At 37.2% G+C, this 72,089-nt stretch overlaps 1 protein-coding gene across 2 annotated transcripts; it reads left to right on the top strand.

Moving 5' to 3' along the window:
• The first annotated feature begins 24,017 nt into the window (after window positions 1-24,017).
• Window positions 24,018-28,975, top strand: LOC124837502 (putative serine/threonine-protein kinase At1g54610). 2 transcript variants are annotated; one of them, XM_047312875.2, is made up of 7 exons: window positions 24,018-24,616; window positions 24,852-25,136; window positions 25,388-25,699; window positions 27,469-27,690; window positions 28,024-28,118; window positions 28,251-28,362; window positions 28,441-28,975. In XM_047312875.2, exons 1-7 carry the CDS (start codon window positions 24,206-24,208, stop codon window positions 28,786-28,788), a joined length of 1,785 nt encoding a protein of 594 aa, XP_047168831.2. In that variant the 5' UTR covers window positions 24,018-24,205; the 3' UTR covers window positions 28,789-28,975. The 2 variants fall into 2 exon arrangements, with proteins under 2 accessions (XP_047168831.2, XP_087964019.1); XM_088107893.1 differs by having other exon boundaries at window positions 28,444-28,975.
• Window positions 28,976-72,089: the final 43,114 nt, after the last annotated feature.

The raw sequence follows: 72,089 nt of genomic DNA on the forward strand, positions 1-72,089 counted from the left end.
ATATGGCTAATTTCAAAGCTGCAAGGGTTATGCCAGAAGATTTAACTTGGCAACAAAGAAAGAAATTTTTGCATGATGCCAAGCAGTTTGTCTGGGATGATCCTTATTTGTTCAAGATTGGAGCAGATAATCTTCTGAGGAGATGTGTGACAAATGAAGAAGCAGAAGGAATTCTTTGGCATTGTCATGATTCACCTTATGGAGGACATTTTAATGGAGAAAGAACAGCAACAAAAGTTCTTCAATCAGGGTTTTATTGACCAACTTTATTTAAAGATGCTCATAATCATGCTAGAAATTGTGATAAGTGTCAAAGAGCAGGGACGATCACTAAACGTCATGAGATGCCATTACAAGGCATTTTAGAGGTTGAGGTTTTTGATTGTTGGGGTATTGACTTTGTGGGACCTTTTCCTCCATCTTTCAACAATGAATATATTTTGGTAGCAGTGGATTATGTGAGTAAATGGGTGGAAGCATTAGCTTGTCCTAAAAATGATGCTAGCACAGTAATTAAATTTTTGAAGAAGCAGATATTTTCACGTTTTGGCACTCCAAGAGTGTTGATTAGTGATGGAGGATCTCATTTTTGCAATTATCAGCTAGATAAAGTACTCAAACATTATGGAGTGAAACATAAGGTAGCTGCACCTTATCATCCACAAACCAATGGACAAGCTGAGGTATCTAACAGAGAAATAAAAAGGATCCTGGAAAAAACAGTGACTTCATCAAGAAATGATTGGTCACTAAAGCTGGATGATGCTCTTTGGGCTTATAGGACTGATGGACAAATTTGTAAGCACCAAAATATGATGTCACAAACTTGTTTCACAATCGGCAAGTATGACCGAATCGTTTCAAGTAATAAACTTGGTAAGACCAAGTATCGTTCTCCCAAAGGACTCACGGCCTAGTTTAGTTATGTGATTTGTTGATTAGCTAAAACTTAAGAACACAATAATTGAAGTTTAATATGCAAAGACGAAAATTAAATATGTATGCATGAATTGATCAATGACAAAGACAAAAGATAAACACTTTCAAGGAAATATATGAATGAATATGTTGTTGGGGGTCAATTTCATCTCATCCACTCTCATATATTTTAGGAATTCAACATTCAAATCATCATTGTTAATGCCACTCTCTAATGTACCATTCTAGATGGCTTCTCCCTAATCATATAGTTCATACAATTCCTAGCATTCCTAATGATTAGTTCATGAGTGCAGGAGCTTAAAGGCAACCAATATAATATTGTCAGTATAATATTGGGAGAAATTCCCCGGATCTAGATTTCCCCGTACGTGTCCGTATCAACAAAACCAATAATCATGCATTAGAATGAGTTAAACAATGCAAGCATTGAGCAAAGAGGAAAAACCCTAACTAATGATGAAAGAAAGCATATGTCTTAATTCAAAGATGTACTCAACAAATCCATATATGAGAGCTTCAAGAGATTACTTTGACTCCCCAACAAACATACAAGGTTTAGTTCACCATATTCATGGTGAACCTAGATGAATTACAATGAAAGTATGAAAGAATAAACCCAATAAAGGTGAAGAGGTAGCCTGAGCATCCAAGATCCTCCTTCAAAGGGGTGAAAGAGAGAGTGTTTGCCTCGTTTCTGCCAAAGATCCTAACTATAGGACGTGCAAGCCCTTATATACTAATCTAGAGTTACAAAAGATTACAAAAGTCCAAGCCCAAAAAGTGCCGCTCAGCGGTATTTACCGCTCAGCGGTGATTGCGCGTCTTCTTTCTTCCCCTCAGCGGCCATTTTGCCCCTCAGCGGTTCCAACGTCACCTCTTGAGTGCCGCTCAGCGGTAGTTTGCCGCTGAGCGGTGCCTTCGACTTCTCCTTTTTGCACTCTTTCTTGTCTTTTCGAATGTCCTCTCTCTTATTCTTCACTTCTTTCACCAAATTCACCTCAAAACCTGCACAAGAACACTTAAATCAAGCATAAACCTGTCCAGCTCTCTTATTTCTGAAAATATAAACAAAAGGCATGATTTCAAGCTAGTTTCTAAGTCTAAAGGTTGCTTTTAGTATCAACTTTAAGCATGAAAATAACAGTTTTTCAACTGTTATCACAACCCCAAACTTAGAACTTTGCTTGTCCTCAAGCAAATAAAATGTAACTCCATCTTCAACCAATTCATATGATGGTTCACTCATTCAAAATCCTCTTTTCAAGATAAGTAATAACTTCACTCAAACTTAAGACCAAGAGTTCAATCAAGATGTGCACATGCTTTAGTGTTCACAAAGTCATTTAAATTCCAACAAATGCTATTTTTCATGAATGATCAATCAATTAAGCATGAATGTTCATGTGCTTATGGAATATTTCCTCACTAGGTAAAGTGTTTCACTCAACACACAAGTGTATAAGAGGTAAAGTGTTTCACTCATTCACTCCACTATCACAATGTCACATGAATCAACTTTGCCTTTCATTTAACCACAATCAAATACATTCACAAGCATGCATCATCACAAGGACTTTTCAATGGCTTATAATGTGGCTGGGCTAACAAGAAAATTGGTTTTTCTGGATCACAAAATCCTTGAGTTAAGAGAATCATAACAACACAATCTTCTTATTCATTCCCAACTTTCTTTTGCCTTTGCTTTTGCATTTGCATTGAGCTTTGCTTCTTTTTCTTTTCTTTTCTTTGCATATTCTTACTTTTTAGCTGTTAGCTCAATGCTTTTTCCTTTTTTATGTTTCCCCAATAACCCCAAACTTGAACATTTAACAATACCACACAAGATCTTCTACTTAACTCAAGGTAAAGATTTTCAATCAAGGGTGTTCAGTGTATATTTAAGGCTAAGGGTTCAAAGGATAGAACACAACGTGTTCTCTTTTAGAAGGCTAACTTTATGAATTTGGGCAATAAAAAGGGTTTCAAAAACACGGCCTTTGATCATATGATGCAAAACAAGCAATTGATTCAATCATAGAAAACCTGGGCAAAGTCATTCATGCTTTCAAAGTAATAGCATTCAACAATAACAACTCTGGAGCTCAAAACCTCACATATAAGCTCATTCACATTTGACATGCACATCCTGCTTAATTTCACAATCACAATCATGATATTACACATTTGTTCACAAAGCTTGTGAATCACCTATATAAGCATTTTAATGTGCACATCATCTCAACATCAATTAATCATAAGCATCATTCAGCATTACTTATCACACAATCACAGTTAATAGCAAACCATCACAAGAAACCAGGTTTCAAATAGAGTACATCAAACCCTAATCTAAAAACAAAAACAAATAAGTTCAGAAAACTTAAACCACAAAAGCATAATCATATGATAGCATTCATCAGTAAATGCTATCTCAGCTCCTCATCAGTCTGAGCTGTCCTCTGTATCTTCCTCTTCTTCCTCATCATCATCATCATCAAACGCATCCTCCTCCTCAGCTTCATCTTCATCCATGTCTCGGGCTGAAGCTTCAGCTGCTTCAGCTCCTCCATGCCATGGTTCTTCTGGCCAAGCTACCACATTATGGAATTCATCCATAGTCCACCTGTGTGCTGGAGGGGTATCATACATCCCCACTATCATCTCAGTCGTGGCCACCTGCCCTCTGTGGATGGACTGCAACTGAGCACCTATAAGAGACATATACATGTCCCTCATCTGGAATGGTTCTGCCTCATGAGTATCAGCAGAAGTCCTGCTCTGTGCTGGCCTTCTCTCTCTACGAGCCTGGCGTGGTGGCACTGGCTGGGCTGCCTCCTCACCTCCACAGTACTGTCTGTAATAGGCCTCATCTATAGCTTTTCTTGGCCTCTCAAATGGTGGAACAGAAGTGTCCACCCCAGCTAGCTTGCAAAGGTGAGTGATCAAAGAAGGATGTCCCAGTGGTGCTTTGTTGTTTGAGGTGTTAGCACACACACTAATCTCATCAGCTATCACCTGCCCAATATTAACATTCAAGTTTCTGATAGCACAGTAGATGAAGAGTGCCCTGCTGAGAGTAATATCTGACACATGTGAACATGGCTGAATGTTGGCATGAGAAAATGCCATCCAATACTTTGCAAGAGGAGTCAAATCTGTCCTCCTAATATTAACCACTGAGCCAGATCTATTCCTTTGGAAGTGTCCTCCAGGTATGCACAATACTCTCTCAACATCCTCAAAGTCAGCACCTTCCTCCATGCTAAGAGCAAACTGGCATTGCTCACCAGCCCACACAGTATCCAGAAAGTTATTGATGGAGTCAGGATCATACCTGATAGCATGGCCTCTAACATAGCCCAAATAATTCTCAGCTGGATAATCACCAATCTTCTTTGCATTGGTGTAGAATTCTTTCACCACAGCTATGTTGGCAGGTGATGGATAAGTGGCTAGCTTCCCCCAATCATTCCCTAACACTTGCTCCCCAAATTGAGGAGCAAAGTTAGGTATCATTCTAACCTTTCTCTCCATTAAAAGTCTCCTGTCCTGAACCACCCTAAAGTGCTTCTCATGTTTCCTAGAGAGGAACCTGCCATTATGGGGCTGCTCTGGTTCCTTTTCCTTTCTCTTGGTTGCCATGGTTTTCAATCTCTTTCCTGAAGAGGATGCCATTCCTGCATTCAAACATAAATCCAAAACCACAGAACACGATGTTAATCATTAGTAAACACAAAACAAAACTCCTTTTGAAGCTAAACCACCGCTGAGGGCCTGAATTTCCCCTCAGCGCCACCAGTGCCACATTCAAACACGCAACAAACCAGAAAAAGCAAATCTGGCAGAGTGCCGCTCAGCGGTAAATGCCGCTCAGCGGTGATCTGCAGATTTTTGCAAATCTCGTTTTTAAACCGTCCTAACTCCACCCAAATGCAATTTTCAGTTTTCCAGTTCATAATCAAGCAGTTTAATCGGTTCAAACATCAAATATATCATCAAATCATGCATAGAAATCAAAACCCCTAAATATTCATACTTTGACAATCACAGTCAATTTCAAGAACCCTAGAATGAACAAAATGCATTTTACTTACTTGGGTGGAGATGCTAGATGATATGAGAATGCTTCCAAACTAGAATGCTCTCTTCCAACCCCAAACTTTGATGGCACACTAGTGAAAAAGTGAATAGAAGAGAGATTTTCTTAAGAGGGAAGAGTGAAAAGATGTGGAAAACCTAGGAGAAGGTGTGTGGAAGTGTTTGTGCAGAGAGAAGTCTGGAAATAAACCCTAAAACGCAGCTTGGGGTATAAAAATACCCTAATGGGCTCGGGTCCCGCTAAGGGGAACTAAAGCCCAGTCTGCGAGAGTACCGCTCAGCGGTAAAATACCGCTCAGCGGCACTTTCGTGATGTGCTCCTCTCCTTCTTTTCTTGACCTACGTGCCTTCCCTACATGTCCCTCATAGGTTCCCTGCAATTCAATGTTAAAAATGCTTATGCAAACCCTAACAAAAACAATCAATCAACTGGGTTGCCTCCCAGGTAGCGCTTGTTTAACGTCACGAGCCTGACCCAAATTCCACCAGCACCCATCAGTAGATGCAAAATTTTCTTACCAACACCCATCAGCAGGTGTTACAAACCTAGCATCCTTCAGTAGATGCTTAACCACCTAGCATCCTTCAGTAGATGCTGGATCCAACAAAAAAAAGAAAAAAAAAAAAAATAATTACAGAATAATATCCACAATTTAAAAGTTACAAAACCAAATCAAAAGTTTTTAAATCCACTGGGTTGCCTCCCAGCAAGCGCTCTTTTAACGTCATTAGCTTGACCCAGTAAAGTTCAAGTTCCATCTTCTGTATAGTTAATGATGTCTTTCCACCAACTTCTCAACTGCTTCCTTTGGACTGTTTTGGTTCTTCTAGAATAAGGAGACTCTATCTCTATCATCTCCTTCTCTTTAAAGCCCTTCACAACCCACAACTTGTTCTTTAGTCTCACATGTGTGCCAAGTTGGGGTCCTCTTTTCTTCCAGTCTCTAGGACTTGCTTCTCCTCTTCCAATATCTTCTTCCTTGGGTACCTGAAACAACAAACAATGGTTACCTGAAACCTCAAGATTTTCTTCTTTACGGCTAGTCATGGGTGCATCTCGAAATGCAGCTTTATAACTAGCTTCTTCCTCCTTTGCTTGCGTCTCCTCTTTGAAGACATCTACCACCACTCTCTCCTCTCTGTCCTGGAGCACCACTATACCTTCATTTACATCTATAATAGCCCTGGCCGTTTTCATAAACGGTCTTCCAAGTATGATAGGTATCTTCTCGGTCTCCATCTTCATCACCACAAAGTCTGCCAAGAACTGAAGTTTGCCAACACAAACTATAATGTCCTCTACAATTCCACTTGACTCCTTTGAAGATCCATCGGCCATTACTATTCTAACCTTTGCAGGTTTCATTTTAACCTTGCCAATTTGCTCCAGTAAAGAATAAGGCATCAAGTTAACACTTGAACCTAAATCAAGGAGAGCTTTCTTTACCTTTTTCTTCCCTATAGTACAAGGGATAGAAAAGCTGCCTGGATCAGATGCTTTAGGAGGGAATGGCTCTTTTTTAACAGCTATACACTTCTTTGCTTCCTCATCTCTACGTCTTTTCTTTGTAGAGATGTTCTCATCAGATTTTGTGTAAACTGTGAGTTTCTGTAGAATCTGCTCCCAAGGTGCTTCATTATCCAACATATTAAATAATTCTGTGAAATCCATTTGTTTCTCTTGATTTATTGGAAAAGGAAAATTATTTTCACTCTCTATTTCTCTTCTTTCTTCTGTTTCTTCTTCTTCCAACTCAATGATCTCTTCATTTACACTCTTGACCACTTTGCACTCTTCTCTGGGGTTAACCTCAGTATTAGCCCCAAAGTTTCTGTTGGGTCTTTCTTCCAATTGCTTGGTGATCTGACCCATCTGAATCTCCAAATTCTTTATAGCAGCTTCAGTGCTCTTTTGAGAAGATTCAGTTTTCTGGATGAATTGCTGAAGAGTTTCTTCCAACCTTGTTGATCTGTCATTAAGCATAGATAATTGTTGCCACAAGGTTGGTTGCTGCTGCTGCTTATTATACTGATTAGCCTGCCCAGTTTGTCCTTGGCCAATGCTTGGATGTGGTTTCCAACCCTGATTATAATTCCCTTGACGGTATGGAAACTGATTAGCCATGAAGTTAACATCCTCCACGGCCTCCACTGGAAAAGCACACTGGCCATTTATGTGATCACCTCCACATAGTTCGCACAACTGGGTTTGTATCTGGGCAGCAGACTTCAACTCTTTAGGTAATTGAGCCAAAGTTTTTGTCAGAGTCTCTAGCTGTTGAGTTAGAATTTTATTCTGTGCTAGCAGAGCATCATGCGTTTGTAATTGTAGAACCCCTTTCTGTGGCATAGGAGCTCCTCTTTCATTGTGCAGCTCATTATCACTTGTAGCCATATTTTCAATGATTTCAGTTGCTTCCTCTGGAGTCTTCCATTTGATATTGCCTCCAGCTGAGGCATCTAGCATCATCTTGGTTTGTGAACCAAGCCCTCCAAGGAAAGTTAGGACTACTTCTTGATCTTCAAAGCCATGCGTGGGAGTTTTACGTAACAAGCTTTTATACCTATCCCATGCATGTCCAAGTGATTCTTCCATGCCCTGCTTGAATGAAGATATCTCTTGCTTTCCCTTAGTCACTTTAGATTGTGGGAAGTATTTATTCAAAAACTTTGCAACCACTGCTTCCCACTCCGTGAAACTTTCTTCTGGAAAAGAGTTCAACCAAAGCTTAGCATTGCCTCCCAATGAGAAAGGAAACAAGCTAAGTTTGATAGCTTCGTCTGGCACCCCATTAATCTTGACCGTGTTACAAATCTCATTAAATGTTGTAAGGTGCTCATATGGGCTTTCATGTGATAACCCATTAAATTGATTACTCTTTACCAGTTGAATTAATGCTGGTTTGACCTCCATGTTGGCTGCATTGACTCTAGGTCGAGCTATGCTATTGAAGTGCTGAGGTCCAGCAAGATTAGTGTAATCTGCAAGAGTTCTTCTAGCATTATTATTGTTCTCCATACTCCCTGTGCTATGAACAGAACCTTGTGGTGATGATTGTAGGAGAGTTTCAGGAGAAGGGAAAAGTTCTCTGGACGTTCTGATTCTTCTCCTCCTTCTACTCTCGTCTAGCCCTTCAAGTAGTGGTTCTGTTGTTTTCTTACTTCTAGTTCGAATTGCCTCCTGCATGCACAAGAAAACAAAACCCTAGAAAAGATTTGTTAGCACAAAAAGATATCGAAGAAAATAAAGATTGAAAAGATATAAGAAGATAAGAGATTTAGAAGATAGAATCAAATAAAATAGAATAAAACCTAATCTAAAAAATAAAATCTAATCTAAAAGATAAAATAAAATAAAATCTAACCTAACCTAAAAGATAGAATAAGAATAAAATAAAATCTACCCTAAAAAGATAAAAAGATAAAATCTAATAAAATAAAATAAAATCTAATCTAAAAAGATAAAAAGATAAAATACAATTGTCAACACCCAATTTTGTCCGGGTTGAAAGAATGTGTTTTTATTGGCTTTTATTTTATTCTATTTTTTATATATTTAGATTTTTTTTGCTTTTAATTTTTTCTATTTTATTTCTTATTTTTATTTTGTTTTAATAATGTCAATTAATCAAAATAGTAAAAAAAAAATTAAAAATTAAAAAATAAAAATAATGAAAATAAATAAAGTAAAATTGAAACAAAAAAAATAAAAAAAATTAATTAAATTAAAAAAAATCAAAACGTGGGAAATGGGTATGTGGGACGTGTCTGAAGGAGGGAGACCAGGTGGTTAAGGGGATTTTTCGAAGATTTTTTGGAAGGAGAAAGGGGGAGACCAGGTGGTTAAGGGAGACGAGTTGGTTAGGGGGAATATTTCCAAGATTTTTGGGAAAGAAAGAAGAGGAAGAAACGGTTCCTCGGGGGTAGGGGAGCATCATCCTCCCTCACAGGGATACTGGCACATGCTCTATAGCTCTCCACTCCTCCGCTCCTCTAACCCGTAGCCACCCCGATAACATCACGGACACCACGCCTCAGTGCTAAGAAAAAGAACGACCATTCCCCCAACCTTCATCATCATTCCCTCATTTTCCTAGCCTTTGCCCACTCCAACCTTGGTCTCACCCACGGCCAGCACCTATCATCCTCATCCCTTTCTTCTTCCTTTTCATCTCCAACACCCGAGATCAATCATACCTCCCTGCCATCACTTCCCAGGCATCTTCGTTTATCCACTCAAACCTGCAAGAAGAAAATCACAAAACCAGAAGTGACTAAACCACTGTGAACCCTTCAATCCTTTTTCAATTTGGCCGGACCATCCTCATCCTCCTCTTCGAACCATCCTTGCCTCCATAGCAACCGTGAGTTTGAACAAACACCTTCCTCATCATCAACTCATCTTTCATTTGTTCAGCACCTGAAAAACAGAGAACAAGTAATTCACTTGGTTCCTAACCTCAGCCATGTTTCCCATCACATAAATTCATCCCAACAACCCAAACACTAAAACAGAAAATAGAGAAAGGAGAATAGGAGAGCCCATCGGTGGCGGCCTCCAAGGCCGATGACGCCGCGGTTGGAAACGGTTCCGGTGGCGCTTGGGGTTGCCGCCGACGCCAAGACTGGAAGAGGTGGTGGCGCGGTGGCTGGTTTCGGGGGCGCAGTGGCTGGTTTCGGAGGAAGCGGTGTTCGGCGATGAATGGGAGCGCTTTTCCCTCACGCGCGAAGAGAAGAAGAAGAAGGGGAACGTGGTGTTGTGGCCGGCGATGGCTCCGGTGGCGTCTGTCGTCGTTGACGACGCCGCGAACCGCGGTTAGCGGTGGCCGGTTTGTGGGGAGGCTGAGTCATGGCCGTGGGTGGCAGAGATGAGCGTCTCTGTTTTCTTTCCTTCAGAGGAGATGACCCTGGGTCTCAGGGCTGCCTACACAAATGAGATGAAGTTGGAGGAACCCCTAATGGGTTTCTGATTAGGGTTAAGAGGCCTTGGGCTGGTGCGGTTTGCTTCCCATCTCTTCCTGCCACACGTGCATCTCCATTCGCACCCCTTTTCATTTGGGTCGAAGCCCAGTTTGTTTCTGCAAACAAAAATAAAAAAACAGGAATTGGGCTTGAGCACATTATTTCAGGATGCACCTCCAACTTTACTGCTGCACCCCTATCTTGGGACCTGGATAAGAAATCTCGAGTTGCACTCCTGGTTTTTTATTTCTGCACCCCTATTCTTATTGGGTTGTTCTGTTGCTTTATTTTTATGCATTTGTTCTTTTATTTTTATTAGTATTTGTTTGGTTATTAGTTTTTACTGTATGTAACCCCTTTATGATAGTCCACACGCTTTTGTTTTATTTATATCGGTTAAACTTGTTTGTTTCATTCTCCATAAAAATTACAAAAAATATTTTGAAAAGGTTTAAGCACACGTGCGACCGCTCGCGTAGGCCTTGTGCTGAAAATCTTTTCCCTTTCTTTTTACAAAAGTTAAAAATCAAATAAAAATATTTTGAAAAGGTTTAAGCACACGTGTGACCGCTCGCGTCGTCCTTGTGCTAAAAACCTCTTCTTCTTCCTTAAATAAATTTACAAAAAGTATACGTTTTGAAGGTTAAGCACACGTGTGACCGCTCGCGTCGTCCTTGTGCTAAAAACCTTTTCTTCTTCTTAAATAAAATTTCAAAAATATGTTTTGAAGGTTGAACACTCGTGTGATCGCTCGCATCGTCCTAGTGTTCAATACCTTTCTCTCTTATTTATGTAATATTAAACGAGGGTAGGAGTGCTCGTGCGATCGTCCGGATCAGCCTAGCACTCAATACTCTCAAATCTTCCTAAATAAGTAAATAACGGTATGAGTGCTCGTGCGATCGTCCGCATCAGCCTAGCACTCAATACTCTCAAGTCTTCCTAAATAAGTAAATAACGGTATGAGTGCTCGTGTGATCGTTCGCATCGGCCTAGTGCTTAATATCGTTATCTCTCTTTTCAAAAATAATTAAAATTATTTAAATATCATTTTAAAGGAATGAGTACTCGTGCGACCGTTCGCGTCGGCCTAGTACTCATTACCTTCTTTTTCTCGAAAATATTAAAAACATAAAAATCTCCAAAAATTAAAAACATCTGCTTTTCAAACAAACAAACAGTATTTCAAGCTAGAACTACGTAACCCTGATTTCTCATTTTGAATGAGAATACGTAGGAGCAAGGTCAATCCTTGTCGGGCCCAAAAAACTAAAAAATATATTTTGTTTATTTTTATTTTATTTTAGGGGATAGTTAAACATTTTGAAAACCACATCATATTCGCGCATTTAGTTAAAGGTACTGCCTTAGGGCAGGCGTTGTAGGGTGCTAACACCTTCCCTACGCGTAACCGACTCCCGAACCCAGAATATGGTTTTCGTGGACCGTGCTTTATCGTTTTGAGGTTTTTCCATAGTTTTCCATAATAAACTATGGTGGCGACTCCAAATCTCTTTTTAAAACCCGTTTCTTTTTTGGATCGTCGTCCCGTCGCGATACCGGTTGCGACAGATGGCGACTCCGCTGGGGACTTTTAGAGAGTCGAGCCATTTAATTAGATGCGCGAATTCGATGTGGTTTTGCTTTGTGTTTTTCTTTCCCTTTTCTCTATCTATGCTTGATATTTAGAATAATTGCAATAATTGTTGAATATTGAACCCTAGGATAGACAATATGTTTATATCTGCCTGGGAATTTTTCTGGTTGTTTTGCAGGAGAGGGTTTGGGTGTGCATAATTTCCTCCCTTCACACACACACTTTCGGCATATCATGAGTGGGGCCCTATACCCGGGTCTGAGCGTAACTTAGAATTAGAGGAGTTGTGTAGCGGTGTCACTCTGGGATGTACTTCCTGTTTGGCTATCGTGAGAACTCCAGCTAGAGTCTGTTTTCTTCATATGTGTTTCCACACCTAGTTGATTACTCGACTGTTGTGGAGATGCTATGAAGGGGGCCATAGCTCTAGTGACCATTGACCTCTAGGTTCAGGGGACCATCCTTGTGAAATTGCATATACTTGACCTTGAATCTTTAGCGTTGAACCTTATCTAGGGCACAAAGGGAGATATGTGCAGCCTTATAACCCTAATTTTGCTTAATAAAATCCAATAACTTGTACATATCACTACATCTTTTGATACATTTTGTTTTCTTTCCTTTCTTTTTCTCATGTATTTTTATGGTCTTATCACTGGTTCTAGTCGTGAAATTATAAGTTTGTGACTAAGTCTTTGAGATAAAATGGAAATTAACATAAGATATGAAGTCAAGGGGGGTTCAAGTTCAGACATTTTAAAGGAAAGGATAGCCATTGAAGTAAGGGAGGCCTAAATGTCAAGAACCTCGTCGACTATGCCGCTATAAATGCATTCGTGGGATACGAAGAGCGCTGTGAGAATCCAGTCGCTACCATCCTGGCTGAAGTTCATGGGACCCTTAATCATTGTTATGAGTTGAAGGGAGGGAAAGTGTTATGTTGTGTTCATCTCCCGTGTGACTGAGGACGCCTTAAAGGCCACCTGTCCCATGTTTGAGCTATGGCAGTATAAACCAAATGTGAAAGGGGCAAATGAATGGACGCTCGTCATATAGCGAGCGCACACAAGTATCGCGGACGCTCGTTGATAGAGACGAACGGCAGAAGAAGCACAGGACGCTCGTCGCAAGAGTGGTCGCTCGACCAGAACGCTCGCACAAGTGGACGCTCGTCCTAGACGCTCGTCCAGACATGTTAACGCTCATTCAGAAAGGGAGCTCGTGCAGGACGCTCGTCACTTAGCGAGCGGACGCTCGTTTCATGGCGAGCGGACACCCGTTGACAATGAAAGTGGACGCTCGTGCAGCAGAAAACGTTCGATCAGATAGTGGACGCTCGTCCAGACATCCAACGCTCGCACATGGACGCTCGCCGAACACAGCGCTCGTCCAGAAGAGGACGTTCGTCCACATTCGTCTGCACGTTCGTCCAGAAATGGGACGCTCGTCCAGGAACGCTCGTCCAGTCGGTGAAGAGGACGCTCGTTGCAGGCCGCTCGTCCAGAACGCTCGTACAAGTGGACGCTCGTCCAGAATCCAGTCGCTCGTTCAGAATTGAGACGTTCGTCCATTGGGACGCTCGTCCACGTTGGTCTAGCAGAAGCACGTTAGTCCAGCAAGTGGACGCTCGTCACCAAGAGAATGCTCGTCCAGCGCTCGTCCAACGCTCGTCCAAGGACGCTCGTCCAGAATTGGGTCGCTCGTCCAGAATCCAGTCGCTCGTTCAGAATTGAGACGTTCGTCCATTGGGACGCTCGTCCACGTTGGTCCAGCAGAAGCACGTTAGTCCAGCAAGTGGACGCTCGTCACCAACAGAATGCTCGTCCAGCGCTCGTCCAACGCTCGTCCAAGGACGCTCGTCCAGAATTGGGACGCTCGTCTAGTGGGATAAGAGGGCGCTCGTCCAAGATTTAGGACGTTCGTCCAAGCGTGAGAAGAGGACGTTCGTCCAGGACTCTTAGAGAGGACGATCGTCCAGGCAGAAATGGACGCTCGTCCTAGAGCAGAAGAGGACGCTCGTGTTGAAGACGACGCTCGTCGTGAAGCAGAAGAGGACGCTCGTTTTAAAGACGCTCGTCCAGATGACGTGACAAGAGGACGTTCGTCCAGGACTCTTTGAATGGACGATCGGCCAGTAGAAGAGGACGCTCGTCCAGTGGGATAAGAGGGCGCTCGTCCAAGATTTAGGACGTTCGTCCAAGCCAGAGAATAGGACGCTCGTCCAAATTTCAGTGAACGCTCATCTGCTTTCGTTTTTTCCACGGGCGCAACTTTTGCTGATGTGTCTATTTAATCCAGAAATACGAAGGGCTTACGGTCTTTGGTTTCTTTGGAGATGCATCTCACTTAGAGGAGAGCTTGGAAGGATGCTAGGACTCGTGGGAACACTCCCTATTCCCTCTTGGTTTCTTCATCTTCTTTCATGGCCATTTTATGTTGTGAGGAATGAACTTTTGCTAAAATGCTTCATCAAGTTAAGAACGCTTGGGGCAATGTTGTTCGCTTCGAGGAAAGGCCCAAGATCATGGAGTTTTGATGAAGATTCCCTTAGCCAATGGATCTTAGAAAGAGATAAGACAATCCAGTTGCCATTCAAGTTAATCTCCCCTGACCCAAATTGTGAAAAGAAATTTCACAAGGGATGAACATTGTGAAAGCAGCAGTGGCAAAACTGGAGAAGAAATGTCATCGAGCTTAGAAAAAGAGGCATCAAGAATTGGTAATTCAGATGAAGGGGCATATTGTTGAACAAGGGCGAATGGGATGATAGGTCTCTCACAACTAGCTTCCCTTGCCGACGAAGCCATTGAAAACGTCTCTAAGTTCTTAGCTGATGCTGAGTCTGTAATGTCAATCATCAACCCGCTTAAGGGGATTGAAACATTCCTCAATTGCTGCAGGGAATTTCTGAATGATGAACCACCTTATTGACTTTGTTTCATGTTAATTTCCAAATTACACCGGGGCAATATTTTCACAGCTTTATAATTTCTGACTAGAGCATTTGAACTATGTTGTCTTTTCTTTTTCTTTTCCTTTGTATTTTCTTAATTTTGTTTCGCAAAAAAAAAAAAAAAAAAAAAAATATTTTAAAATACAGCTTAACATCTAAGATACCCTAAAGGACTTGAACCAGTTATCAAATCTTGGAGAACCAAAGGAAAGTTCAAGAAGGGATGAAAGTCGGTGTCCAACAGTTGAATGAGCAAATGAGCAAATGAGCAAATGAGCTGAATCCTAAAGGTCTTGAATGCGTTACAAAACCCGGGAGATTTTCCCACACCACATCCACAACAAAGAGTTTTAGGGGCACCAATTTTCCCTCGATATGTCCTCTTCCGAATTACACTACACCATTGGGAGTGAACTCGGGACAACTTTGCATTCAAAAGGCCAAAATAATACAGTGAAGGAGGAAACAAGCTTAGGGCAACCACTTTCATGGTCCTTACCGAAATGATTCGGCCCAGTGTTGTGAGCAAGACAATGGCAAAGCAACCCGAGTTGAAATCTTCTCCTCATGTTGTTACGCCAATGGATTTTGAGGCTGAGAGGCGTAAATTGGAAATGTTGGAAAAGGGCGAGAGTCAGGAAGTTGGAGGAAGCCTTAAGTTTGAAAATATTGTAGGGCTATGCTTAGTCCCAAGTGGTGATACCTCCGAAAGTATAGATGACAAGGAGAGACCATTTGTCTTAAGGTTCATCTCATAACACATGGGAAGAAAATGTTTGTTCATGCATGTGATGGGAAGTTGCTAATTCATTTGTTCCAAGAATTTGGTTGGCATGGCACCAAACTGGGGCACTCATCTTGAATCTTCGTGCATCCAGTCTTGGGGAGATTTGGTGGATGTTCTCTTGAGGTAGTACAGATATATCAGGGATGTGGTACCTGCTAGATTACAACTGTAGACCTTGGTGAAGGAGTCCAAATTGTTCAAAAAGTATGCCTAAAGGTGGAAAGAGATTGCTGCTCAAGTAGGGTATCCTATGAGTGACAAGGAGATGGTTGTCATGTTCTTAAAAACTCTACGATCACCCTCCTATGAGCATATGGTGAGTAGTGTTTCCTCAAACTTTGCAGACTTGAGGATACTCCAAGAAAGAATTGAAATTGGTGTGAAGACTGAAAAGATCGCACGAGGTCCTACCATAACAACAAATGTGAACAAGTCTGGTCTAAGCCTGGGATAAGGAGAGAAGAAAGAGCTCAATCACATCCCACTGCTCAAATACCGTTGGCCTACCCTTTGAAACAGCCTGAGGAAAAATGGGAGACTAGACCCAAACTCAACTTCCTACCAAGCTGTCAGGTAGAAAAATGTTTGATCAAGAGAAAAGGCCTATGAGTTTCACTCCTATCCATATGACTTATGCAACATTTCTTCCAAGTCTCTGCATAAAAAGGCTTGGTCTCTACTTGTTACATGAAGCCTTTAAAGCCTCAATACCTCAAGACTCATGATACATCATACACAAAAGGTGATTACCATGGAGTGGCTATCGGTCATTCCACCAAAAATGCTGGTGGTTCAAGCGCAAAGGCAAACTTTGATTCATTCAAGATGATTAAATTGTGAAGAAAGTCAACTAGACACTAAGGCAAGGCTTGTGAATGCCTCTACAAATGCCATGAAGAAATGAAGTGGGCTTTAAGACCACATAAGAAAGCATAAGTCATTGTACAAGTAAATTTGATGTTGTGAAGTGTCTTGCTACCAGGGAAGTATGCGTTTTGATATCGCACTGTCATCCATGACTTGCAATGCAAACACTCACTACAGGGTTTCTCCAAGTAGTGCTGGAAATCGAGTCCTGAAAGGGTATCGTGAAAAAAAAAAAAAAAAAAAAAGAAAACAAAATTGAAAAGAAAATGAAATAAAGTCAATCTTGAGTCACTTATCTTTCTTGCAAATCGTCAAACTTTTGTTTTTCGAAAATAGAAAAGAGCAAAAAAAAGAAAAATGATGAATAATCAAAAGGAAAATTGGGATGTCAAGTTTTTCTAAGGTCAAGTGTTTAATCAAAAATAACAATTTGACGCTTTCTCCCGAGACGTTTGTGCGCATTTTGCTTGAAAACCTTCACCCTTCACTGTTCCAAAATAAAGGATGTTCCCCAACAAACACTGTCACTGCCCTTAGTAATGATGTAAGCCTTTACACTGGGGCAGATTGGCCTGGCCAAAATTTTCCTTGCTTGCGCTAGTAGGGTTATCCCTGAACCCATTGAGACAAATAAAAGAATTTTCAAAAGGAGAATAAGTCCACTAGATTGAAAACCCAAAAGGGCGGTCTAGAAAGAAAAGGAAAGGGAAAAATCACTCATGTTGAGGTCATCTAGTCGTAGAATTAATCTTTTGAAAAGAAAGCAATCAGAATTTGAAATGATGTGTGGCCATTTTTTCTCTACCAAAAAAAAACAAAATATATCCATTGTCACCCTGTTTTGAGCCAAAAATAAATCCTTTTTCAAAATTATTCCCAAGCAAGGATTGTCATCAGGCAGGAGTCAACTTAGGAAGCAGTTGAAGAGCACTCAATGATCAAACGGAGGAATCCTTCAAAATGGTAAACAAAAACGAAAAAAAGAACAAAAAATCACAAAGTGATGAGGAAAAAATAAAAAAAATAAAAAAAATGGAGTTCAAGGAAAACAAAGTGCTCAGAAGGTCAAATAGTTGACACAATGCCAGATGACAACCCTTGCTTCAAAAAAAAAAATGTATCCGACAAACATTTATTTGGGCCTTTATACCCCTTCCTTTCAATACCTTCTAGCCCTAGCCACATTACAAGCCTAATAAAGTCCACGCAAATTGAATAATGTTTGCTCAAATTTTCATAAAGCTTAATTTTGCGATAAGACAAAATGACTTACAATGAGTCCAAAAAAAAACAAAAAAAAAAAAAAAAAAAAAAAAAAAAAAAAAAAAAAAACTTTGAAAAAAAAAAAAAAAAAAAAAAAAAAAAAAAAAAGAAAAAAGTAATGTCTCAGGAAGAAGGGATCTCTTTGCCAACTAAGCAAAAGCATGCAAAAGAAAATCAGACCAATTGGGGTCATCCTTTTAGCTTATCCTTTTCATGCCCACTACCTCTTCCAGGTAAGAACCCATACCCGAAAAACTGAGGCAGATTTGTGAATCTCACACGAATTCTTCGCCTTGCAACTCATTGACACATAATCCCAGACTGGGGCAGCTTTGCGGATCTTACTTGAATTTTTGACCCGAATTTTCAAAGATCCATACCCCATGCTCATTTCCCCAAACACCAAACTGGGGCAGCTTTTGGGTGTGTCGTTTCCTTTAAGCAATGTATAAGGAATGATGTGCTTATGTGGCTGTCCCAGACTTCTCCAAACCATTCTAAATAGCTCTCATTCTTCACTTGCCAGTAAATTCAAGCAGGTGTGCGTCGATGTCTCGAAAGAAAAAGTCAACATGAAATCATATCAAACATTAGACCTCGAATGTATGACATTCCTCAAATTCACAAAACATTGAAAATAAAGATCAGTTTGATGATGATTGCAAGTAAGATGAATGACTCAAGCAAAAAAGAGAGACAAAACACAAAATAAAGCAAATGTTTTCCATATGTGTGCATTCATCCATCAAAAGAAAATCTTTCAAATCGAAACCCTCTTCATTCATATGAATGGTTGTCGAATCCTTCTTCGAAAATACAAAAAGAATAACGTTATGGTTTTTTCGTCAGGTCATGTTGTTTCATGGTGATCACCCTATTCACCGCCTTTAAGTTAGTGTTTCAACATTCTACCATGGTCTTTATACTTTGTTTCTCCTATCCTCATATTAGGACCTTCTCTTTGGAAATGGTCACTGATACCTTTTCAAAAATCAAAATTTTGTCAAAAATTATAAAAAAAAAAAAAAAAAAAAAAAAAAAAAAAAAAAACATTTCACAAAACTACAAGTTTCAAGAATTTCCAAATCCTAAAGCCCAGTTTTCACACTGGCTCCCAAGCCTAGTTTCCACACTAGCCCAAAAGCCCAAGATAGAATAAGAATAAAATAAAATCTACCCTAAAAAGATAAAAAGATAAAATCTAATAAAATAAAATAAAATCTAATCTAAAAAGATAAAAAGATAAAATACAATAAAAACAGAAAAATAAAAACAAAAATTCAAATTAAAGTCAAAGATAATCAATAGTCACACAAATTAACCAGTTAAACCACGAGTCCCCGGCAACGGCGCCAAAAAACTTCATGGACAAATTTGTAAGCACCAAAATATGATGTCACAAACTTGTTTCACAATCGGCAAGTATGACCGAATCGTTTCAAGTAATAAACTTGGTAAGACCAAGTATCGTTCTCCCAAAGGACTCACGGCCTAGTTTAGTTATGTGATTTGTTGATTAGCTAAAACTTAAGAACACAATAATTGAAGTTTAATATGCAAAGACGAAAATTAAATATGTATGCATGAATTGATCAATGACAAAGACAAAAGATAAACACTTTCAAGGAAATATATGAATGAATATGTTGTTGGGGGTCAATTTCATCTCATCCACTCTCATATATTTTAGGAATTCAACATTCAAATCATCATTGTTAATGCCACTCTCTAATGTACCATTCTAGATGGCTTCTCCCTAATCATATAGTTCATACAATTCCTAGCATTCCTAATGATTAGTTCATGAGTGCAGGAGCTTAAAGGCAACCAATATAATATTGTCAGTATAATATTGGGAGAAATTCCCCGGATCTAGATTTCCCCGTACGTGTCCGTATCAACAAAACCAATAATCATGCATTAGAATGAGTTAAACAATGCAAGCATTGAGCAAAGAGGAAAAACCCTAACTAATGATGAAAGAAAGCATATGTCTTAATTCAAAGATGTACTCAACAAATCCATATATGAGAGCTTCAAGAGATTACTTTGACTCCCCAACAAACATACAAGGTTTAGTTCACCATATTCATGGTGAACCTAGATGAATTACAATGAAAGTATGAAAGAATAAACCCAATAAAGGTGAAGAGGTAGCCTGAGCATCCAAGATCCTCCTTCAAAGGGGTGAAAGAGAGAGTGTTTGCCTCGTTTCTGCCAAAGATCCTAACTATAGGACGTGCAAGCCCTTATATACTAATCTAGAGTTACAAAAGATTACAAAAGTCCAAGCCCAAAAAGTGCCGCTCAGCGGTATTTACCGCTCAGCGGTGATTGCGCGTCTTCTTTCTTCCCCTCAGCGGCCATTTTGCCCCTCAGCGGTTCCAACGTCACCTCTTGAGTGCCGCTCAGCGGTAGTTTGCCGCTGAGCGGTGCCTTCGACTTCTCCTTTTTGCACTCTTTCTTGTCTTTTCGAATGTCCTCTCTCTTATTCTTCACTTCTTTCACCAAATTCACCTCAAAACCTGCACAAGAACACTTAAATCAAGCATAAACCTGTCCAGCTCTCTTATTTCTGAAAATATAAACAAAAGGCATGATTTCAAGCTAGTTTCTAAGTCTAAAGGTTGCTTTTAGTATCAACTTTAAGCATGAAAATAACAGTTTTTCAACTGTTATCAAGGACGGCAATGAAGACTTCTATGGGACTATCACTGTTTCAATTAGTCTATGGGAAAGCATGTCATTTGCCAGTAGAGTTGGAGCATAAAGTGTTGTGGGCTTTGAAATTCTTGAATTTTGATCCTTATGAAACTCAAGGTACACGCAGAAGGCAGATCCTAGAGCTTGAAGAAATGCGATTACATGCATTTGATTCATCCAAGGCTTATAAAGATAAGATTAAATTCTATCATGACAGGAAGTTGGTAAATAAAGTTTTTAATCCAGGACAACAGGTACTATTATTCAATTCAAGATTGAAGATATTCCTTGGGAAATTGAAGACAAAATGGTCAGGACCATTTGTAGTAAAAGGAGTGCATCCACATGGAGCAATTGAAATATTTAATCCAGCTGCTGATGATCCACAAAAAAGCTGGGTGGTGAATGGTCAATGCCTCAAGCCTTACTTAGGAGGAGAAGTGCAACATTTGTCCACAATGATGTAGTTGGTTGATCCTTGAAAGTTCGGGTCAGGCTCGTGACGTTAAACAAGCGCTTACTGGGAGGCAACCCAGTGTTCTGAACTTAATTACTGTTGTTTTAGAATAGGGTTTGATGTACTCAATTGGAAACTTTGTCTGGTATGATGGTTTGCTTATGATTGTGATTGTTTGATAAGTGATGCTTGATGATACTTTGATATGGATTGATGTTGAGATGTACACTATATGCTTATACAGGTGATTCACAAGCTTTGTGAACAAATGCATGATATTATGATTGTGATTGTGATATTAAGCAGGATGTTTATGTCAAATATGAATGAGCTTATATGTGAGGTTTTGAGCTTCAGAGTTCTTGTGATTGAATGTTATTCCTTTGGAAACATGAATGACTTTGCCCAGGTTTTCTATGATTGAATTACTTGCTTGTTTGCATCATATGATCAAGGCCATTTGTTGGTAACCCTTATATTAGCCAATTTCATGATTAGCCACTAAAAGAGAACACTATGTGTTCTATCCTTTGAACCCTTAGCCTTGAACATGATTTGGAAACCCTTGTTGAAAAGCTTTACCTTGAGTTAAGTAGAAAATATTTTGTGGTATTGATAAATGTTCAAGTTTGGGGTTGTTGTAAAATAGAAAGGGAAATTGAAAGCATTGAGCTAAGAGCTAAGAAATAAGAATATGAAAAGAAAAGGAAAAAGAGAAAGAAAAGAAAAGAAAAAGCAAAGCTCAATGCAAAGGAAAGTTGGGAAAAGTAAGAATGATTGTGTTGATATGATTCTCTTAACTCAAGGGTTTTGTGATCCAGAAAAACCAATTTTCTTGTTAGCCCAGCCACATTATAAACCATTGAAAAAGTCCTTGTGATGATGCATGCTTGTGAATTTATTTGATTAGGATTAAATGAAAGGCAAAGACAATTCATGTGACATTATGAGAATAGAGTGAATGAGTGATTACCTCTTATACACTTGTGTTTGAGTGAAACACTTTACCTAGTGAGGAAATATTCATTGAGCACATGAACATCCATGTTTAGTTGATTGATCATTCATGAAAAATAGCATTTGTTGGATAATAAGTGACTTTGTGAACACCAAAGCATGTGCACGTCTTGATTGAAATCTTTGTCATGAGTTTGATTGAAGTCTTTACTTATCTTGAAAAGAAGATTTTTGAATGAGTGAACCATTATAAGGGTTGGTAGAAGATTGAGTTACATCTTGTTTGCTTGAGGACAAGCAAAGTTCTAAGTTTGGGGTTGCGATAACAGTTGAAAAACTGTTATTTTCATGCTTAAAATTGATACTAAAAGCAACCTTTAACACTTAGAAACTAACTTGAAATCATGCTTTTGGTTATATTTTCAGAAATAAGAGAGCTGGACAGGTTTGTGTTTGATTTCAGTGTTTTTGTGTAGGTTTTAAGGTGAATTTGGTGAAAGAAGTGAAGAAGGATAGAGATGGAATCAAAAAAGACATCAAAAAGTGCAAAAGGAGAAGCCGCAACTGCCGCTCAGCGACAGTTTACCGTTGAGCGGCACTCAGGCAGTCACGTTGGCTCCGCTGAGGGGTGCAAAGCCCGCTGAGGGGAGGAAAACAACTCACGCACTTACCGCTGAGCGGTAGTTTACCGCTGAGCGGCACTATTTTGGGCTTGGGCCTAATTTTCTGTATATTTTAGAATAGTATATAAGCTTTAGGACGTCCTAGGGTTTGTATCTTTGGCAGAGACGAAGCAAACACTCTCTTTTCCACCCCTTGAAGGAAGATCTTGGATGCTCAGGCTACCTTCTCCTCTTTCTAGGGTTCTATCTTTCATTCTTTCATTATTATTCATCTAGTTTCACCATGAATATGGTGAACTAAACCTTGTATTGTTGTTGGGGAATCAATGTAGTCTTGTGAAACTCTCATATATGGAATTTGATTTAATGTCTTATATTAAGATATATGCTTTCTTTCATCTTTAGCTAGGGTTTTTCCTCTTTGCTTATTGCTTGCTTTGTTTAACTCATTCATTGCCATGATTATTGATTTTGTCGATACGGGAACGTACGGGGAAGTCTAGATCCGGGGAATTTCTCCCAATAGCATATTGGTTGCCTTTAAGCTCCTGCACTTTAAGAACTAATTACTAGGAATGCTAGAAATTGTATGAACTCGTAATTAAGGATAGGCCTTCTTGCAAGGTGGTTTAAAGAGTCCTTTGGGAAAACGATACTTGGTCTTACCTTGTTTTATTACTTGATACGATTCGATCACACTTGCCGATTGTTAAACAAGTTTGTGGCGCCGTTTTTCGGTGTTCATAAATTTGTCATCACATAGTTAACCTTAACACTAAATTAAATAAATCTTAAAATAAAAAAGTATTAATGTTGACTTGATTGACAATAAAATGCTTCAATTTAAAAATTAGTAATGAATAGAATTGTTTAGCTTATATACTATTTAAAAACCTTCAAAAATAAAATTAATGAATTAGTGTCCATGATTTTATTTTATAGTCGTATGCACGTATAAGATAAATATGACCCTACTACCTATTTAGTGTTTATTTTCAATTATTAACATTAACTTTTGACCGACATTAAATATGTTTTTTTGTGATTTGCTTGATTATTCTCGTCGAAAAACACTTGTAGAAGGATTGAAAACCATTTCAACCAAAAAGTAAGAACAACAAAAATAAAATACTAACCAAACAATTTATGAGATAAACGTTGATTTTGAATTTTGTTTAACATGTAAAAGTAACATAAACCAAATCTAATTAATTGGATTTGATTTAAACTTAAAAAACATAGAGATTTAAATTAAAAATGAATCCACTAAAATTAATTTAAATAATCTGTCACTATAAAGTATCTATTGGAGTGTAATTTCAAGTGCTTTTAATTATTTTATTTTTTTATATGTCAAATAAGTAGTCGATTATGTCTATTTTTAATCAGATCTTTATTTCTTTATATTTTTTTCTTATATTATAGATAGAAAAACATTTTCATAATTTTATAAATTAACTTTGATGGAAGGTTTTGTTTTCTTGATAATTGGAAGTCTGCGTCAACTAAAAATAAAATAAAATTATAATATATAACATAAAGTGAAATGTAAACCTCAATTTATATTGTGGTTGAATTAGGCTTAAATTCTTTCCCTAGTTGTATTTTTGTTTTATCCATATGGAATACGTTAACGAATAATAGGAGATGTGTAGCATAACGCCAGTGTTGTGAGGAAACAATTTCCGTGGTGCCGGTTCGTTAGTACCAACAATAGTTGTGGGTCTCATGAATAATCCAATCATTAAATTTCAAGTGTCTCGCCCAATCACCCTTGATGGACATTGCATAGTTCTCTTCACCACCCTTTCACACTGTTCTTGGAGATGCCAGCAGAGCTTAGACTCAACCTTCCCTTTAGCCTCTTCTTCTTAATCCTTTGCTGCTGTACTCATCACAAATCACACACCCCCTCTCTCTTTCTTCCGCCCTATTAATATCACTTTAGTTTCATGATATACCAGTATCACCCACTTCCTATCTGTTCCTAGCTTTCATGGGATGCGTTTGTGGCAAGTTTTCTCCCCCTTCCGAGACTCAGCGCCGGAATCAGCCAGTTAAGAGAGTTTTGAGCCGCAAGGGTTCCAGGCCACGCTCCTCTAATGTGGGAGCGAGGGTGAAAAAGGACACTCAGAGACAGAGAGTGCGTGTGATTGTGAATAAGGATTCAGCTGGAGATGCTGTACGAGGAGGAGGAGAAAATGAAAAACCAGTTCCTAAAGAAGAGAAGAACAAGGTACGAGAGGATGCTGCTAAAGAAAGTAAGAGTAGTAAAGATTTGGATTCTAATGAGTCCAAGAACGAATTTGTGGATGGGTGGCCAAAGTGGTTACTGGATAACATCCCCACCAATGTTCTGGCTAAGCTTGTTCCCAAGAGCGCTGATTCCTATGAAAAACTTGCCAAGGTAATCCAATTCTTTTGATTATAATATCATTACTTTTAATATAAATATTTTCACATTGAAAATTTCATTAACCTTGTTTGTTTAACGTACATATTTGCACAATTCAAATATATGGCATGCATGCATTAAGGCAAGCGTATTCAATAGTCACTAGGAACGCATTCTACTGTTATTATTACGTAATTTGTTTGTGTAGTTCCATGAAACTGAATTGGATTTCCGTTTTGTGATGCAGATAGGACGTGGAACGTATAGCAATGTGTACAAAGCAAGAGAGAAGGGCACTGGAAAGATTGTTGCTTTGAAGAAGGTACGGTTTGACACATCGGATTCTGAAAGCATAAAGTTTATGGCAAGAGAGATCATGATGCTGCAGAAGCTTGATCATCCCAATGTCATCAAGCTTAAAGGACTAGCTACATCGAGAATGCAGTATAGTCTTTATCTGGTTTTTGACTTCATGCAGTCTGATCTCACTCGAATTATCTCCCGACCCGGGGAGACACTCACCGAACCGCAGGTTCGCTTTAGTACCTCATTTTGCGACAGTTAAAAGCTATTAATTGAGATGTTTTGTGTTGCAGATCCGTATTCAGTAATGATATGATAAAAATACTGATATAAGTCATCCCGTATAATAAACTTCATCTCATCTTTTAGGAGTTTGTAATGCCAATAATTTGATGGTCATACATTAAGTAAATGATTTCCTAATTACTTTTGGATATGCAGTGCAAAATGCAGTATTTTTTATTAATTTATTTTGTCCAGATCAAGTGCTATATGCAGCAGCTACTTTGTGGTCTCCAGCACTGTCACGAGAGGGGAATTATGCACCGAGATATTAAGGCTTCTAACTTGTTAATAGACAGAAAAGGGGTTCTGAAAATTGCGGATTTTGGGCTTGCAACTTCCATTGAATATGGAAAACCTCTAACAAATAGAGTGGTAACACTTTGGTATAGAGCTCCAGAACTTCTTTTGGGTTCAACCGATTATGGATATAGCATTGATCTCTGGAGTGCAGGGTGCCTCTTGGCTGAGATGTTTGTTGGAAGACCAATTATGCCTGGCAGGACAGAGGTAAGCGACTGGTATTACCATATGAATGAAACATTTAGATTCCAAAGTCAACAATAATTCTATCATCAATATCCATTTCATGCATGTTCAGATGTTTACAACAGTTTCAAAAGCGTTTTATAAATAAATATCCAATCCTATGATATAACCTTACTTTATGCATGGTATCGTAAGTGGGAATATGACTAATTTATTTTATGACCAATCACCAAGAAAATCCGGCAAAAGGTCATTTCGGTAACCAAAAAAACTTCGTTAATTAAGAGAAACAGAACATATTGGAAGATCTCTTTATGCCACCTCAATGTTTCGAATCTTGAAAATATGCGTAGTGTACGGAAAAACCAATTGTCCTCTTCTTGTTTGATTTTTTTTCTGAAAGGATCTTTTGTATGAGTTTTATGAAGGCCCAAAAGGTTGGTGGAAACAAAAAGGAAATAGCAATACAGAAAACAGCATAGTTTTAAGGAAATAAATAACTTGCCGTCCAATTCTTGAATTTGGAGATTATCTTTTTATTTTGCGATTGAAATGCTTACTTTTACGTACGACTCCGAGAGAGAAGGTTACAAATTACAATTTCCATTGTCTTGGTCATGTCTCATGCATGTTAGAGGAATCCTTGGTTTTGTTCTTTTGTCCTTCATTTTATCTCCTTCCTAATTTTATTCTCGATGGACATATATATGGTTGTTTATGTGATGGACTTATATATGATTGTTTATGTCTTCTTTAAACCTCATATGTTTTTATTTTTTGGTATCTAAATTAGCTAATTAAATAAAAGATACTTTTAAAATTAGCCAAATTAATTGACAAGTGTAAAATGGTATAAAAGGACATGTTTAATTAATTGTACTTCATTGTAACTTTAAATTTGATAACTGCATAAATTTTCAAATAAATTTATGTGTGTTTTAATGTTTTGAAACCCTTCTTTTACACCGTGGAATTTTAATTTAATTAAATGGGGGTAAAGGATGAATTATGTTTAGGTTAGTAATGAAGTAAATTGCAAGTGAAAATTTCACATCTAGGGTTTATCTTAGTAAAGATTTTTATTTATAAAATTGTATAAAAAACTTGTCGAACTTGTTTTCTTATATTAATCATGCAGTGGGAATTTATTTTGCATCTTAGATTGCTTAATTTCTTTCAAGTAAAAAAAAATTATTAGTGAAATTCTATATTGCCTAAATTTAAAGATAAAAATAATTAATTATATTGACTAATTAAAAGACTATTTTATAAACTAAAAGTATTGATATGTATAACAATTTTGATTACTAATAAAAATTATAATTAATTTATAAATTAAAATTTAAATTGGTGTCTAATATTAACTACAAAATTTTAATTATTTATTATTATTAATTTTAAATTAATTTTCATTTTTAAATTAAAAACTAATTAGTTTTAATTTATAAAGTGATTTTTAATTTAGTTTATATAATGATTAATTATTTTTTATATCTACATTTAGTTGTTATTTAAAGATTTTTTATTGTTGTAATGATAATATTTATATTTTTAAGTTATAAATAACTGATATTATTATTGAGTGATGCTAGCTGTAGCTAATAACAAGTCTAAATGTTGGTTTGTTTTAATGAAAAATCATATTTTGACACACAAATATTTTATATTTATTTGATTATTTTTTTTTAAATATAAAAATTTGTTTTTTATAATTATTTTATTTTTGTATTATTTGTTAAATGATTGCATAAGTGTGTAGATGGTAAACATTTAATTTGTATATAACATAGGTTGAACAGATTCAGATGATCTTCAAACTTTGTGGTTCTCCTTCAGAGGATTATTTCAAAAAACTGAAGCTAACAACAAGCTTCCGGCCTCCACAGCATTACAAACCTACCTACCAAGAGAACTTCAACAAGTTTCCTTCCTCTTCCCACTCCCTCTTGGCCAGACTTCTTGATCTCAACCCCACAAATCGTGCAACTGCTGCCTCTGCCCTTCAAACTGAAGTATGTTTTTCTGCTATTCACATTTTTATTTTTTTATTTTTTATTTTTATCAATAAATATTAATTGTAGATTTTGTTATTGAGAGAAATTAAACCCACCATCTTTTTCACTTTTTCCTCTATAAACTCTTCAAACCAATATTATATTTTTTAAATACTAAGATAGAAATTCAATCCACAACCCTTTCCATTCTTCCCAACAACTTTTTATCACTAAAGCACAATAGTTTAAAGCTCCAACCTTCTGCTATTCACATATGTTTTCCAACAAGTTTTATTAAGCTTTTTGTGCACTAACGATGTTTCTTTGTTGTGAACTTTTCACTGCCTCCAGTTCTTCCGATGTAGTCCATTAGCATGTGACCCTTCAGCTTTACCAGTAGTCATCAAAGACGAGGATGAACGCTTACAAACTAAGAGAAGCAAAAGGTACAATGCAGAGATATACACTATATTTGTGCATTATGAGCTTTGAACAGGATATGAACTAAATTATTCGTTAAGTAACAGAGTAAATCACTTGATTTCATATTGAAGTGTTTATTGCTTATCATGATCTAGGCACAGAGTTTCTAAAAGAGGCCAACCATCTCAAACAAGTAAAAGTGAAGCTGAATCACGAAAAACCCAAAGTCCAGAACAACCTCGTCAAGACACACAATCAACAAAACAGGTGAGTAATCACACTTTGTCTACTTCATCATTTTTATCATAAGATAATGAATTATGCACACCCTTTTGGGATTGACAGAAGAATGTGGAACAGCAGAAGCAGAGTCAAGAAACTGGGCATAGTGCTAGCAGCACATCATCCGGGTCAAGACTATTCACGAATGAAGGGAGCACAAATACATCTTTATCACCAACTTTTCTCTCTAGTGGCAGTGTGAGAAAATCTCCCAAAACAGAGGGTAGCCCAAATGCTCTTAAGAACATAAATCACTATAATGCACTCTTACAGGCTTCTATGATTGATATCATCAACCGAAATGAAGGCACCGAAGTTCCTCAGCTTCCAAAATCCTTCTCTCACTTGGATTATCGACTTGGTCCAGACAAGCTATCAAACCTCTATACTTCATCTAATAAATATATTTAATTTTGATCCATTCCAAACATGATTTAATTTTTCATTATCATTTAATTATGTTGATCACCTCATAAAAAGAGTTTGACTATGATTTGTCAGACACTTTTTAACGATGAGACTCGAGATGATTAAATGTTTATGTGACAATAAATTACAACTTAGGGATCAAAACTAAACCCTGAATAAGAAGTTCGGATCGGGCAATTGGATTATCTGCATACTGTTATTCAATTTTAATTTTCTATTATAATATTTATTATATTTATTTGGCTCACTTTCTTGTTGAAAGTTATAAAAATAAACGACTGTCCTTATTTTGGATATGTTGCAACTTTCATTTATATATATATATATATATATATATATATATATATATATATATATATATATATATATATATATATATATATATATATCATTCAGTACTTGGTTTATGTGTATAGACATATATTACCTTCGTGGTAAAATCTATTCCATCCAATAAATGTTGGAATCACCCTGAAGATGAATTTGAGTTTACATGGATAATTTGAGTTACGTATAAATAAATAAAATCTACAAATACATTATATTGAGATTTTGGGTCGAAGATAGCCAAAATCCGTTCAAAACAGTAAAAATTTGTCGGTAATGTCCTATTACGGACGGATTAGCGACGATCATATATCTGTCGATAATTATTACCGACGACTGTTGACATTCCATAATTACCGACGACTTTTTTCTTCGATAATTACCAAAGGATACGATCGTCGATAATTACTAAAGGATATGATCATCGATAATTATTGAAGGAAAAGGTCGTCGGTAATTACCAAAGGTCAAAGGCCGTCAATAATTAGAGAAGGATAAGATTGTCGGTATAAGACCAGGTAGAATGCAGTTAAATTTGTATTTGTTATCCCACAACACAAAACTGCATAAGATGTTCACAATACAGACAGACTTGCATAACATTTTCAAATCACAGACAAACCTCCATAATATTTGTTAGAAATAAAGAAGTTTGTTTCTCAACACCAAGAGGGGGGAGGGGGGAGGGGGGTGAATTGGTGATTTATAAAAACATGAACTTTTCAAATCTTTTTGCAGAAATAGAATGATCTTTAAAACTTTCTTGCGCTGTAAGTAAAGTACATGTATGCAATGAAATGTAAAGAGAAAAAGAAAGAAGATCAAACACAGTTTTATCCTAGTTCGACCTCAATGCCTACATCCAGTCACCCTTCCAATCAACCACTGATTGAAGGACATTTCACTATAATGATTGGAGAATTACATTAAAGGTTTTACAGTGAACACACTCTCACAATGTAAACACGTTTCCCACTCAAAAAATCAAATATAGAAATGAATACACCTACACACACAAAACCACACGTTCTTGCTGCAGAATCCCTTTGAGAATCCCCTCTCAAAGTCCAAGAGCTCCTCGCTCTCCTCCCTGTTGCACACGAACAGAAACACATAACAATCAACTAGTGCAGAATTCTTTTCTGATCACAGTAAATACACCTCAGTAGTGCAGAGACGATCAGTCTGTCAAGCTCTCAAATTTCCTCTCAAGAATCCTTCAAGTTTCTTCAAGATCTTTGATTCTTAATCCTTGGAGCGTTAATGCAATCTGTAAAACTATCTCAAATGAAAACTGTCAGATATGAAAATGTAAATGATCAAGTGTTCTACAGAAATACAAACAATGCGTCAATTTATAGTTTCTATCATAACAGACGCAAAGTAATTGATTATATTAGTAATGTAATCGGTTACATAATAAAAAACTAGATGTAACAGAAATACAACTAACTCATCCTATAATTGAATGCAAATTAATGTAATCGATTCTCATTTAATGCAAGTCAAACATATTTAGAAAATATGACCGTTAGAGCAATTTGACTTAGCTGAAAACAGTTTTCAAAAGATAACATACTTAATTGATTACATAACATGTGTAATAGATTAAGCTTAACACTTAAACAAATTTTGAAAACTTTTTCTTCTTCAAAAACTCATCACAACACATTTGAAAAAGATATATGCAAAGAAACAAGTTTTAATCAATTCACCAATTAATGTAATTGATTCTAACTCGTTGTTTTTGCCATAGTTCAAAATTTAAGCTTTTGTGCTTGTGGTTTTCAATACTTAGCAACATACAATATGCATACAAAGAAATATTCACATTATAACCGCAATAGTATGTAGAAACAACAGTATGTTCAATATATGCATCAAACAACAATAAACATTTATATATCCACATATGCATTAAACACAGAAAACACATTTCTATTGTGTGATGACATCATATGTGTTGTTGCAGTTAATGTCTTGTCATCATAAAAAACAAACACAGGATTTGGGTTCAGCACTCACAAGGCTCCCCCTATCAACAATATGCATCCCAAAATCATCCAATCATTAATGGAGTAAACAATAACATCACTTGAATTATTCAAATTTAAGAACTTGTATTTATAAAGTAAACATGAAACATAAAACATAAAACAATATGTTCATCTAGACACCCAATATATATATTTGAAAGACATGAGCAAATGTAATGTAGCAAAATCATAATGTTCTAACATCCAAATGTTCTAACTATGTTTGGTAACAAAAGAATACTAATAATCTACATAGTCATCATCAGAATGATCTTAATCATCGTGCTGCTCTGTAGATGGCTAGTCTGGTGTAGGTTGGGCTGTTGTGGGCTGGGTTGATCTGGACTAGACTGGAGTGGGTTGGACTTATATGGGCTGCTTCTTTGGGATGGCAGGTGACAGGGAGGGTCATAGTTGGGTCGGAGGGATGGTGAACTGAAGTTGTTAGAGTACCTCCTCTTGCTGTTGTATATTTTTGCAGCAAGTTGCCCTGCTGATCAAGGTCGTACTTGAATCAAATTAATATGTAATTAAGTGCAATACAGACTAGGAAGTGACTCCTAGGTCGTCTCTCAATAACAAAATTTGGTTCACGCAATAGGTCGAAAACTTGGTGGGGATGTTTTTGGACAGTTTTCTGAATGGAAATGAACCAAATTAAACATGAATGAAAACACACATTTAGAACGATTTATCACTAGCTCAATTACATGCTTCCAATCACAGATTAACAACAATTAAACATTACTCTAACCCTTAATCCAACACACACTAAGAAACTAAGCGAAGACTAACCATGTTTTCATAAAAGTGAATTAAGCAAACGCAATACTCATACCCAATCATTTCTGCACCACACAGTTAATCAATTAAGCAAAGATTCAATATTGAGCGAAGTTATTGTAGAAATCTCATGGAAACGATGCAAATTCACTAATGACCAACCAAGCATACTTAAGCTAACATTAAAATGTAATTATAGCAGAAAAACATAACTAAATATAACAATAAATCTAGAACAAAAGTGCACAAAACAGAATTGCAAAATAGATTCAAAACTGCAATAGAATTCAAAATTGGAAACACAAATGCATAGCGATTGAGGGAGAGGAGAAGACCCGTAAATCTAATTTTTGGTCTTTATAACCCCAAAAGACGAAAATGCCCTTGAAATGGGCTTCTCCTTCTTTGACCAAAAGTAGGCCCAGAAGTCAAATTTCGTCTAAAATGAAAAAAATTACAATTACAAACAAAATAAAGTGATGTGGCAACCATCTTGAAGTCCTAATCATAATTCTAAAATTGTCTTGCAAATAATAATGAGAATTGTCGCAACAAGGATCGCGACAAGACGGCGAGCCGAAAATAAACGGGTTTGGGAAAAGATTTTGGGAGTCACCACCATAATTTATTATGGAAAAACTATGGAAAACCATAAAATAAGGCACGGTCAATGGAAACTAGATTTTAGGTTCGGGAATTAGTTACGCGTAAGGAAGGTTTTAGCACCCTATCGCGCCTGCCCAAAGGCAGTACCTTTAATTAAATGTATAAAGTTGACATGGTTTTTCAAAATGTTTAATTTTCCCTAAAAAAATAATATAAAGAAACTATTAAGAAAAAAAAATATTTTTTTTGTTTTATGAACCCAACAAGAATTGACCTTGCTCCTACGTATATCCATTTATGATGGACAATTAGGGATCACATAGTTCTTTATCTAAGAAAAAGGTTTGTGAGTTTGTTTGAAAATTATTATGGATTATTTTGGATTTTTGAAAAGTGAACTCGATTAGGATTGACATCCTTTTTTTTTTATGTTGAAGAAATTCTTTTATTCTGAAAATGGTGGGAAAAAAAGGAAAGAAACCGACCATAGGTCAACGAGTACTTATAGAATTTATAAGAAAATACGTGATAAGAAATATTTTTTTTACTTATTTTTATAAAAAATAAGTATCACGTGATGCAGGAGATATAACCAATATAAAAAGAGATGAGAGAAGATATTCTTTTTTTTGAAAAGAAAAACATTATTGGTGTGTAGTAAAAAGAAAGAATACCTTTGGAAAGACCTTCAAGGAAAAGAGGAAAAGAAGGGTGCAAAGATGACATACCTTTTCAGCTTTCAATACTCCTCTAGTTCTTCCTTGATAGTTTCTGTTGGTAGAGTCCCACTAGCATGAGAACTTACTTTTCTCTATACTCTCCCATACTCTTTCTATCTCTATTATTTCAGAGTGTCTCTCTCTATTTTTTCTACTTTCTTTATGACAAGGTGCATATTTATATACACACATTGTAATATTATGGTAATTTTGCCCTTAATTGTGAATTAATTGACAATGAACAAAATAGGGAAAGAAAATGTCTTGGCTCCAAGAAAAAGAAATCAAATAATATTCAAGACATTAATTATAATTATTGTCAGAAAATTTTTCCATTTTTAAAATCATATTTTCCTCTTATATACTATTTTAATTATTGTTTATAATTATTAGCATAATATTGATTCAAATTATTACCATATTAAACTAACATTTTAAAAATATTGTGTCTCGTATTATAGTTATCATTTTATCCTTTTTACCCACCATTAATTATTATTCTCTTATTTTTTATTTTTATTTATTTACTTACCCGGACGAAATTGGGTGTTGACAGCTACCCCTCTTTATTTAGATTTTTCTAGATAACATGAACCTTAGAGTTTTGGTGTTATCATAGTAAAAGTTAAATAAAGATAAAGACATTAATTTCGTTCGGGTCTAAAGAAAAGGAAAAAGATTACCTCGAAGCGTACCTGGTAGAAAGTGTAGCAACTTTGTGGATTTTGCTGAAGAGTCGTGACACCTGTGAATTGAAACCCTTTTTTTGAGAGGCACAAGAACCACGTGGAGGGGGACCACCTTTGATTTTGCTTAAGAGGTGTACTTGCCCTATGAATCTTGCTATGGAGGGGTATCACCTTTGATTTCGCTTAAGAGGTGTACTTGCCCTATGAATCTCGCTATGGAGGGGGTATCACCTTTGATTTCGCTTAAGAGGTGTACTTGCCCTATGAATCTCGCTGTGAAGGGGGTATCACCTTTGATTTCGCTTAAGAGGTGTACTTGCCCTATGAATCTCGTTGTGGAGAGGTATCACCTTTGATTTCGCTTAAGAGGTTTACTTGCCCTGTGAATCTCGCTATGGAGGAGGTATCACCTTTGATTTCGCTTAAGAGGTGTACTTGCCCTATGAATCTCGCTGTGGAGGGGTATCACCTTTGATTTTGCTTAAGAGGTGTACTTATCCTATTAATCTCGCTCTAGAGGGGGTATCACCTGTGATTTCGCTTAAGAGGTGTACTTGCCCTATGAATCTCGCTGTGGAGGGGTATTGATAACAGTTGAAAAACTGTTATTTTTATGCTTAAAATTGATACTAAAATAACCTTGAACACTTAGAAACTAGCTTGGAATCATTCTTTTGTTTATATTTTTGGAAATAAGAGAGTTGGACAGGTTTATGCTTGATTTCAGTGTTTTATGAAGGTTTTAAGGTGAATTTGATGAAAGAAGTGAAGAAGGATAGAGATGGAATCAGAAAAGAACTCAAAAAGTGCAAAAGAAGAGAGGCCACATGTACCGCTCAACGCTAGTTTACCGCTGAGCGGCACTAATGAACACCCGTTGGCTCCGTTAAGGGGTGAAAGTGCAGCTGCGGGAAGAATTCAACACATGCACTTACCGCTGAGCGGTAGGTTACCGCTGAGCGGTAGGTTACCGCTGAACGATAGGTTACCACTGAGCGCCATTATTTTGGGCTTAGGCCCACTTTTCTGTAATATTCTGAATAATATATAACACTACAAAAAAGTAGGGAATTACCGAAGGCCAAAAGCCCTCGGAAAATGCCAGAAGCCCTCGGAAAAGACGCAAAACACACTTTTCACCCCTTGGGGGTAGAGTTGGAGATGGTGACGACTCTCCTCTTCTCTTTCTCGGGTTTTTGTGTCTCTTCCATTCTTTCATTCCATTGTTCATTTAGTTCTTCCATGACGATGGTGAACTAAACTCTTGTTGTTGTTGTGGAATCAATGAATCTTTTAAATTTCGAATTTTGAATTCCTTTTTTTATTTTCTTTTTTTATTTTTTTTATTTTTCGGTTATTATTTTATTTTATTTTCTATTTTTATTTTTTGTTTTTATTTTTCGGCTATTATTTTATTTTATTTTATTTTTCTGTTTTTATTTTATCTTCTATCTTTCTATCTTTTATCTTCTTATCTCTTATTTTATATCTTCTCTATCTTTTTGTGCTAACAAATTTTTCTTGGGACTTGTTTTCTTTTGTATGCAGGAAGTAATTCAAACTAGAAGCAAGAAAACCTCAAAACCTCTTCTTGAAGGCTTAGACGAGAGTAGACGGAGGAGAAGAATCCGTACATCTAGAGAGCTTTTCCCTCCTCCGAAAGATCTTTTACAACCTTCACCACAAGGCTCTCACCATAACATTAAGGAGATGGAAAATAATAATGTTAGACGGACTCTTGCAGATTACACCAATGTGGTTGGCCCTCAACATTTTAACAACATAGGAAGACCGAGGGTCAATGCAGCCAACATGGAGGTGAAACCAGCGTTAATCCAACTGGTTACGAGTAATCAATTTAATGGGTTGTCACATGAAAGCCCATATGACCACCTCACAACCTTTAATGAAATTTGCAATATAGTGAAGATAAATGGGGTGCCTGACGAAGCAATCAAACTTAGCTTGTTTCCTTTCTCATTGGGAGGCAATGCTAAGATTTGGTTGAACTCTTTTCCAGAAGGGAGCTTTACAGAGTGGGAAGCTGTGGTGACAAAGTTTTTGAACAAATACTTCCCACAATCCAAGGTCAACAAAGGGAAGCAAAGGATCTCTTCTTTCCGGCAAGGCATGGAGGAATCACTAGATCATGCATGGAACAGGTACAAAAGCCTATTAAGAAAGACTCCCACACATGGATTTGACGAAGTAGAAGTAGTCCCAATATTCCTTGGAGGTCTTGGTTCACAAACCAAGCTGATGCTAGATGCCTCAACTGGAGGCAATATTAAACGGAAGACTCCAGAGGAAGCAACTAAAATAATCGAAAACATGGCTACTAATGACAATGAGCTGAACAGTGAAAGAGGAGCTCCTATTCAACAAAAAGGAGTTATGCAATTGCAATCCAATGATGCCTTGTTAGCTCAGAACAAAATAATAATTCAACAACCGGAGAATCTCACAAAGGCACTTGCACAACTGCCAAAAGAGTTAAAGACTATTGCACAGGTTCGTGTTCTTCTTTCCAATTGATCAGTGTTTGTGTTCTTCTTTCCCATTGATCATCACATGCATACATGTTTACTTTTTGTCTTTTGCATTTGAAACTTATAACAATTTATTCACAAGTCTTAAATAATCAAGAAATCATATAACTAACTAGGCTGTGAGTCCTTTGGGAGAACGATACTTGGTCTTACCGAGTTTATTAATTGATACGATTCAGTCACACTTGCCGAGGGTTAAACAAGTTTTTGGCGCCGTTTTTCGGTGTTCATAAATTTGTCATGTATCACCTTCGATTTCGCTTAAGAGGTGTACTTGCCCTATGAATCTCGTTGTAGAGGCGGTATCACCTTTGATTTCGATTAAGAGGTGTACTTGCCCTATGAATCTCACTGTGGAGGGGTATCACCTTTGATTTCGCTTAAGAGGTGTACTTACCCTATTAATCTCACTGTGCAGGGGATATCACCTTTTATTTCGCTTAAGAGGTGTACTTGGTTTATGAATCTCGTTGTGGAGGGGGTATCACCTGTGATTTCGCTTAATAGGTGTACTTGCCTTATGAATCTCGCTGTGGAGAGGGTATCACCTTTTATTTCGCTTAAGACATGTATTTGCCCTATGAATCTCGCTTTGGAAGGGGTATCACTTGTGATTTCGCTTAAGAGGTGTACTTGCCCTATGAATCTCGCCGTGGTGGGGGTATCACCTTCGATTTCGCTTAAGAGGTGTACTTGCCCTATGAATCTCGTTGTTGAGGGGGTATCAGCTTTGATTTCGCTTAAGAGGTGTACTTGCCCTATGAATTTCACTTGAGAGGTGTAGGAACCTTTTTAAGGGGGTATCACCTTTGATTTCGCTTAGGAGTGTACTTACCCTATGAATTTTTCTAGAGAGGGGTGTAAAACTCTTTTTTTTTGAAGAAAAATGGGTTTTGTGGGCCAGTGCGAAAACTGGGCTTGGGTGCCAAGATGAAAATTGGGCTTCGGTTCCAGTGTGAAAACTTTGCTTCGGTGCCAGGATGAAAAACTAGGCTTTTTTTTTCTAATTCTTTGGTGCGAGAATGAAAACTGGACTTTGGTGCCAGAATTAAAACTAGGCTTTGGTGCCAGGATGAAAACTGGGCATGGGTGTTAGGATGAAACTAGGTTTTTTTTTTAATTCTTTGGTGCCAGAATGAAAACTGGGCTTTGGTGCTAGGATGAAAACTGGGCTTTGGTGATAGTTATGAGTGAGTGATGAGAGGGTCGCACCTCTCACAAAAGTTGTGCATAAAAGAATGCAGTACAGTGCTAGGAAGTGACTCCTAGGTCGTCTCTCAAGGACCAAATGTGGTTCAGTCAATAGGTCAAACACGTAGTGGGGGGGTTTGAAAATGTTTTTGTGATTTTAAATGAACTAAATTAAAACTTGAAAATCGAACACAACCGAATATAATTGACGGTATCCAAGTGCATAAAAACACTAAACTGAACACAGCAACAGATAAATATCCCAACACAATTTCATGCTATTCAATGCAACACTTAAACTAGAACATTAAATGCATAATGTTGTCATCTATCCCACACATTCACCACCAAAAAGAAGAAAAGCATTTCAACCCATAATGTAAAATATTTTAAGGCAAAAGAAATGAAAGACAGTAGAACTTCTCTACTATTAACTGTGACCGATTCATCTACCAAAAGAAATTAGTAATTACAAATGCTTTAAAGAGAGAAACCACTCTTGGCCGTGACATCATTATTGGCAAAGCAAAGTCAAAACAATTTGTATTCTTCTTCATTCCATCAACTTCCAACTTCTACAATATTTTAATCACACATGGTCCACTCTTTTTTGCAAAAGGAATTTAAAGCAATTAAATTTGAAGCTATCAACGTGCACTACTACTCCTTCTAGTCATGTCTTCCCAAAGAAATAAAGAAGTGCATTATTTGGCCGTGGGCCACTTCTTCCACATGTTATTTGGTCTCTTCCTCTTCATTCACGTAAAGCCTCCCCATTTGAAAGATGTTTTTAAAATGAAAATGCAACTTTTGAAAGCTTTTGTTATTTATCAAACTAAGAAACTAAATTCGGTACTGCACCTCTACTTCACGGTTTTCTTCATGCTTAAAAAGGTAAACAAGGTAGAAATTGGTAAAAGAAAGATGCTGCTGATCTACATATGCATTACCTAAATTAAAAGCAAACAAGACAAAGTATATGGATTGCAAAAAAAAAATGGAAACAAGCATCCAAACTAGTAGGACCGTCCACTCTCTTTGTACAAATTGAAAATATGATTGCTGGAATGAAAGTCATATGCAGACATACTAAATGAATTAAAAGCATCACACACTTCTACTACATGGACAACTCTCTTCCGTGAAAAACCCAAATGGAAGATGCAATTAGAATCCAACAAAGGGAATAAACATCACTCATTCATTCATCATGAAAATGTTTCCAGTTCTCTCAAAGAACATAATATTCAAAGTACAAAGAAACAAAGCAAAGTAAAAAGAAACAAACTGTCTGCCTCTTGGCCATGTGCCTCCTTACAGAACGTGAATTTCCAGTGTCTCAATAATCAAACAAGCTTGCTTCCTTCATTCTCCATCTATGCTGGTATATCTCCTTGTCTATTCTCTATGTGTAGAATCATGGAAGTGCCATAATACCCAGAGCTCCCCCCAAAAGTGGCGGCTGGATGCCCCTTAAAACCTGAGAGTCTTGTGCACTATATTCTTCTCCGCCCTACACTACCCTCCTACAACTAAAGTGCTGGACTGCTGGACCGAGAGCTAGCAATTACCGTGTGCACCTCTTTTTTTTTTTTTGACCAGCTGTTGTCCGCGTGTGATTACTTGAATGGTGCAGGCCGTGTGCTGCTGGACTTGTGGATGTGGCAGCTGCTGGAAGCTTCTTCATGCAGCTCCAAACTGTTGGGCCTACTGCTTGCTGGACCGTTGAAGTCTCCCTCTTTGTGCCAAGCTCCAATATTTCAAAAGAAAGAAAACGTGGTGCTCAGCCCACTTCTTCATTCTATAAAGTTTTGTCCCCTAGCACTTTTGACTTCCTTCAATTAATTAATCACCACAAGAATGCACATCTTTTCCATACTTCACTAAAACAAATCCACCTTCTCCACTTTTTTTTATTTCAGCCGTGGCTTCTCTATGGTGCTGGATGTGCATGTGGCTGCTTTCTTTTTTTTTTCTTTGCTATCCAATAAATCCAAGCTGTTGTATGCCTTGTTTAAGAGTGTTGGGAGGTTTTAGCACTGTCCAATGATCAATTCCAGCCACCACAATTACTAAACAGCAAGCAAACAATGCAAACATATTAGAAATCACTCAAACAGTAATCACTGGACTGACATATGAGAGTAAAATAAATACTGGGAACAGCACAAAATGAATTTGAACAAAGTAAAAACTATAAGTTAAAATAGACATCTAGACGAAACTATGAAAAAAAATTGCATGGAAAACGGATAAGAATTGAACTCAAACGAAGACACACAAGTTGACACAACATTCACGCGGCAGCCAGCGAAAATAAAAATGGCTAAGATGCATTGGCTCAGTTGCCATTTCTCATTTAGCTTTCAAATGTCCCAAAAAGTTATCCAAAATTTTCCCGTAATTAATAATGCAAAATAATAAGCTCAGATAATTCAAATTAGTTAAAATAAGAATTTCCGATCAAATTAAGCACAATTAGGAAAAACAGGAAAATACCGGACGTTTAAGCATAATTCCCCGACTAATTCTAGCGCATTAAACTAAGTGAAGTGAGGAAAATATTGGTTCATCAAAATAGACCACACTTAGTCTTTTGCACTCCTGGGCAAAATTAAGACGAAAACCAGGGAACTACTCAAACATCAGGGAAGTGACACAAACTCAACACACAGAAAACAAACACTAACTAGGACAAGAACAAAATTACACAGTTCTCAAGGCATCTGGACCAAGAAAGGCAGTAGACAACATCCAACATAGAATCAAAGAAAGTAGATACTCATGAAATTCATCCAAGCAATTCAAACATGGTAAAATAATCAATCAGCTCAAGAGGTGAGTCAAAAGTAACAAAACCTCACAGATGCACTATCAGTGTTTCTCTCAAGTGTCTAAGGTAAGCAATGTCAACTCAATGCACTCAAGAAAGCAAGCAACAACATACTTGGCAAGCCTCTAATATCAACACTCAAAACATATGCATGTTCAAATCAAAAGGTCTTTTCATGGTTGTAATGGGGCCAAGGACAAGGGAGGATATATCTGGATAAGAAGCTACAAACCATAAGGAACAGAGGAGCAATGGGGAACAAGTGTAAACACATTCAAACACATCCACAACCTCTAATTCCATCCTCTTCTTGACTCCATTGTTCACAATTATTCACATTTTTTTTTTATTTTTTTCATATTTTTTTTTTCTGCTCTCTTTTTTTTCTTTTTTTTTTTTCAAAACAAAACTGTAAAAGACAAGATACACGTATATTTACAAAAACAAAACAAGAAGAGGAACCAACTAGCCAACTCATAAGAATCTCCAAGGAGACCACACTTGTTCCCAAAACACTTCCAAAGCTCCAAAATTCCCTAAGGTTGAGGTAATCATGGTTTTTCACTTAGGGGTAGTGTATGAGCTTCAAAACAAAGAAATGAGGAAAGTATAGGCTCAAAAGGGGTTATCAAAGGTTTAGAACACGGTAGGCTTATTTGGCTAGAGAGGCTCAAAAACAAAACTGCCTTTATCAATTCCAAACATGCATATCAATCAAGAATTATCAACAAGAGTCAAGCCAAGGCATATGTGCAAGCAATCAAGAGACATATCACACACAAGAAAGAACATCAAGTGGCTCAAATCTCACACAGGGTAATTTATGTCACAATCAAATCAACCTCTCAAACATCATAATCATCTTCTCAAGCAGAGAAAAGCAAGGATTTCAAACAGGTCAGAGTATCAATGAAGTGAAAGATACATCTACAACCTAAACAAAGTCCAGAAATGAAGAGAATCATGCAAAACTGTATACAAGACACGACAAAAACTACCTAGAAAAGAAAAAATTTAACCAAGAAAACAAAAACTAACGAAGAAAAATAAAAATCTCCCCCAATAGACCACACTTAAACTACACAGTGTTCTCAATGTGTCATAAGCATACGATTGAAAATCAAAACAGTGAATAGATCATGGACAAGTGCAATAAAAGTAGGGAAAGGGGGAGAAGAGAGAAAGAAAACTCCCCTGGTCATGGTGGCAGTTGCCAATTTTGGACTTTCAGGGAGATGTTTTCCGCCATAGTATCCAGCAAGGAGGTTTTGAGGAAGAATTGCTTCATCCTCCAGATTTGATCTAGCAGGGAGATATCATCCACAGCTGGATCTAAGAAGCAAAGATTGTTGATGAACAGGTTCAGCTGGTGCCTATTGATCTTGAAGCTTTTGTTAGTGTTAGCACCTTTATTTTCCACTGTGGGTGTTTGTTGATCAAATTCATTTGTACCTCCTGCAATAGGGTTAGTGCAATGTGGCTCTACAGAAATTTCATGCAGGGGTATAACACCCAATCCCAATTTATCAGACTGAACCTCAGATACATCCTCAGAACATGAATCAATTTCAAAATCACAAGCAATATCAACTACAGACTCAGATTCATGTTCAATGCATGGAGAATAAACATTCGGATGCGACAGCAAAAATTGGTTCTCATCATGCATAGAGGGAAAATTAAAATCAGACTCAACAACAATACAATCATCAACATAATCCTCAACAACATAATCATCAACATAATCAAATTGAGGTATGTTTACCTCCTCTTCCTTGAAGATTGCTAAAGTGTGGGAAGATGAAGGTGGTCTACCTGGTTCAGGGTTACTGCTTATTTCTGCCTGCTCCTCAAAATACTCATCACTCTCCTCAGGTGCAAGAGTAGGGACATAGGATGATGGGAAAGTAGATGGCACAATAGTAAATTCATGACTCTTCTCCCCATCTTCTATGTTGATGCCACTATCATCATCATCTGGAATCTGAACAGTCTGAAATGGTAACTCTGAATCTTGAGACTGTTCCTGATTTAATTGAGTAGCCATCTGCCCTATCTGGTCATTCAAGCTCTGAATGGACGCTCTAGTCTCTTGCTGAAACTGCAGGTTCTGCATGGTCAACTGCTCCAACAACTCCTTCAATGTAGGCTCAGAAGTAGAAGGCTGAGGAGCTATTTGGGCATGAGCATCATATTGCTGACTTTGGTATTGCTGGACTGGTGAAGGCATAAAAGTACTCTGGAATGGTGGTTCTTGATAATGATGCTGTGGAGCATCATACCATTCCAAGGTAGGGTCATTCCATCCAAGACCGTTGCTGTAAGCATATTGCACAGGGGAAAATTTGCTCAGAAACTGATGCTCAAGATATCCCCAATCGGTAACGGATCTCAGAGGAAGAGAGTCTTTCCAGTCCTTAGCTGCTCCTTGTAATGAATGCGGAAATGCGCTTAAGAAAATGTAATCAAGAGGGACATCTGGAGGCTTCATTGAAGAGCATATGATGTGGAGCTCCTCCAAATGTTTGTGTGGGCATTCTCCTGCAAAACCATGAAACTTAGGCAGCAAATGTATCAGTCCAGGGGTGAGATCGCAATGAAGATCATCCTCCTTAAGTGAAACCGGCTCACAAAGAGCACTCTCAGAAATTAGAGGATGAGTCATATTGTTCTCAACATAGAAGTCAGCAGAATATGAATTACAATCAGAGTAACATGCAGAAGGAGAATCATAATCAGAGGCACTAGCAAAATAAGCAGTATTCACAAAATCAAAATAGGTAGACATGGAAAAAGAAGAATACTAAAAATCACGAAACAAATAAATCACAACACATTTATACATGCAACACACACACACAAAACAGAACATCACGTCACGTCACATCACAACACAAGACAAAACACAACACATACTAACACAACAGAAAGACCTAAGACCGAACCATTGGTCCCCGGCAACGGCGCCATTTTGATGGGAGGGTCGCACCTCCCAACAAAAGTTGATTGCAGATATTAATGCAGTACAGTGCTAGGAAGTGACTCCTAGGTCGTCTCTCAAGGACCAAATTGGGTTCAGTCTCAGATCAAACACATAGTGGGGGGGGGGGGGTTTGAAAATGTTTTTGTGATTCGAAAACGATGTAAATTAAGACTGGAAATTAAATACAACCAAACATAATTGAAAATAGTGAAATGAATTAACAAAGCTTGAATACCGAACGGTTTCTAAAATAAGTGAGGAAATTGGAAATGCAAGAAGATAAATAAACTGAACAGAACAGACAACATGATAACAGTAAATTAAACATTCCTAAAGCCAAAACTAATTTAAATGCATTAGAGAAATAAGAAAAAGGAATTCAAAACTATTAAAATGCAATGATAAGCTAAAGTAAAACAAATTAAATGCATTGCAGCAAAGAAGCAGTAAAGGGCTTTAATCAAAAGTTAAAATGTGAGCTTGTGTATCTCCCAATCCGTGACAGCACACCACTTTCCGTGCACACCATTCTTCTACCTAATCTACTCCTTCAATCAGCGTTTCATTCCCTCTGCACCCAAGAATCACCAACCCGTGACACCACTCTCTCCCCTTTCTACAAAGTCTGAATTCCTAAATTGAAAATGGGTAGCTCCTTCTCCGTGAACGTGTCACCCCCTGCTTCCAGCTCCAAACGTCCACGCTGCACACCATCAATTCCCGTGACAGCTGCTCCAAAGAGAATCCCTAACACACCTACTCCATCCTAATCCATAAGCTTTCCATTTTTTCACACGTCCCATCTCCTACACTTTTTCTCCAACATTAATCACGACACCTACTCTTCTTTATCTCCAAAGCTACATTAATTTAAGCCAAAAACAAACTCCCTTCACAGCTTCTAGTGAGAGTGTGCTTCCTATATTCCCGTGACACCTTTCTCCAATCTCAATCACCGTTCCAGCATCCACCTTCCCGTGCACACCAACGCTTTTCATTCTTGGAGGCCGTAACAGCACATCTTCAAATTGAATGTAATTTGCTATGAATTTCAAAGAAAAATGAATATCACCGTGGTGCACTTCTTTCAACTGGACGACACCTGTGCCTCCTTGCCCAAAATCATAGATTGTGAGAAGAGATTGTTTAAATGTGCACAAAACCAAGCGAGAAAATGCAACCAGAATTTAGGAAAAAGAATAAAATATCAGTTCTCCTTTCATTCCTCCAAACACAGCGTTCCCCCAAAACTAAAGCAAGAAAAATTCCCCATTCCGTAAGGGGGGTGGCGGCTGCCCTAAAGGCCGTGGGTCACCTTTAATAAGGGTGGGGTCCACACAAAAAACCCTAAGGTGCCAAGTCATTTACCTTCACATTTTGGGTCTAGTCTACTTTACCAAAAATTGTCCCAAAATGTATAAGTTGATACAGAAATTCTAAACTACTGAATTACAATTTAATTAATTCTAAAATGTCTGTGTGGAGAGTCTTGAATTTATTTAGCATTCTTCCTGATGTCCCAAATTGTATTTCCGAAATTTTCCTGCACTTCAACAATGCACTTAATCAGCTCAGAAAACCCAAATTAGCACAATTACAAATTTCCGACCAAATTAAGCAAAATTCGGAAAACGGGGAAATAACAAACAATTAAACACAATTCCCTGGTTTATTCAAGTGCAATAAACTAAATATAATTCAAGAAATAACGACTCATCAGTGAGCGCATGACCTCCCCATATGGGTATTGCTAATGCTGCATGTACTCCCATTTCCTTCTCCTTTTCCAGATAAAACGACTTTTTTGGAATAATGGCCAAAGATGTAATTTTGCCATTCTTCAGCCCAATCTCGATTCTTTCGGTCTATGATGATGATACCGGTGAAATTGGAAGTCACACTTTCAATCATATGGTCATGAAAAGGTGGTTGTAGTATGCTCACAAACATTGCAACCATCTCCTTGTTGTATAGAGGTGGCTCCACCTTTGCTACCAATTCTCTCTATAGTTGCACATACTCCTTAAAAAAAACTCCTCCTCTTTCTTTGCCATGTGGTGCAATTGTAACTTGTCTGGCACGACGTTTATGTTGTATTTGTACTGCCTTACAAAGACATATGCCAAATCTGCCCAATAACAGATATGAGAGAATTCCATATGCGTATACCAACTCAATAATGATTCAGCCAAGCTATCTTGAAATAAATGGATAAGTAATTTTTCGTCATAAGCGTAAGCAGCTATTTTTTGGCAATACATGGTCAATTGGTTTTTAGGCCACGTGCTACCCTTGTATTTCTCGAATTCTGGCACCTTAAACTTATGTGGGATTATCACACTTGGGGCCATGCTCAACCTCGCCACATCACCAAACCCATAACTTTCAGACCCTTCTATGGTTTTCAGCCTGTCTTCTAACACTTCAAGTTTACTTTTCACTTCCTCTATGTTTGTGTGCATGGTGGCCTTAGTTGAAAGATCATGTGCAACAATTGTGTGAGGAGACTTGGATATTTCATTCACCTTCATCTCTATCGTGTGGATAGGTGATGAACAAATTTTCAATCCCTGAAAAAGGAGTCAAAATCTTGTTAAACCCTCGACAAGTGTAACTGAATCGTATCAAGTAATAAACCTGGTAAGACCAAGTATCGTTCTCCCAAAGGACTCACGACCTAAACAGTTATGTGGTTTATTGATTAGCTAAGACTTGCAAAACCGATTGATTAAGATTTAAATGCAAATAGTCAAAAGTAAACATGAATGCATGGATTGATCAATGGTAAGAAGAAACAAAACATGTGAATTGAAATATATGGATGAATATGTTGTTGGGGTTTATCAATTTCATCGTATCCACTCTCATGTATTCAGGAATTCATCTTTCTTTTCATTAATGTTAATGTCACTCTCTAAATTACCTTAAACCCGATGTCTCGGCGAAGAAAGCCTAATCATAATCACTAGTTTACAATGTCTTGTCTCCCTAGCAATTAATCATGCATTATAGTGAACAGAAGCTTACAAGCAACAACCATCATACTCCTATGTCTAGGTTTATACTATTGTTGGGAGAGATTCCCCAGATCTAGATTCCCCGTATGTGTCCATATCGACAAAACCAATAATCATGACATCGAATGACTTAAGCAATGCATGCTTTGAGCAAAGAGGAAAAACCCTAACAATTAATGAAAGAAAACATGTATCTTATAAAAGATCTTGAAGAACAAATTCAATACATGAGAATTTCAAAAGGATTACATTGACTCCCCAACAACAATAAAAGTTTAGTTCTCCATCGTCATGGAAGAACTAGATGAACAATGGAATAAAAGAATGAAAGAGATAGAAAAACCCGATAAAGAGAAGAGGAGAGTCGTCACCATCTCCAATTCTACCCCCAAGGGGTGAAAAGTGTGTTTCTGCTTCGTTCCAACCAAAGATACTAACCCTAGGTCGACTAAAACCTTATATAGAGTTCTAAAAATTACAGAAAAGTAGGCCTAAGCTCATAAAAATGGCGCTCAGCGATATTTACCGCTGAGCGGTAAGTGCAAGTCTTCAATTTTTCCCCCTAGTTGTTGTTTTTGCCCCTCAGCAGTGATTTCGACACCTGAAAACTGACGCTCAGCGGTAATTACCGCTCAGTACCACTCAGCTCAACTTTTTCTGCACTCTGGTTAACTTTTCTGCATTCTGGTTTCTAGTTGACTTTTCTGGTTTCTAGTTGACTTTTCTGGTTTCTAGTTGACTTTTCTGCTTTCCAACCATTCTGTTCTTTAACTCTTCTTTCAAATCATTCCAATAACCTACAAAATCAAGGGAATCTAGCACAAAACCATTAAATTCACCTTCAACTCTCTTATTCACAAAATTAAAGTAAAAACATCAGTTCAAGCAAGCATTTAAGTCAAAAAGGGTGTTTTTAATATCAAAATTAAGTATAAAAATAACGGTTTTTCAACCGTTATCAATAGGCCCTGAGCGCTAGTATGCTATTTGTTATGGGAAATGCCAAAGAAGTGTGCTCTACCTCTGAGTGATCTCCAATGGGCGGTGTGTAACCTGGTGGCAAACCATACATTGGAAACGTGAATTGTGTGCCCACCACGTTATGTGCTGGAGGATGAGCCTTATCCTCGACCTTTACAAATGAAGTCTCTCTTGTAACCTTCATGCCTTTCAAAGCTTCCAAGATTTGACCGATTTGATCCTTTAGTTGGCTAATATTAGCCTTTACAACTTCACGTTCCTCTTCCCCAAACTTCCATAGCTTCATAATTTTCTCGAGTCCTATAAGGATGTCGTGGAAGTCTCGCCGTCTTTTTTTTACTCTTTTATACTTTTTGCCTTTTAGTAATTTTCTGCATTCTACGCCATGGTAATGCGTGCTTGATGTATTGATATATGGGTGGGAATTCGCGTCACATCCTTATTCACCCTTTTTGTTTTTTAAAACAAATTCTGAACTTTTTCACCGATGTACTTTTTGAAATGAATTCTCGTTGGAGTTGGTGATGCATGGTGTGTTATGTTTTTCTTTGGGCCCTTATGATGATGCATGAATGATGCTGAATGCATGAATATATGGACCTATAATGAAAAACCTAGATGCATGTTGATCTTTTTGTATTTTTAAATGAAAGAGGTTTCATAACCATTCATAAAGTATCTTATTGACAAAGATATATGCATGATAGTTATTTATGTAGATAAAAAGGTTATGATGCAATACTATGCAACTGGGTGTTTTGATTTTTTTAAAAAACTTTGATTAATGTTTTTATTAACTTATTTTTGCGGAGTTAATTTTATTTCCTTGAAATCATCAAATTCATGTATGTCTGACATTTTTTAAAAATTAATGGATGTCAAAAATTCTGAAGTCGGATATTCAAAATAGTGCTTTGCATTTTCTTTTGACATTGATATGTGCATGCTTGAATTCACAGAAAAGTTGAAAGTGGTAAGGATTTAAAAGGATTTAAAGGACACTAGGATAGCCACATTGGCGTATAATATGTGAATATGAGATACAACACACCAAAAAGATGTTGGTGTTTGGTAAAATGAGTATGGAGATATGGATCCATGAATGTCAAAGCTGCCTCAGTTTTTAGTCATGGGTTTTGTTCAGGATAGGGAACGGGTATGGAAAAGGTTTATTGAAAAAGGATTGTCTTAATTGGTTTGATTTTCTTTTGCATGCTTTTGGCAAGTTAGGGAGTTCCCAAATAGCACAAGCGAGAATAACTTTGGCAAGACCAATATGCTCTAGTTTGTGGGTAGTAGTAGTGTTTGTTAGAGCCAAACTCTTTTTCTTTTAGGGGAAAGTTGGAGGATGAGTGTTTTCAAGCAATGCACAGACACATATCTCAACAGAAAATACTATTAGTTATTTAAAAAAAATTGATAAAAAATGTATGATAATAAATTACTCAAAATGTAATGATTTCCCTTTCTATGTTTTTTTGGTGAAATGAAAATGATAAAACTTTTTGAGAAATATTTTTTTTTTATATTTTCCTCTTTTCGCATTCGTTTTTTTTTCAAGAAATTGAATTTGAAGAAAACTATCAACTGGGTCCAATGGGCTTAAAAAAATTCTTGTTACAATGAATAAAAATCTTCAAAAATTAAGTTTGTCATTTTCATTTTTTCCTTATGTTTTGAAATTTTGATTCTTTTCAAAAAAACAATTCTTTCTTAAATAACATGACGTTAACCTCACTTGTTCAAAAACATTTTTTTATTTTTAAGACCCAAAATAGGTTATAAAGAATGATAATTTTTCTTATGAAGAAATATGTCTGCATATTAAATTATGATCACCTTATTTTCGAAAATCTTAACTTAGATAAGTTGCCCTTGTTTTTTTTTTGTTTTTTATTCATTTTCAATATTTTTATTTTTTATTGTTTTGCTAAAAAGATTGCTTGCAATCACTTTGAGATAGTTCCCCTTATAAACTGATTTTTTTTATGGATGGAATGGATGATGGAAACTATTTTCGCGATTTCATGTTATAAATGCTTCAAAAAATTGAAAGTTTTATTAATTTATTTCACTAAAGAGTGTTTATTTTGCCTTATTAATTTATTCATTAAAGCATGACATTTTTGTTCTTGTTTTTTTATTTAAATAAAAACATGACACATTTATTGTTATGTATAAAGAAAATGAAGGAAAAATGATAAAAATGTTGCTAATGTGTATGATGCATGAAGATGTCTATGCCAAATAATGATTAAAAGACAACATGTTTTATGTTTTTAAGGTAGGTCCAGTGTCTTAAGGTCTAAGCATTGTATATGCAATCTCACAAGGAAGGCTTTTTGATGGAAGCGACCTCCACCTTCAAGAATGGAGTGGCTTCTCGGTCTAGAAGTGGCATCGGAATGAAGATTGGTATGAAGGTGTTCTGTGCACACAAGGTGTTTGTGATAATCTGTGATCGTGTTTGGATGAGTGTGGAGGTAGAATTCTAACTCAGATGGATTTCCGAAAGGGAAAGGAGCTAGAGGAAGAGCAAGCTAAAGAGGCTCTAAGTTTGAACTCGAGAGAATGACTGGATTTTTGCATCATTTCATTAACATCTCAAGTTGAGTTCTACACAAGATGAAGCTCTCTTTTATAAGAGAAGAGATGCTTGTTAAACGTGCAAGAGAATCTGCTGCAATTACAAATGACATGTACTGATGAAAGTGGCCAGCGTGGGTTGTATGTTTCACGTGGGCAACATGGAGAATGTGCTTCAAAAAGGGGAAGCCATGACTTGTGTGTTCCATGTAGTAAATGTGCTTCATGATTGGCATGTGTTCCACATGAAAATGGTGTCAAATGTGCTCCAAAGAAAGAAAATGCACGACAGTATGTGCTTCTCATGGAAAACGTGGAAAGTGTGCTCCAAAGAGAAGAGACTTCACGACTTTCTTGTTTCCTATTTTTCCTTTCTCTCTTTTTCCTTTCTCTCTTTTTCTTCTCTCTCTCTCTTTCTTGTTTCTCTTCTTCCTTTCTCTCTTCTGCTTCTCTCTCTCTTTTTCGTCTCTCTTCTTCTCGTCTTTTTTCCTCCTCTTGTCTCTCAACATCTCTTTTTAATTTTAATTATATTTGCTTAGCTTGCAACTCCTTAAGGTTAATATTAAATTCTAGTTCTCTAATAAGGAAACCATTGTCATTTAGGCTTTCAAGAAATGTTTTTCCTTCTTTAATGTAATCTCTCAAGAATTGGAGGTTTCTCTTAATATATGAAGGCACAAACTCTTTTCTCATGCATGATTTTAATTCATACCAATCACGAATGGGCGACTTTCTACCTATCCTAACATGATATTGTCTTTCATCCCACCACTCTCTTGCATGCACTTCAAATCTAGATGTGTAGAGACTAAGGACATAAGATGTACTATTGCTAGAATGGAAATAGGATTCAGGTTTACTTTTTCTAGCAATGAATGGATGCATGTCATCAATTTCTCTTTCCCAAGTTAGGTATGTTAATGCACCAATATCATGACCAAAGAATGGAATATTTGCCCTAGCTTGTTTATACAACTCATCCTCAATCCGATCAAATTCATGAAAGGAACAAGTCCTTCTTCTAGCTTCATCAAGTTTATTTTAATTTCTTTGAAACTAATGGATTAATCAAAACTAGAAGACCGAGAGGATCTATATGAAGAAGAAGACCTATAGGAATCATAACAAGACATCAAAATCTTTAGATTTTGGTGAAGGATTTCTAGGCATATTCTAGAGGTAAAAGAAACCAAATAGCTCCCAGGAAAGAGAGGTGAGTCACAATGGACAGGCTTAAGAACCTTGTCCTTCCTTAGCCAGAGTTTCTTTGGTTATTTCTTACCTTAGTGTCTAGGTAGAAATCTTTCAAAAACTTTTGGAATGCAAGAATGAAATGCACCTAGAAACCAAATGAAAGTTTATCTATATGAAACACGCTCCTAAGTACCACAGAGACTTAAAACATAAAAGTCAACAAGCAATGTAAAGTAAAGCAAATGGAAATGAATGATACACGACCCTAAGTGAAAGTGCAAGTGACACTTGGAGCCCCTTGACATACTTTCACACTAAGATGCGTAGACTAGACTATTGCAATGTTCACTGGTGCTCTTGGAATTGCTTGAAAAGCATTTTCCAAAGTCACTTAAAGTTGAAGATGAGAAAAAAAATTTGAATGAAACTAAAAAGGTTATGTGATACTAAGCCAAAAGTACAAGTAAAATGTGTACAAATGTAGTAAATACAATTGTGGCTGCAATATCAGATTGGTTGAATGCCAAATTTGATGTGTTTTTCTGCTGAAATGGGTGTTGGAACAACAAAAAGAATGTGCTCTTGGAGTCCAAGATTGTAGCCAATTTAATAAGTCTTCCACTCCCTAATATGCTACCCCTTTGGAGAAGCAATCTGGACTTTCAGAACCTTCACCACAGCATCACAACACCACTGCCATACACTAAACCAGTCACAGCAAAACTGCACTGCACTAGAAATTAAATTCCCATACCAGGTTTGGTGGCACAAATTGGAGGTCAAACAAGTTGATTTCAAGTAGTTTTAAGCTTTGAATCAATGGAGGGACACAAAAGGAACCTAGGAGAGGCACTAGATCAAATTAAACAAGCAAGAAAAATAAAAAAAACGAAGAGCCAAAAGTAGTGCAGTAAAGTGTTTGATAAAAAACGTAACTGTTTGATAAAAGTCCCCAAAGAAGTGCAGATTGTTGGCATTTTCAGTTTTGGGGTTCAAAACTGGATTGCATGGTTTTGTCTTGCTTTTTATGATTGGATTATACTTTTTAGAGCATATAATTCCAGTTGGAAACATGTAACCAACTTTTGCCTACCCAGAATTGAAATTTAAAGAATGGACAAAATCAAAAAGAACTTGAAAATGAAAACTGCACCAGAAAATGAGTTGGAGAATGGTGCTTTTACTGGAAAAAATGAGTGGCAGTGTTTCCAAGGCTCAATTAAGACTTCAAGCAAATTTATATCATCAAATTAGATGTGTGTAAACACTTAAACAGCAAAGGAACACACTGCAACAGAAATTCACTAGTGCACTTCCAAAATTAGGCAAAATGGATGGTTTAGGAAGTGATTTTGCATATCAGTTCAAATTTGACCAAATGAACAGTGCATTGATAAACAAATTTTTAATCCCCGAAAACGGAGTCAAAAACTTGTTAAGACCTCGACAAGTGTACCAAATCGTATCAAGTAATAATAAATGGTAAGACCAAGTATCTGATGGACAAATTTATGAACACCAAAATATGATGTCACAAACTTGTTTTTCAATCGGCAAGTGTGACCGAATCGTTCAAGTAATAAACTTGGTAAGACCAAGTATCGTTCTTCCCAAAGGACTCACGGCCTAGTTTAGTTGTGTGGTTTCTTGATTAGCTAAGACTTAAAGACGAAATATCTAGATTTTATATGCAAAAGACGAAAATTAAATATGTATGCATGAAGTTTTGATCAATGGCAAGAAAAACAAAAGATAAACACTTTCAATGAAATATATGTATGAATATGTTGTTGGGGGTCAATTTCATCTTATCCACTCTCATATGTTTTAGGAATTCAACATTCAAATCATCATTGTTAATGCCACTCTCTAAAGTACCTTTCAAGAAGGCTTCTCCCTAATCACGAGTTCATACAATTCCTAGCATTCCTAATGATCAGTTCATAAGTATAGGAGCTTAACGACAACCAATATAATATTGGGAGAAATTCCCCGGATCTAGACTTCCCCGTACGCGCCCGTATCAACAAAACCAATAATCATGCATCGAATGAGTTAAACAATGCAAGCATTACGCAAAGAGGAAAAACCCTAACTAATGATGAAAGAAAGCATAAATCTTAATTAAAAGATGTAAAAACAGATTCCATATATGAGAGCTTCAAAAGATTACATTGATTCCCCAACAAACATACAGAGTTTAGTTCACCATATTCATGGTGAACCTAGATGAATTACAATGAAAGAATGAAAGATAAAACCCTAAAAAGGTGAAGAGGAAGCCTCAGCATCCAAGATCCTCCTTCAAAGGGGTGGAAGAGAGAGTGTTTGCTTCGTTCCAGCCAAAGATACCTAACCCTAGGAAACCCTAAAGCTTATATATTATTCGTAAATTACAGAAAATTAGGTCCAAGCCCATTAAAGTGCCGCTCAGCGGTAAAATACCGCTCAGCGGTAAAATACCGCTCAGCGGTAAAATACCGCTCAGCGGTAAAATACCGCTCAGCGGTAAGTGTGTGTCACGTTTCTTCCCCTCAGCGGCCATTTTGCCCCTCAGCGGTCCTCCCGTGAGCTCCTGAGTGCCGCTCAGCGGTAAACTGCCGCTGAGCGGTGACTTCGGCTTCTCTTTTTGCACTTTTTGATGTCTTTTCTGATTCCATATCTCTCCTTCTTCACTTCTTTCACCAAATTCACCTTAAAACCTGCACAAAAACACTGAAATCAAGCATAAACCTGTCCAGCTCTCTTATTTATGAAAATATGAAGAAAAGCATGATTTCAAGCTAGTTTCTAAGTATAAAGGTTGCTTTTAGTATCAATTTCAAGCATGAAAATAACAGTTTTTCAACTGTTATCACAACCCCAAACTTAGAACTTTGCTTGTCCTCAAGCAAACAAGATGTAACTCCATCTTCAACCAATTCATATGATGGTTCACTTCATTCAAAAATCTTCTTTTCAAGATATGTAAAAACATCAATCAAACTTATGATCAAGATTTCAATCAAGATGTGCACATGCTTTAGTGTTTCACAAAATAAGTTAATACCCAACAAATGCTCTTTTTCATGAATGACCAATCAATTAAGCATGGATGTTCATGTGCTAATGGAATATTTCCTCACTAGGTAAAGTATTTCACTCAACACACAAGTGTATACAAGGTAATCACTCATTCACTCTACTATCACAATGTCACCTGAATCAACTTTGCCTTTCATTTTACCACAATAAAAAACATTCACAAGCATGCATCATCACAAGGACTTTTTAATGGCTTATAATGTGGCTGGGCTAACAAGAAAATTGGTTTTTCTGGATCACAAAATCCTTGAGTTAAGAGAATCATAACAACACAATCATCTTATTCATTCCCAACTTTCTTTTGCCTTTGCATTGAGCTTTGCTTCTTTTTCTTTTCTTTTCTTTTTCTTTGCATATTCTTACTTTTTAGCTCTTAGCTCAATGCTTTTCATGTTTTCCCAACAACCCCAAACTTGAACATTTAATAATACCACGCAAGATCTTCTACTTAACTCAAGGTAAAGCTTTTCAATCAAGGGTTTTCAGTGTATGTTCAAGGCTAAGGGTTCAAAAGGATAGAACACAAAGTGTTCTCTTTTAGTGGGCTAATCTTACGAATTTGGCTAATAAAAAAGGTTTCCAACAAACGACCTTGATCATATGATGCAAAACATGCAATTGATTCAATCATAGAAAACTTGGGCAAAGTCATTCATGCTTTCAAAGTAATAGCATTCAACAATAACAACTCTGGAGCTCAAAACCTCACATATAAGCTCATTCACATTTGACATACACATCCTGCTTAATTTCACAATCACAATCATGATATCCTGCATTTGTTCACAAAGCTTGTGAATCACCTGTATAAGCATTTTAATGTGCACATCATCTCAACATCAATCAATCATAAACATCATTCAGCATTACTTATCACACAACCACAGTTAATAGCAAACCATCATAACAAAACAGGTGTTCAATAGAGTACATCAAACCCTAATCTAAAAACAAAAACAAATAAGTTCAGAAAACTTAAACCACAAAAGCATAATCATATGATAGCATGTATCAGTAAATGCTATCTCAGCTCTTCATCAGTCTGAGCTGTCCTCTGTATCTTCTTCTTCTTCCTCATCTTCAGCATCTTCAAATGCATCATCATCAGCTTCATCTTCTTCCATCTCTCTAGCTGAAGCTTCAGCTGCTCCAGCTCCTCCTCCATGCACTGGTTCCTCTGGCCAAGCTACCACATTATGGAATTCATCCATAGTCCACCTGTGGGCTGGAGGTGTATCATACATCCCCACAATCATCTCAGCAGTAGCCACCTGCCCTCTGTGAATGGACTGCAACTGAGCACCTATAAGAGACATATACATGTCCCTCATCTGGAATGGTTCTGCTTCATGTGCATCAGCAGATGTCTGGCTCTGTGCTGGCCCTCTCTCTCTACGAGCCCGACGTGGTGGAACTGGCTGAGCTGCATCCTCACCTCCACAGTACTGTCTGTAATAGGCCTCATCAATAGCTTTTCTTGGCCTCTCAAATGGTGGAGCAGAAGTGTCCACCCCAGCTATCTTGCAAAGGTGCGTGATCAAAGAGGGATGTCCTAGTGGTGCTTTGTCGTTTGAGGTATTGGCACACACACTAATCTCATCAGCTATCACCTGCCCAATATTAACATTCAAGTTTCTGATAGCACAGTAGATGAAGAATGCCCTGTTGAGAGTAATATCTGACACATGTGAACATGGCTGAATGTTGGCATGAGAAAACGCCATCCAATACTTTGCAAGAGGAGTCAAATCCGTCCTCCTAATGTTAACCACTGAGCCAGATCTATTCCTTTGGAAGTGTCCTCCAGGTATACACAATACTCTCTCCACATCCTCATAATCAGCACCTTCCTTCATGCAAAGAGCAAACTGGCACTGCTCACCAGCCCATACAGTGTCCAGGAAGTTATTAATAGAATCAGGATCATACCTGATAGCATGGCCTCTGACATAGCCCAAATAATTCTTAGCTGGATAATCACCAATCTTCTTTGCATTGGTGTAAAATTCCTTTACCACAGCTATGTTGGCAGGTGCAAGATAAGTGGCTAGCTTTCCCCAATCATTCCCTAACACTTGCTCTCCAAATTGAGGAGCAAAGTTAGGTATCATTCCAACCTTTCTCTCCATCAGAAGTCTCCTGTCCTGAACCACTCTAAAGTGCTTCTCATGTTTCCTAGAGAGGAACCTGCTAGAGTGGGGTTGCTATGGTTCCTTTTCCTTTCTCTTGGTTGCCATGGTTTTCAATCTTTTTCCTGAAGAGGATGCCATTCCTACATTCAAAACACAAATACAAAACCACAGAACATGATGTTAATCATTAGTAAAACACAGAACACAACTCCTTTCGAAGCTAAACCACCGCTGAGGGCCAGAATTTCCCCTCAGCGCCACCAGTGCCACATTCCAACACGCAAAAATTCAGCAAAACCAAATCTGGCAGAGTGCCGCTCAGCGGCAATTTACCCCTCAGCGGTAACTCTGCAGATTTTTGAAAATCTTGTTTTAAAGCTGTCCTAACTCCACCCAATTGCAATTTTCAGTTTTCCAGTTCATAATCATGTAGTTTAATCGGTTCAAATATCAAATATATCATCAAATCATGCATAGAAATCAAAACCCCTAAATATTCATGCTTTGACAATCACATTCAAATTCAAGAACCCTAGAATGAACAAAATGCATTTTACTTACTTGGGTGGAGATACTAGATGCAATAAGAATGCTTCCAAGCTAGAATGCTCTCTTCCAACCCCAAACTTGAATGAAACACTAGTGAGCAAGTGAGTGGAAGAGAAATTTTCAAGAGGAAAGAACGAAAAGATGTGGAAAACCTTGGAGAAGGTATGTGGGAGTGTTTGTGCAGAAAAGAATCTGAAAGTGTGAGCAAGTGCGCAACTTAGGGTTTAAAAATACCCTAATGGGCTCGGGTCCCGCTAAGGGGAACTTAAAACCCATTCTGCGAGAGTACCGCTCAGCGGTAAATTACCGCTCAGCGGCACTTTCGTGATGTGCTCTTCTCCTTCTTTTCTTAACCTACGTGCCTCCCATACATGCCCCTCATTGGTTCCCTGCAATTCAATGTTTAAAATGCTTATGCAACCCTAACTAAAATAAACAAACAGAAATATTCAATCAACTGGGTTTCCTCCCAGGTAGCGCTTGTTTAACGTCACGAGCCTGACCCAAAATCCACCAACACCCATCAGTAGGTGTTACAAACATAGTATCCTTCAGTAGATACTTAACCACCTAGCATCCTTCAGTAGATGCTATCTCCAACAAAATAATTACAAAAATAATGTTCACAAATTAAAAATTACAAAACCAAATCAAAAGTCTTTAAATCCACTGGGTTGCCTCCCAGCAAGCGCTCTTTTAACGTCATTAGCTTGACCCAATAAAGTTCAAGTTCCATCTTCTTTATAGTTGATGTTATCATTCCACCAACTCCTCCGCTGTTTCCTCTAAACTGTCTTGGTCCTTCTAGAATATGGAGACTCTATCTCTATCATCTCCTTCTCTTTAAAGCCTTTCACAACCCACAACTTGTTCTTGATTCTTACAGGTGAGCCAAGTTGGAGTCTTCTTTTCTCCCCATCACTAGGAATTTCTCCTCCTCTTCCAATATTTTCTTCCTTGGGTACCTGAAACAACAAACAATGGTTACCTGAAACCGTGAGATTTTCATCTTTCCGGCTAGTCATGGGTGCATCTTGAAATGCAGCTTTATAACTAGCTTCTTCCTCCTTTGCTTGCATCTCATCTTTGAAGACGTCTACCACCACTCTCTCCTCTCTATCCTGGAGCACCATTATACCTTCATTTACATCAATAATAGCTCTGGCCGTTTTCATAAACGGTCTTCCAAGTATGATAGGTATCTTCTCTGTCTCCATCTTCATCACCACAAAGTCTGCCAAGAATTGAAGTTTGCCAACACAAACTATAATGTCCTCTACAATCCCACATGGCTCCTTTGAAGATCCATCGGCCATTACTATTTTAACCTTTGCAGGTTTCACTTTAACATTACCGATTTGCTCCAGTAAAGAGTAAGGTATCAAGTTAACACTTGAACCTAAATCAAGGAGAGCTTTCTTCACCTTTTTCTTCCCTATGGTACAAGGGATAGAAAAACTGCCTGGATTTGATGCTTTAGGAGGGAATGACTCTTTCTTAACAGATATACACTATTTTGCCTCATCATCTCTACGTCTCTTCTTTGTAGAGATTTCTTCATCAGATTTTGTGTAAATTGCGATTTGCTGTAGAATCTGTTCCCAAGGTGCTTCATTATCCACCATTCTGAATAATTCTGTGAAGTCCATTTGTTTCCCTTGATGGATTGGAAAAGGAAAAGTATTTTTGCTCTCTATTTCTTTTCTTTCTTCTGTTTCTCCTTCTTCTAACTCAATTATCTCTTCATTCACACTCTTTACCACCTTGCACTCTTCTATGGGGTTAACCTCAGTATTAGCCCCAAAATTTCTATTTGGCCTTTCTTCCAATTGCTTGGTAATCTGACCCATTTGAATCTCCAAATTCTTTATAGCAGCTTCAGTGCTCTTTTGAGAAGATTCAGTTTTCTGTATGAATTGCTGAAGAGTTTCTTCCAACCTTGTTGATCTTTCATTAAGCATAGATAACTGTTGCCAAAAGGTTGGTTGCTGCTGCTGCTTATTATATTGATTAGCTTGCCCAGTTTGTCCTTGACCAATGCTTGGATGTGGTTTCCACCCTTGATTGTAATTCCCTTGACGGTATGGAAATTGATTGGCCATGAAATTCACGTCCTCTACGGCTTCAACTGGAAAAGCACATTGACCATTGATATGGTCACCTCCACATAATTCGCACAACTGGGTTTGTACCTGTGCAGTAGTTCTCAACTCTTTAGGTAATTGTGCAAGAGTTTTAGTCAGAGTCTCCATCTGTTGAGTTAGAATTTTATTTTGAGCTAGAAAGGCATCATGTGTTTGTAATTGAAGAACCCCTTTTTGTTGCATAGGAGCTCCTCTCTCATTGTGCAGCTCATTATCACTAGTAGCCATGTTGTCAATGATTTCTATAGCTTCCTCTGGAGTTTTCCATTTGATATTTCCTCCTGCTGAGGCGTTAAGCATCATCTTGGTTTGTGAACCAAGACCTCCAAGGAAAGTTAAGACTACTTCCTGTTCTTCAAAGCCATGCGTGGGTGTTTTTCTTAGCAGACTTTTGTATCTATCCCATGCATGCCCTAGTGATTCTTCCATGCCCTGCTTAAATGAAGATATCTCTTGCTTGCCTTTTGTCACCTTTGATTGTGGAAAGTACTTGTTCAAAAACTTTGTTACCACTGCTTCCCACTCTGTGAAACTTCCTTCTGGGAAAGAATTCAACCAAAGCTTAGCATTGCCTCCCAATGAGAAAGGAAACAAACTAAGTTTCATCGCTTCATCTGGCACCCCATTAATTTTGACTGTGTTGCAAATTTCATTGAATGTAGTAAGGTGCTCATATGGGCTTTCATGAGATAACCCATTAAATTGATTACTTTTCACCAGTTGGATCAGTGTTGGTTTGACCTGCATGTTAGCTGCATTGACTCTTGGTCTAGCTATGCTGTTAAAGTGCTGAGGTCCAGCTATATTGGTGTAATCAGCAAGAGTTCTTCTAACATTGTTACTCTCCATATTTTCTGTGCTATTGTCAGAACCTTGTGGTGATGGTTGCAACAGAGTTTCCGGAGGAGGAAAAAGTTCTCTAGATGTTCGGATTCTTCTCCTCCGTCTACTGTCTTCTAATCCTTCAAGCAGAGGTTCTGTTGTTTTCTTGCTCCTAGTTCGAATTGCCTCCTGCATACACAAGAACACAAAACCCTAGAAAAGATTTGGTTAGCACAAAAAGATATAAGAGAAGATATAAGATTTAGAAAATAAAAACAGAAAACAGAAAAATAGAAAACAGAAAAATAAAATAAAATCAAATAAAATACAAACTGAAAAATATAAACAGAAAAATAAAATAAAATAAAAAAAATTCGAAATTTAAATTAAAAATAAAAAAAATAAGTCAAAGATAATCAATAATCACACAAATTAACCAGTTAAACCACGAGTCCCCGGCAGCGGCGCCAAAAACTTGATGGACAAATTTATGAACACCAAAATATGATGTCACAAACTTGTTTTTCAATCGGCAAGTGTGACCGAATCGTTCAAGTAATAAACTTGGTAAGACCAAGTATCGTTCTTCCCAAAGGACTCACGGCCTAGTTTAGTTGTGTGGTTTCTTGATTAGCTAAGACTTAAAGACGAAATATCTAGATTTTATATGCAAAAGACGAAAATTAAATATGTATGCATGAAGTTTTGATCAATGGCAAGAAAAACAAAAGATAAACACTTTCAATGAAATATATGTATGAATATGTTGTTGGGGGTCAATTTCATCTTATCCACTCTCATATATTTTAGGAATTCAACATTCAAATCATCATTGTTAATGCCACTCTCTAAAGTACCTTTCAAGAAGGCTTCTCCCTAATCATGAGTTCATACAATTCCTAGCATTCCTAATGATCAGTTCATAAGTACAGGAGCTTAACGACAACCAATATAATATTGGGAGAAATTCCCCGGATCTAGACTTCCCCGTACGCGCCCGTATCGACAAAACCAATAATCATGCATCGAATGAGTTAAACAATGCAAGCATTACGCAAAGAGGAAAAACCCTAACTAATGATGAAAGAAAGCATAAATCTTAATTAAAAGATGTAAAAACAGATTCCATATATGAGAGCTTCAAAAGATTACATTGATTCCCCAACAAACATACAGAGTTTAGTTCACCATATTCATGGTGAACCTAGATGAATTACAATGAAAGAATGAAAGATAAAACCCTAAAAAGGTGAAGAGGAAGCCTCAGCATCCAAGATCCTCCTTCAAAGGGGTGGAAGAGAGAGTGTTTGCTTCGTTCCAGCCAAAGATACCTAACCCTAGGAAACCCTAAAGCTTATATATTATTCGTAAATTACAGAAAATTAGGTCCAAGCCCATTAAAGTGCCGCTCAGCGGTAAGTGCGTGTCACGTTTCTTCCCCTCAGCGGCCATTTTGCCCCTCAGCGGTCCTCCCGTGAGCTCCTGAGTGCCGCTCAGCGGTAAACTGCCGCTGAGCGGTGACTTCGGCTTCTCTTTTTGCACTTTTTGATGTCTTTTCTGATTCCATATCTCTCCTTCTTCACTTCTTTCACCAAATTCACCTTAAAACCTGCACAAAAACACTGAAATCAAGCATAAACCTGTCCAGCTCTCTTATTTCTGAAAATATGAAGAAAAGCATGATTTCAAGCTAGTTTCTAAGTATAAAGGTTGCTTTTAGTATCAATTTCAAGCATGAAAATAACAGTTTTTCAACTGTTATCAGTATCGTTTCCAAAGAGACTCACAACACTAAACAGTTATGTGATTACTCAACTAATTAAGACTCTAAAGAAAACATTTTGGGGTTTTTGAATGCAAATTCAATAAAATAAACATGAATGCAATTTGATCAATTGAGGCTAAACACAATAATGAATGGATGAAGTTCATGATACTGTTGGTGGGTTTAGATTTCACCTAATATACTCTCATGCATATATAAATTCATCTTCTTCATTAATGTTAATGCCACGTTCTAATTTACCTTAAACCCGATGTCTCGGTGAAGAAAGCCTACTCCTAATCACTAGTTTCCAATGTCTTGTCTCCCTAGCAATTATTCATGCATTACATTCGCACAGAAGCTTAAAGGCAACTGATCCTCCTATTCCTATGTCTAGGTAATATTGCTTTCGGGAGAATTTTCCCAGTTCTAGATTTCCCCGTATGTGTCCGTATCGACAAAATCAATGATCATGCAATTGAATGAGTTAAACAAAGCATGCATAGAGTGTAGAGGAAAAACTGTAACAATTAATGAAGTAAAGTATATATAATCAAGAATTAATTCAATACATGAGAGTTTAAGAGGTTACATCTTTCCCAACAACAAATAAGGTTTAGTTCCCCATGATCATGGAGAAACTAGATGAACAATGGAATGAAAGAATGAAAGAGATAGAAAAACCCTAGAAAGAGAAGAGGAGACTCCCGCATCCCCAAATCTACCCCCAAGTGGTGAAAAGTGTGTTTTTGTGCTCAAGCCATCAAAAGATACCATCCCTAGGACATGCAAGTCCTTAAATAGAACATAAAAATAATAGAAAACACGTCCAAGCCCATAAAAATGGCGCTCAGTGGCAGTTTTGCCGCTCAACGAAAAGTGTGGCTCTTTAGAATGAAGCTCAGCTGCATTTTTAGCCCTCAGCGGTGATTTCGGCACTTAAAAACTGCCGCTCAGCGGTAATTACCGCTCAGCACAACTATTTTTGCACTCTGGTTGAATTTTCTGCAGTCTTGTTGACTTTTCTGCATTCCAACCATTCAGTACTTTAACTCTTCTTTCAAATAATTCCAATAGCCTACAAAATCAAGGGATTCTAGCACAAAACCATTAAATTCACCTTTAGCTCTCTTATTCACAAAACTAAAGCAAAAACATGAGTTCAAGCAAGCTTCTAAGTCAAAAAGGGTGTTTTAAATATAAAAATTAAGTATAGAAATAACGATTTTTCAACCGTTATCATGCATACAAGTTTCAAATGGTAAAATACAGTTGTACAAATGTTGAAAATGCACTGAAATGGACAATTGCTGCAAATCATAGTTGTAGTTGGAAATTAATGCAGAATTTTTTCACCAAACTGCACCAGATTTTGAAAACATGGGAATGAAAACTTGAAAGCACACACAATGACTCTAGGAAAGTCCTAACACTATATTTAACTACAGAATATCAACTAGAAGAATTTTAAATGACCTAGGACCAAACAAAGAAATCAATCACAGTGAACAGATTGAAGAAAATAATACAACACGTTGTTTTATCATTTTGACCAACTCTGATATGCTTTTTGGAATGCAATGGTTAAAACAGATTGCCACTACTTGGAACAAGTTTATCAACATCAAATGAACTTGTTCAAAGCTCAAGAACCACAAAATGTGCGTTGAAACAGAATTTTGATATTGCCCCAGATTTGAATTTTGTGCAGAATTTTTGGAAGCAAATTTTGGATGTTGAGTTCTACACAAGATGAATCTCTCTTTTATAAGAGAAGAGAAGCTTGTCAAACGTGCAAGAGAACCTACTGCAATTACAAATGACATGTGCTGATGAAAGTGGCCAGCGTGGGTTGTATGTTTCACGTGGGCAACATGGAGAATGTGCTTCAAAGAGGGGAAGCCACGGCTGGTGTGTTCCATGTGGTAAATGTGCTTCATGATGGGCATGTGTTCCACATTAAAATGAAGGAAGGTGTTAGCAACCTATCGCGCCTGCCCAAAGGCAGTACCTTTAATTAAATTTATAAAGTGGACGTGGTTTTTCAAAATGTTTAATTTTCCCTAAAAAAATAATATAAGGAAACTATTAAGAAACAAAAAATATTTTTTTTTATTTTATGAACCTGACAAGGATTGACCTTACTCCTACGTATATCCATTTATGATGGACAATCAGGGATCACGTAGTTGTTTATCTAGAAAAAGGTTTGTGAGTTTGTTTGAAAATTATTATGGATTACTTTGGATTTTTGAAAAGTGAACTCGATTAGGATTGACATCCTTTTTTTTTATGTTGAAGAAATTCTTTTATTCTGAAAATGGTGGGGAAAAAGGAAAGAAACCGGCCATAGGTCAACGAGTACTTATAGAATTTATTTTATGACTTATTATTATTTTTTTATACGAAAATACGTGATAATAAGTTTTTTTTTACTTATTTTTATAAAAAATAAATATCACGTGATGTAGGAGTTTTAACGAATATCAAAAGAGATGAGAGAAGATAATCTTTTTTTTGAAAAAAAAAAACATTATTGGTGTGTAGTAAAAAAAATAATACCTTTGGAAAGACCTTCAACGAAAAGAGGAAAAGAAGGGTGCAAAGATGACATACCTTTTCAAGTTTCAATACTCCTCTAGTTCTTCCTTGATAGTTTCTGTTGGTAGAGTCCCACTAGCATGAGAACTTACTTTTCTCTATACTGTCCCATACTTTTTCTATCTCTATTATTTCAGAGTGTCTCTCTCTATTTTTTCTCCTCTCTTTTATGACAGGGTGCGTATTTATATACACACATTGTAATATTATGGTAATTTTGCCCTTAATTGTGAATTAATTGACAATGAACAAAATAGGAAAATAAAATGTCTTGCTCCAAGAAAAAGAAATCAAATAATATTCAAGACATTAATTACAATTATTGTTAGAAAATTTGTCCATTTTTAAAATCATATTGTCCTCTTATATACTATTTTAATTATTGTTTATATTTATTAGCATAATATTGATTCAAATTATTACCATATTAAACTAACATTTCAAAAATAGTGTCTAGTATTATAGTTATTATTTTATCCTTTTTACCCACCATTAATTATTATTCTCTTATTTTTTTTTATTTATTTACTTACCTGGACGAAATTGGGTGTTGACAAGAATAATTAGATTTAGATAATCCAAATTAATTAAAAATATGAATTACCAATCAAATTAAACCAAATTAGCCAAACTGCAAAAAAAAATGGACAATTAAGCACAATGACTAATTAAATATGGTGCGAAAAGCTAAGTGAATTGTAGAAATAATGATTCATCAAAATAGACCACACTTAGTCTTTTGCACTCTTGGACAAATCAAGACTCAGAACAAGGAACAATTCAGAAGACACTAGGGATGGCAGAAAAATCCGTACCCGCGAGTAACATCCGCTACGGTTATTTAGTATGCGCGGGTAAGAGGTATCCGCGGGTAGCGAGTATTTTAATACCCGCTTGTTAACGGGTCGGGTTTGGGTATCACCCTATCCATACCTGCGGGTACGCGCTACCTGTTTGAGAGATGAAATTACAATTTTATCCTGTTAAGTTTTCTTACTTTCGTATACTCTCTGCTGTCAGTTGTTCAAACCCTAACTTTCTTTCTCTTTGTTGTCGCAGGTTATCTTGTGCGAAGGCTCTGGAACTTCCTCCTTTGTAAGCGTATTTTGAGCTATATACTACGCTCTTGTTTGTCCACAACCTCCTCTGGCGGCTACTGAAGAACAAATTAGTGATGGAAGCTTAGCCATGCTTAGAATGACTTGGACCTTGCAGACAAAGCTTCAAAAAAATCCAGAACAGTATTGGTGCAGCAGATTGAAATCAGCAGTGTGAATGCAGCGGAAATTGAGTGAGATTGTTTGATGGTTGGTGTGTTTGAGTGGAATGAGTATGTGGGGCAACCTCACAGCTCAGAAGGCCTTCCTACAATGGAAGGAAGCTAGAGGAAAGGGAAGAGAAAGTAGAGAGAACAAATGACTCAAGAGCAATAGGGCTAGAAATTAAATTCAGCAGCAATTTACTAAGCTCAAAAGTCCTTTACATGGTGAAAGAGGTCTCTTATTTATAGGGAAATAAGAGCCTCAGATCTGAAATGACAATCAAAATGAAATGACAATTAAACTGAAATGAATGGCGCCAATTTTGGTTTGGGCAGCAGCTCACACAGCTCATGTGAATTCTTGGGCAGCAAGTCTGAAAATGGAAAGCGCCAAATTCTGTTTTGGTGGTTTTGGCTAGCAGCACACATGTAAAACACCTTTGTTTGATAGTTTGGGCAGCAAGATTTTCCCCCAAGTTTTTATATTGGCAGCTGCTTTTTATTAATCCTACAAAGCAAGGAAAAATGTGATTTTAATTATGGGAAAAAGAATCAATGTAAATTACCTTCCATAAAAGCAAAATGATAGGTGATCCTTCTTCCTCTTGAATCCTCTTTGCCATGACTCTAGTAAGAGGTCCAATGTGCGTCTTAGATGGTCTTCCATCAGACCCTCCCTCTTGAAATGGATCTGTCCTCAGATCTGATTCACCCTGTTGATCATTCCCTGTGAAAGGAATTAAATCGCAGATGTTAAAAGTATGACTGACACCATAACTTTCAGGGAGATCTAAGATGTATGCATTATCATTTATTCTTTTGACCACCTTGAATGGACCATCTCCTCTTGGACTAAGTTTAGATTTCCTTTGAAAGGGAAATCTTTCCTTTCTCAAATGAAGCCAAATTAGGTCTTCTTCTTCAAAAACAATTTTCTTTCTCCCTTTGTTGTTGTATTCTGCATATTTTTGAGTTTGTTTTTCAATTTGGATTTTGACCTTCTCATGTAACTTCTTGATGAACTCTGCTTTAGAATTACCTTCTTTATGAAAAAAAGAAGATAATTCTTGAAGAGGTAGTAAATCAAGAGGTGTGATAGGGTTAAAGCCATAAACAACCTCAAAAGGAGAAAGATTAGTAGTTTTGTGGACTACTCTATTATAAGCAAATTCAATGTGAGGTAGATGTTCATCCCAAGATTTGTTATTACCTCTTAATATTACCCTTAATAGTGTAGATAAAGATTTATTTACTACTTCAGTTTGCCCATCAGTTTGTGGGTGACATGTAGTAGAAAATAGAAGTTTAGTTCCAAGCTTTTCCCATAAAGTTTTCCAAAAATGGCTTAGAAACTTCACATCTCTATCAAACACTATAGTTTTGGGTAAGCCATGCAATCTCACTATTTCTTTAAAGAAGAGTCTAGAGATATAGCTAGCATCATCTACTTTGTGGCAAGGTATAAAATGAGCCATTTTACTAAAACGATCTACTACCACAAATATAGAATCATACCCCCTTTGAGTTCTTGGCAATCCTAAGACAAAGTCCATGCTAAGGTCTTCCCAAGGGGTATTAGCTATAGGAAGAGGTGTATAGAGTCCATGAGGCATAATTTTGGACTTAGCTTGTAAACAAGCTATACATTTAGAACAATGCCTTTGAACATCTATTCTCACGTGTGGCCAATAAAATTTACTTTTCAAAATATTTAGAGTTTTATCAACTCCATGATGACCCATGAGACCTCCTCCATGACTCTCTTTGATAAGAAGTTTTCTAATGGATCCTTGGGGTATACAAAGTTTTCCTTTATTAAAAAGATACCCCTCAAAAAGATAGAATCCATCAAAAGGCTTCTTAAGACATGATGAATAAGTAGATGCAAATGTTTCATCATTTTCATATAAATCTTTTATGTCATGAAATCCTAATATTTGAGATCCTAGGGTTATTAACAATGCATGTCTTCTAGATAAAGCATCCGCAACAACATTAGTACTCCCCTTTTTGTGTTTGATGACATAGGGAAATTGCTCAAGATATTCCACCCACTTTGCATGCCTTTTGTTTAGCTTTTCTTGCCCTTTAATGTACTTGAGAGATTCATGATCAGTATGTATTATGAATTCTCTAGTTACCAAATAATGCTCCCAAGTTTTTAAAGCTCTAATGAGGGCATACAATTCTTTGTCATAGGTAGGATAGTTCAAAGTTGCCCCTCTAAGTTTTTCACTAAAATAAGTTATGTGGTGTCCTCCTTGTATTAGAACAGCTCCTATACCTACCCCAGATGCATCACATTCTAGTTCAAAGGCTTTGGAAAAATCAGGTAAAACTAGAATAGGTGCATGTGTTAACTTGTGCTTCAAAGTCTCAAAAGACAACTCTTGCTTATCACCCCAAAGAAAAGGTTTGTCTTTCTTGACTAGCTCATTTAAAGGAGCGGCTATGGTGGAGAAGTCTTTCACAAATCTTCTATAAAAACTTGCTAACCCATGAAAACTTCTCACCTCTCCTACATTTTTGGGAGTTGGCCATTCTTGTATAGCCTTGATCTTCTCTAGATCAACATGTACACCTTCTTTTCCAACTTTGAATCCAAGGAAAATCACACTTTCTTGACAAAAAGTACATTTGTCAAAGTTGGCAAAGAGATGATATTCTCTAAGAAGAAGCAAGACTTTTCTGACATGGTTAAGATGTTCTTGAAGGCCTTGACTATAGATTAGGATATCATCAAAGTAGACCACTACAAACCTCCCTATGCATTCTCTAAGAACATGGTTCATTAACCTCATGAATGTACTTGGAGCATTGGTCAAGCCAAAGGGCATGACTAACCATTCATACAAACCAAACTTGGTCTTAAAAGCAGTTTTCCATTCATCTCCCTCTTGAATTCTTATTTGATGATATCCGCTTTTGAGATCAATTTTGGTAAAAATGTTTGCTCCATGTAATTCATCCAAGATGTCATCTAATCTAGGAATGGGGTGCCTATATTTGACAGTTATATTGTTGATGGCCCTACAATCTGTACACATCCTCCAAGATCCATCCTTCTTAGGAACCAACAACACAGGCACAGCACAAGGACTTAAACTCTTTTGGATCCACCCTTTATTCAACAATTCATTGACTTGTTTCTCTATTTCTTTTGTTTCCATGGGATTGGTCCTATAGGCTATCCTATTAGGAAGGCTGGCCCCAGGCATTAAATCTATTTGATGTTTGATGAGAGGGTCGCACCTCCCACAAAAGTTGTGCATAAAATTAATGCAGTATAGTACTAGGAAGTGACTCCTAGGTCGTCTCTCAAGGACCAAATGTGGTTCAGGTAATAGGTCGAACACTTTGTGGGGGGGTTTTGTGAAAGGTTTGTGAATGCAAATGAAGAAATTAAAAAATGAAAATTAAACACAACCGAATATAAGTGAAAGCATTAAAATGCATGAAAACATTAAACCGAACAGTGTAACATATAAATATCCAGACACAATTCAAACTATTCAAACGACAATGTTGAGCTAACAAATTAAATGCACATTGGAATAAAGCTTGGAAATTGTAAAATAAAAATTACCACCGATTCAAACATCAACATAGACCTTTTTAGAACTAAAAGAGAATAACAGGCAATTCAAAGAAAATGTTTTTCTAAAAGAAAAATGCAAAGGGAAGCGTGTACACTTGATTGAAAACGCTTCCACCATCCAAGCTGGGCCATCATTCTCCAATCACCAAGTGCATACCAACACTGGAAGCTACATTCTCCCGTGAATCACCGTGCTTCTTTATCACTTTGACACCACACACCTACTCCCTTCAATCAGTGTTCCACCAGCTTGCACCGTTTTCATTCAATGATTAACTAAAAAAAATTAATAAAACTTCTAGACTTGACCGTGACAAGGGAATAAATTCCCATGACCGTGCACTACTTTGCTTCACCTAATCTACCTCTTCATTCTTAAACAAATAAAAGAAATACATTGCTACATGATGAGAGGGTCGCACCTCCCAACAAAAGTTGTGCATAAATTAATGCAGTATAAGCTAGGAAGTGACTCCTAGGTCGTCTCTCAAGGACCAATTTGGGTTCAGTCTCAGATCAAACACGTAGTGGGGGGGGGGGGGTTTTGAAAGTGTTCTTGTGATTGGAAATAAACTAAATTAAAACTGGGAATTAAACACAACCGAACATGAATAAAACATTGAAATGGAAATTACAACAGATAAATACCCAAACACAATTCAAGCTGTAAACATGCAACGGTTACACTAAAACATTAAATGCACAATATTATCATCTATCCTACACATTCACCATCAAAAAGAAGAAAAGCATTTAAACATCCAATATAAAATATTCCAAGACAAAAGAAATAAAAGAAAATAAAACTTTTCTACCATTAACCATGACCCCACATCTCCAACGTATCCCACTTCTTTTCCAAATAAAAATTTCACACCTCTGCACCATCTTCCTTAAATGATTAATTAAAGAGAATAAAACTTTCTAGTCTCTTGAAAGTGCTCCATCACCGTGCACACTTCTTAAATTCCCCTTAGAGAAAATTAAACAAATCACATGCTTCTACTTAGTTCCTCTTGGCCGTGACACTTATGTGTTGCAAACAATGAAAATTTAAAACAATTGGCATGCTACTTCCTTCCAGCAACAACGTGCACTTCCAACTTCTTCATAATTTAATCACCACATGATCCACTAATTGCAAAAACAATTGAAAGCAATTAAATGAAAAGCTAATAACGTGTAACCATACATTCCAAAAGAAACAAAGAAATGCAATCAAGGTGGCCGTGGGCCACTTGCCATCTTCTTCACGTGAAAGGCCTTTTCATGGCTCCACCACTTTGTTTTCTACCTAAACTTGCTGACTTGTTGCAGCTACATCCTCCACTCCTAATTTTTCCCACACGTCCTCGTGCACACCAACGCTACCTCTGTATTCTCCTTAAATTGCAAACGTGACACCTACCCATATTTAATCACCTAACTGCTACCATCTCTCACACCGTGACAGCTCTTACTTTCCGCTCCAGACCGTGAAGATGAATTCTCCAGCAAAAATGAAAAGGGTCGTGTGCATCCACACACTTCACCTACCAGCTTGTTTCATTCTCAAAATAAAGTGGCCATGAGTAAGTCAGCAAATAGAAGTAAAAATTAGCTCTTGATTCATCATCCAAAAACAACGTTCCAGTCAAGAAATGAAAGACATAAAAACTGAAAAACCAGAGTGTTGTTCTTCCATTCTATAAAGTGTAACAGCGTGAATACACCTTCCAGTTTTTACATTTTTTCAGAAAAACCAAGCACAAGCCTAAGAAAAACATAAAGCTGAGAGAATGGCCAGTGGCGGCTCCCACGCACGTCCAACAGCCCCCCTCACTACCCTACTGGAACCCCCCTAATACTCCATTCCGTGACCTATTTACTCCGTGCAGCTCCCTCCTTTTTCTGGACCGTGTGCTTCTCTTTTTCAGCTACTGGACCGTGAGCTTCTCGGGCAATTGCTGGACTCCCTTCCATTTCCACGTGCTTTCCATTCTCCACGTGAAAGGAGGCCTTCCATCACACCTCTCGGACGCGTGGATTGCTAGACGCCACTCCTCCGTTGCTGCTTCTCCACGTGTGCTGGACCGATGTGCACCTCCCTTCAAGAAGAACGTGCTGGACCGCTTGGGCTTCTTCGTGCACCTCCTTCCTCTCTCGGTGCCTGCGTGAGCGTGAGTGTGCTACTGGGCTGTGCTTCAATGCAGCCCGTGAATGCTTCCTTTCTTTGCTGGACGCACCTCTAAAATTTAAATCCACACCTCCTCTCTCATCTTAGTTTAAAATAAAATTGATGTGGCATTTTCTTTTGACCTCCAAATGTCCCAAATAATATCCAACAATTTCCCTACAATTAATAATGCAAATAATTAGTCCAAATAATTCAAATTAATTAAAATAAGAATTTTTGGTCAAATTAAGCACAATTTGCAAAAACGGGAAAATACCAGATAATTAAGCACAATTCCCCGATTAAATTCGGTACAATAAACTAAGTGAAGTGAATAAAATATTGACTCATCACTACACCTCCTGCTACCACAGGTCCCATCATCTAGACTTTATCCTAATCTACTACTCATTCCATTAAAGCCAAATTAAATGCACCTTGTGCTGCACCAAATGAAATCCCTGTCCACACTTTCAAGTAAATCACCTTCTGAATAAAAATAAAACCGAGAGCCACGTGCACAGTAAAATGCTAGAATGAAAACTTTAATAAAAACAAAATGCTTGAAAAAAAAATATTGAAAATGGCATGTGTAATCTGCAACATAAAAATAAAGTAAGCTTTTTCCTCAAAATCTAAACATTCCCAGCCAAAGAAAAATCTAAACGGTCTTCTTCA

The sequence above is a fragment of the Vigna umbellata genome, chromosome 2, assembly GCF_029865625.1.
Source record: "Vigna umbellata cultivar VRB3 chromosome 2, Vumbellata_1.0, whole genome shotgun sequence".
Taxonomy (NCBI): Eukaryota; Viridiplantae; Streptophyta; class Magnoliopsida; order Fabales; family Fabaceae; genus Vigna; species Vigna umbellata.

What these genes read in the sequence shown, in the direction of transcription:
- LOC124837502 (XM_047312875.2), top strand. Translation starts at nt 24,206, where the DNA reads ATGGGATGCGTTTGTGGCAAGTTTTCTCCCCCTTCCGAGACTCAGCGC. An exon ending in CCTATGAAAAACTTGCCAAG is followed by an intron (nt 24,617 to 24,851) that starts GTAATCCAATTC and finishes TTTGTGATGCAG; the next exon opens with ATAGGACGTGGAACGTATAG. An exon ending in ACACACAATCAACAAAACAG is followed by an intron (nt 28,363 to 28,440) that starts GTGAGTAATCAC and finishes TGGGATTGACAG; the next exon opens with AAGAATGTGGAACAGCAGAA.